At 38.1% G+C, this 72,089-nt stretch overlaps 1 long non-coding RNA gene across 1 annotated transcript; it reads left to right on the forward strand.

The window, feature by feature from the left end:
* Window positions 1–6,528: 6,528 nt before the first annotated feature.
* On the forward strand, window positions 6,529–10,008 carry LOC139129559 (uncharacterized). The gene is made up of 3 exons (XR_011551612.1): window positions 6,529–6,885; window positions 8,223–8,296; window positions 9,794–10,008. It is a non-coding gene; the product is annotated as an uncharacterized lncRNA (long non-coding RNA).
* Window positions 10,009–72,089: the final 62,081 nt, after the last annotated feature.

Genomic DNA, 72,089 nt, shown 5'->3' on the forward strand with positions numbered 1-72,089 from the left:
ATACAATACTGTTAGAAGACAGAGAATAAAAACTGCAATAGTAAAAACAAATACAGTAAAATACTGACCGACCAGCGGAAAAGAAAACGCTTGCAAATCACAGAGAATAAAACTCATAGACGTTTCGGGTACAACCTCTGTCAGTACTAAAAAACTCACAGGAGAACGTGGAGACACAAGAAATAAAACAACCAATCACACGACAGAACGATCGAACAATCACACGACAGAACGATCCCGCTCCGAGTGAAATTAGGGCTAAAAACCCCCAAAACCACGACTTTTTCCGGTATATAATGTTGGTCGATACAATGTCTGACATTAAAACCTGTTCCGAGAATCCCAACCTATTGATGCCGAACACAAAATTATGTCCATTTATGATTATATTTTGCATACCTGATAAGTCCGACATCAAAAACGTTTTCTGCTCTGAACCAATTTGAACAGAAAAAATACCAAAACTTTCTTTCTGATGCAGTGATTGTGTTTACACGTCCTTCAAACTCGGTAAAGTTCGTGTGGTATTATGCACCGTCTTCTGCAGTGAATAAAGATTACGTCCCAGTACCTCACCAAGGGTTTCAGTGTCGTTTATTTTTGAAAATAGTTTCGATGTCATACAATTTGACAGTCGATCGGTGACATTCCTGAACGAACGTTTTTTTCCTTGAAATTGTGCGAGAAAAAATACGCCAACCTCTTCTCGGACCCGATCAGCAAACGTTGCCCTGGTAACACACGTCGACCTTTTCTACATTATGCTCGAATGACCATGCCTTTGTTTGGAATATCCTGGCACCGACTGACCGGAGCTCAGAACAATTCAAAACCCAGACCATTCGCGGCATATGCATGAAGCACTGATGGTCAAAAAGCCATCTCGATGAAAAGTATGCAGTAATTTACAGTCCAAATTCAGTACATATGATCACTTGTTTAAAAAATTTAAAATTTATGTTGACGCAATTATGTTAACTCGAAAAATTTCATCATCGCTTGCAAATCCGAATCGACAACTAGTAGATGAACTCTGAGAAGTGCTACTGGCTAATCCATTGCTCTCGTTATTCCGTACCTCAACGCAACGGGCAGCATGAACAAACGATGCCATGTCAAAGAAGGCGATATTTTAGTGTTAGCTTTCCTTTGATGCGGAAGTGTGGAGATTTACATGCATGAATAAATGACACTTTTAGTGAGACAAATTTTTGGCCAATCTTCAGCCTGGAAATGACATCAATGAAAGTTAGGTCGTGGCTAGGACAGTTATAGCTACATATTAAAATATTCATATATTAATTAGGATTTATAATCAGCTGTTTGTTGAGAGCACGATACAGTTGCTGTGCTACTCGTCTATGATAAGTCGGTACCTACAAAACTTTGTATGATAACCCCTAATTAGGATTTATATCTTGAAAATACCCATAGTTATTGTTGTGGACTGAGGTTGAGCTCGCCGCTTTGTGGTGCTTGTCGTTATTTTCGCCATTTATTAAATTATCTTTGATTACCTTATCTTATTAGATTATCTTGTGAACAATAGACAATTAGTCCGATAGTATCAAGTCTACATTGCTTTGCAGTGTCTGTCTGGGGAACGCAGGCAAGCTTATTTCCATATTAATGTGGGACAAACCCACTATCAGTAACGACTGCTGGCGTCAATATATCGCTCAATGAAGCCATTCGCCGTGGCGACGTGCAGAAATGAAAGCTCCACAAATTTGTAAGTTTTCCTCGTATTTTTTATTTTCCTCGGACGCTTTCTTTGAACAACTGTCATTCCCGGTCGATATGCCCGTACTAGACTGATTCACATTTAATTTTCAAATGCCGTGGCGTCGAAGTGACAAAACTATGGTGGCTTAATGAGGCCAGTGGCGAATTTTTTTAATTTCATATCTGCATTTTTTTTATTTCATACCTGTAGTTTCTTAACATACCTGTAGTTTTTTTCATACCTGTAATTTTTTCATGTCTGTAATTTTATTTCATCCCTTTAATTTTTTCATACCTTCATTTTTTTTCATACATGTACTTTTTTCGTACCTGTATTTTTAATTTCACGCCTGTAATTTTTTCATACCTGTAGCTTTTATTTCGTGCCTGTATTTTTTATGCCTGTCTTTGTTTTAATTTCTGTGACCTTTGAACCCACTGATAGCCTCGTTCATCCTTGGTGAAAAGCTGACTTTTTGCCCAAAATTTAGCATTCATGAAGCCAGCACGTATCTCTGTCTACATGCACTACCCAAACACACTCGGAATCGACTCACTTTATGCCTGCAACGGAAAAGTTGCTGAAAAAAGGGGTGATGACGACAGCTCGTGATATAGGACTTGTGGCAGCCATCGACTGTGTAGCACAGTGCAAAAATCAAGTGCAGAGCTAGCGTTGTTTTTGTTTGTAAGGCTGGTTTTCGCCCGAGTGCTATTGGTTGAATGAGATTAACAATGGCGGCGGATACGAACACTTTCCTCGCATAGAGAAAGAAAAATGGGCTTTTATAAGTTTACATGTGCGGCTGAGCACATTGTGTAGCAAGGTGAGGTGGGTGTAGCAACCGTAAATTGGCACTTTCACTTTGTAACATTTTTAAAACACATTTTTTATGCCAACGGTCTATATTTGACGTGGTGTGTGCGCGGATCGCGAGATATCGATAACAACATGTCCTCAAAAAGTAAAAGTTTGAATTCGGTTGACCACCTAAATTCAGTTTCCGAACATCGAATATTCGGCACTGGGGCCATTGTAAACTAAACTATGGAGTATGAGTCTATGCTGACACTGCTGTACGCCATAGTACCACTTGGTCATGCCCCGTGGGAAAAAGCTGAGTTTACAGACTGGCGGAAAAACGAACAACAATTTATGCTGATTCCACCCAAATTCGCATAGGTGCAAGGTTAAGTGCAGTTGATACTTAGTGGCCGCTGCGTGTATGCGTAGTCGCATATCACGTGGCGAACCACACATAACAGTATGGCAGACGAAAACCAGATACGAACTGAATGTGCTCACGTATTTAAAAACATATTCATTAGTAGTCAGTAAACAGACTAGGAAATTTAGCATTTACTCATCTTGACCTACTAATGTCACCGCTGAATGGATGACTTTGAGTTAGACAAAATTAGTTATCGGCATTGAAATTGACTGCTGATGACTCGACATGTATTGACATTTATCAGACACTACAGGACGCATGAAATACTACAGTATGACACGAATTACTGCATACTTTTTGACTGTTTTGACGTTGTGTAAAAGATTTAACACGATTGGAACTAAATTGGGATAATTGGATTGGCAACAATTGTCAAGAATTTTAGAACTTTGTCTATTATTACACCATATTTGCTCACTATCTTTAAAATTTTATTCAAAATTTACGATGCTGTTGAATGTTATGAGTAAGAATCAGTGCATGATAGTATCTAATGCAATATTGTTCAAAACATTTGAACAATATTCATATTTGAATGAAAATATGAGAGTTTGTCTGTAGTTTCTTCATTACTGAAACACTAGTAATAATCTCAGTTTGTCACTTTTCCTCGACCAAAATGAAGATTTTCGATTGATTTACAGTTAAGTCAGTCAGGGTCATTTAAAATGTGCCCTGACTCAATTTAATGTTTATGAAGCCTTAAATTCACGAAAAAGTCAGGGCATTTCAAAAGTGCCCTGACTCAAAAGTCGTGAAATAGAGAAATTTTAAGCATTTTGTCTCATTTCTTTAGTAAATTTACACAAAAATGAATTTTTTTTCATGAAAATGAATCTGATGAAAGAGGTATGCAATAATCGTTGTGTTTCGTTGTTTTGTTCGATGAGAAAAATATTTCAAATGTTACACTATTGTACCTTTTACCTGTCTCATATTTCAGGGTACAAATCAACGAGCAAGGACATGTTATGCAACATAAGTTTGCAGACTTCAGGATAATCACTAACCAAGCAAACGACGGGGAGTGGAAGACAGACTTCTGATAAGACTTCACGTGTATACGGTCTAATGCCAGAGAAACTATCTCTGACGAGGATTTATTGTATTATGTTTTTAATATTCTATAAATAAACCAATTCATGCCAATATAATCGACAGCCGTTTGAGGCGTGTAATAAGAACGATCAGATATCTTTTATATCATTATATGTAGCAGGTTTCATCAACTTTCGCGCAGTACTCTCAGAGTTAAATCACTAATTACAAAACTTTATTTAATAATATGTAAATGAGCTAATTATTAACTTGACAAGCCCAATGCTTCTCAGTACAATTAAATATTTATCAGATCAATATCTGTAGCAAGTTTCATCAAATGCAATGCTGTAATTTTGGAGTAATATCACTAATTACAAAGTTCATTAAATATGCAAATGAACCCTTACTTAACTCCACACAACTAAATGCTTTACACAACAATTAGCTATCTGTCGGATCAGTATCTGCAGCAGATTTCATCACATTTGGTCCTGTTATTTCGGAGTTATATGACTAATTACAAAACTTCATAAAATATGCAAATGAGCTATTTGTTAACTTGACACTGCCAAAAGCTTGTCAGTACAATTAGATATTTATCAGATCAATATCTGTACCAGATTTCACAGACTTGGGTGCCGTAATTTCAGAGTTATATACCTAATTACAAAGTTCATTAAATATGCAAATGAACCCTTAATTAACTTGACACTACTAAGTGCTTTACACCACAGTTAGATATCAGTCAGATCAGTATCTGCAGCAGAATTCATCAAATTTGGTCCAGTTATATCCGAGTTATATGACTAATTATAAAACTTCGTAAAATATGCAAATGAGCTATTTATTAACTTGACACTGCCCAATGCTTCTAAGTATAATTAGATATATATCAGATCAATATTTGCTGCATGTATCATCAGCAGGATGCATCAGCAGAAATGTCAGAGTTATCTCACTAATAACAAAATTTCATTAAATATGCAGAGCAGATATTTGAAATGACAGTCATAGCATCATCATTATGTTCTGAGATTATCATCTGTGAAAAGTTTCATGAAAGTATTTCTTGATATATGTCTACTCTGTCATTACCGTCTACATAGGGAAATCATTGTATGGAAAAAATGATATTGCATAACTTCATTAATATGCAAGCCACACTAACCAAAATCTAATCAGTTCTTGCAAGTAGCATATCCCTTACCGAAATGACAAAGTGAAAACTAGCTTCTAGCATGCCAGATTCATAAACAGTTCATGATAGTTGGAAATCAATATGCCTAAAAGGTGTTTACAAATAGCTACTGAAGTGTTTAAGCCCAGGGACACTTCTGTTGGTGCTGTGTATACATATACCATACATGTTATTTTTTTGCATTCATGTTTGAAACGGGTAAGTCTGAGAGCGGATTTCAGGTCATGCACTGTTTACATGAGATAAATATGTTTAATATATGCATATTGCTGACTTAGTTTTTTTTTCTGAAGGGCAGTTTTATAAAATAAAGCACATCATATCTGTAGAAACCTGCATACCAAATATCATAGCTATCAGACTCGTAATTTTTGAGAAACCCTTTTTCGACGAAAAAATTGTAAAAAATTCCCCAAATTACAAAATTGTAGATTTCGTCATCGTTTGAAAGACTCATCACATTTTTATTATCCCCATTAACCCGCATACCAAATATCAAAGCTATAAGGCAAGTAGTTTTGGCGAAAACAATAGTTTGACCAAAGTTTGACCAAAATTAAATCACATAACATTGATAATTTTGAGTGGTAACAAAAAATGTCATCTTTGTTTGTAAACATTTATTGTTTAAATTTACGACACATATTATTCACGAGCACTGGACCAATAAGATCTTCATGTAGATTTGGTTTTTGTTTTCAACATCGAGTGACTTTTGAAAGCAGTTACTGTCAGAGTCGAAAATACCATGTGGTTAATTGTCAGCCCTACGACACAAACAAATTGAGTTTCAGTAGTGATATTCAGTCGTCGATAGAGCCACGGTCACTCTACGTTATAGCATGGAGGTAGAAAGAGGGGGCTTACTTCCGGGTTTACAAGAATGCCTCGCTGCAAAACTAAAGTTTGCTTAAATTATATTCCCTTAACGAAGAATTAGTTTCTAGTAGTCTTTAAAAGCATCTTGAGTAACTTTCACGAAATATTTCAAGGATGGACGCACGAAATACATTAGATTTGTACTTACTCTATGCTCATAGTACAGCTCTGCGCGATTGAATGAGTCTATCAATAGTATCAAGGGTACACAGCTGACTCCGTGTCAAAGGTAAGTCATGTGATGTCAGAGGTCATTAAATGAACACCTTAAAAACGCTTGTTTTTGTTCTAAACAAAGAATCGTAACCGTAATTGTCGTATAAATTGTGTGCACAGACATTTCAATTAGTTGCCAAAAAATCCCAGCGAATCGAATCTTCTGATTGCAAGTAAAATGGGGTCGACGCTTGGCTTCCGTTATGAACCAGAACGAGGCTTGATCAGTTTGAACGTCAATTTGACATCAACAGTCAATTTGAACTGTTCAAGGCTGCCACGTCGACAGCTTGCAGCTGCCGGTGTCAGCTCCGTTGCTGTGTAATCGCTGTCATTTTTACACAAGAAATCATGACTTTGGTGTGTTGTGAGAACGATTCAGACGTCAGAAAATGAGTTGAGTCTGTAAAATACCATTGTAGCGGATTCCTCTGCATGTCCTGGAAGACTGGCGATTCAATGGCGATTTGACTCTCGAGACGGCGTCACTGCATGAGTTTGTACCACCAGTGGTTGACACGAATTCAAATGTTGCCATGTAATGGCAGCAGAATGATGACAAAACCACCCTTGATGCCATCTACATTACTCAGGGTAAGTGTAGTTTTAGCCCTGCGGACAGGTTTGTGTGTTCCTGGCGTTATACAGCCACAGCCACAGCCCTGCAACGGTCTATGGAGATAACTGTGTTCTTGCAGCGAGATTCAAAATGGCGACCTCCATGGGCAAAGTGGTAAACAACCTGTCGAGTACGTTATGTTTCAGAAAACGAACGGCTTTGGACGTTAGGAGAAGTTCATCGCATCTTTTCTTGGGTCGGTTAGGAGGTAAAGGTAGGCAGGGAAAGGATTTTGCCCCGATAGAGCAGAATTTCGGCAAAAAAGACCGTGTTTTTGTTGCGGTCCGGATCAGCCCCAGTTATCTCCATAGACCATTGCAAGGCTAGGTGGAAGCCGTATAACGCCGAGAACACACAGACCTGTACGCAGGGCTACTGTTGCTCAATCATTTGTATTTCTGTGTTGTTATAAAATGCATTGGCAAAATTGAATTCAGTCAGACAGCCAAGCCAAGAATTGTGGTTAATTTTTCTATGGTTGTAACTTGGGGGCAATTTTTAGCGTTTTTGGTCAAAAAAATCATTTTGTTTTGAAAATTTATATTCACGATCCTTGGGTTGACCTCTGTCAGATTTATTAAAATTGTGGTGATATTTATTTATCTGTGTTTTTAGCAATTTCTCTTATTTTTTTCCTCTGCTGCCTGAATTCAATGCTTATCAAACAGGCTACTTTCTCAGTTGTCATCTGTCCATCTGTCGTCCGTCAACAATTGCCTTCTCCTCTGAAACCGTAAATCCGATTGCTTAGAAATTTGATAATTATTCACTTGGCATGACTTCACTGCTCATGCAGGCAAAGTCAATTCCAAAGCTGGCTATCACCACAGTAGAGGGGCTGTGCTATCACCATGTGTGTCGATCAAAGGCTGATGATAGGGGCAGAGTAGTTTTTGAAAGACAAGATATGACAGAATATTTCCTGAGAATTCATAAACTTAACAATAAATCAGGCTACAAAAATAACAAAATTGTAAATGGCCAATCATGCATTTACTTTTTCCCGTAAATTTTTATATTTGTTCTCAATTTATGAACATTATGAGCGGCAGCGAGAGCACAGATGATAGGTTTTTTTTTTGTAGACGAAATATTTCATTAGATCAAGCAGATTATTTCAGTATACTAATGTATAACTGGACAGATTTCATTTATCAACAGTAACAATAGTGATTACACGTGTGAAGGACATGTTTTCAAACAATGCACAGAACTTTTTAAGGATTCTGTGGGGAGCAGAATATAAACATCAAATGGCACTATTACTAATCATGTGTTTATAATAATGTACTTCACCTTTTTTCTTAAACAGAGCTTTGTTTCACAAAAGTAAACAACTATGAGCTGGATATCAAAGACTGACCCATAACCTTGAAGCATTAAATGGTAAGAAAATTCAACCTTAGGATTCCTAAATGAATAGTACTCTCAGTGAGTCTGTGCAACTCGAGCTTGGCTTAAAGAGGGAGTTTTCCAGGGTGATATTTACATATGTTCTCGCTTGAAGGTCAATTATTCCATTTATAACTTGCGCAGATTTTTACAAATAAGATAAACTCTGTGGCAGAAGTTGCATTATAGGGCTTCATCATGGGAAAAGCTGCCAAGATTGGTGCTTTCATCAGGTCATATGGCAGGGACCATCTTCCAATGGGTATGGCATTGTCAGTAACGCTGAGGCTTTGTGTATTTACATAACTATTGTGTATTTTTTTTATTTGAAATTGTGACTCACCCCAATATACGATTATTTTTAATTCTTTTGTTTATTATTTGTATATTGGGGTGAGTCACAACTTTTAACCCCCAAAATTGCATTTCTCTGGCTGCATCATTTGTATGACTGATCCTCATTACCAAAAAGTCAATTCCTAAGTTGGCGGCTTCTGTGCAAGTCCCTGCTGGGTCACTTTCATTTCATTTACCACATTTACTATGCAAATACTCACAGCCTTGCATGAATGTGAGAGAGTGGACAATGCCATACCAATCAGAAGATGCACCCTGCCATATCATTTGATGAAAGCGCCAAGCTTGGTCTATTTTTCTCATCATTCAAAATAAATTTAGTTGATGAAGCCCAAAAATGCAACTTCTGCCACTATTTTTATCCATTTTTGTAAAAATTATCAAGTTATAAATGGCAAAAATGGCAATTCTTGAATAAGTGACCAAAAACAAATATTAAAAATCTTCTTTGGTGAACTCGCCTTTAATACAAAACCTACCTTTTTCCTATGCTGCGTTCCAATTTGACTTGAGAACGTTCATGTACATATGCAATGAAGTGTACTCAATCAAATGAGTGGACGTTACATAGTAGACTGTGTATAATTTTAATTGAATTATACCAATAAACATTTACTTCGCTTGAACCTTTGCAAATCATACAATATTGACTCATGAAGTTTAAATGAGGTAATAACATACTTGGATAAAATGTTCAGGCATATATACATTAAGATCAAGTACAGATCAATTTTTATGGCAACGTTTCTGTCTTATTCCGTACATGAATAACTTTAAAGATTCATGACTTAATAAAGAGGGAAATCAACATTTTTTCCCGCGGGATAAATCATATGAAAAAATAAATTTTGTTTTATATGTCATTGATTCTACTGTCTATGGATATACTAGTTTGAAGGTATTTGCAATATGAAAAGATTTGTACTTGTACAACAAATCACATTGCATCATTCGCAAATTGAGGGTATATAATAGTTTCTTTATTTTCTGACTACATGCAAATTTCATTCTTCAATGTTTAATAGCTGTTGAAAGAGTCAAAATTGTCAGCTTTTAGCAATTCTAACATTTTACATATTTTTGTTATAAACTTAATAAGCTTATATCTTACTTGATGTTTTTTATTTTTTCCAGCTTATGCATAGGACAACCTCAAGATGACAGGTCAAGCAATAACTGAAACCATAACAGACAATCACAGCGTACACTTTTAAACAGAGCTCATGGTCATGGCAATATGAAGTTCTTGACTTTATGGACACTTGAACATTTTTTCAACTTAACAGTTTGATGTTGATTATGTTGATCAGCTTTTAAAGTCTGGTGGATTAAATTTAATTAATACCAAATTTTTCAGCTCTCGCATTATTTTTGTTTGTGCAGAAGAGTGTTCTGAAGTGGTAAGGTGATGGCAGTTTCTCAGCAGCACTGATAAAAAAGTTTCAAGTTGTTGGGGTGACTATAATTCAGAGTGCAGAAGGTAGGTTGATTTTATAAAGCACAGCATTAGGAAATCTACCCAGCAGAGAGGCAGCTAATTGCCAGGCCGAGTGGCAGCTTACCTGTTAATCTTTCCAGAAGAGATCCAGAAAATCTAATCCTGGGCTCTCCGGGAAAGATTTTCCAGGAGCTCTTGTGCCCTTAAGGGACCTTCATGGAAGAGGAGAGATTCTTGATTGCCAACATGTCAGAGATGTGTTGCGTTCATGTGACAAACATGTTGCATTGAACAGCACAGATTTTGGGTGTAGCTGCCTGGATTTCAAGCCATACATGCTTCTAACATGTATTGTTCATGTTTTCAATACATAACGGAAAGTTAAAATCAATATGGTCAGACACATGTTTTGAAACTGTAGGTAGCATGTATATGACACATGTTTCTTACAAGTAAGAAACACAATGTAAATGGGTGTCATTTCGGTAAGGGATGGTACCTGTGTGCCAAATCTGACTTGAATCTGTTCGGGCGTTTTTGAATAATCGTGTAAACAGACAGACAGACACACACACACTAACATACACACAAACACACGGACAGACAGACAGACATCGCTATGACATTAGCCCACGTGTAAACAGGAGAGCTAAAAATCAACCACAATGTAATAAAACAGCCAACCATTAATGTAACAACCCGGAACAACAAATGTAATAAACAAATTAACCATCAATGTAATGAACTCAACCATAAATGTATCTAACTTGTACATGTGATCATTTGTTTATCAATGCCGTAAATTAAATAAACTTTAATAAGACTAGTGTAATGTTATTGCATACTTTCCTGAAACTATGTTCCTTTCCGAAACACAGAGTGAGTACATTGAGAACATTTACAAAAAACGGCGAGATACCGATCAAACCGTGAAAGGAAGTGGAACAGCAGTTTTAGACACTAATGATGACATAACGGAAAAGTGTAACCAGATATAAACTGAAAATGCTCATGTGTTTCATTATATTGCAGTTATGTATAAATTTGAACCTTTGCCACATGTTTGCAACTTCATTGAAAGTGGTATGATCAACATAATGAATAATATTCAGCACAGATTAATTCTAAATCCAAGTATATATACCCAATCAGGAAAATTTATTTAAATATGCAAATTACGAATTGACTGAAATGATCTCGTTAAATATGCAAATTAGGAATTGGCTGAAGTAAAATGTTAAATGACTTTCAATAATGTCGTATCATATAGTATCTTTTAATGTAAAAGCAATTCGTCAACTTTGGTCTTGTCGTAGACAGTAGAGGGGGAAGATTGTCTAGTCAAGACTGATAAATATCCCTAATTAGGAAAGTTCGTTAAATATGCAAATTAGGAATTGGCTGAAGTAAAAAAGTTTAATGACTTCAATAATGTTGTTTTATAGTATCTTCAATATATGTTGCAAGATTCCTCAACCCTAATTAGTGAAGTTCATTTAGTATGTAAATAAGGAATTGGCTGAAGTGAAATTGCTTAATGATTTTCAATAATGTTATATCATAGTATCTTCGATGTACACAGCACGTTTCATCAACTTTGGTCAAGTCAATTCAGATATACATATCAAAGTATAAAGGTTTATTAAATATGCAAATAAGCATTGGCTAAAGTGAAAATGCTAAATGACTTTCAAATAATTATCAAACTTCATGAAATATGCAAATGAGCTATTTATTAATTGACACTACTCAATGCTTCTCAGTACAATTGGATATTTATCAGATCAACATCTTTAGCAAGTTCCATTAAATTTAATGCTGTGATTTTGGAGTAATATCACTAGTTAAAAAGTTAATCAAATATGCAAATAAACCTTTAATTTACACCACACAACTAAATGCTTTACATCACAATTAGATATCTGCCGGATGAGTATCTGCAGCAGATTTCATCACATTTGGTGTGGTTATTTTCGAGTTATGTGACAAATTACAAAACTTCGTAAAACATGCAAATGATCTATTTGTTAACTTGACATTGCAAAATGCTTCTTAGGACAATTAGATATTTATCAGATTAATATCTGTACCCGATTGCACTGACTTTGGTGCCGTAATTTTAGAGTTATATACCTAATTACAAAGTTCATTAAATATGCAAATGAACCCTTCATTAACTTTACACTACTAAATGCTTTATTAATATTAATCTTTATTCTTATACAATAGGCCTCCAGCCCAAATGTATACAAAAGTTATCAAAAATAGGTACATTTCGGAAGACACTGTTGTTATATATATATAAATAAGATGAGTACATCTATTCGATTGAAGTATTTACAGTCACATTGTTGGACATAGAATCTGGAAAAATCACAGATTGTACAGATTGTATGCTATCTCGCTTTTTCATTGCAAAAAATATAAACTTTGATAAATTATGATAACAGTGATATTCTGCATTTGAAACAGCAGAGTAAACTTATCAATAGATGGATGAGTGTAAATGTTACGTGGTAAATATTTGGCTCTGAGCTCTTTATATAATGGACAAATAAGGCAAAAATGATATTCATCTTCAATACTGTTTGTATCACAGAAACAACAAACTCTATCTGAACGACTTATTTTTAAATATTATTTTTAATATCTAAATGCTTTATACCACAGTTAGATATCACTCAGATCTGTATTTGCAGCAGATTTCATTACATCTGGTGCAGTTATATCGGAGTTATATGACTAATTACAAAACTTCATAAAATATGCAAATGAGCTATTTATTTACTTGACACTGCCTAATGCTTCTAAGTATAATTAGATATATATCAGATCAATATTTGCTGCATGTATCATCAAGTTTGGTGCAGGAATGTCAGAGTTATCTCACTAATAACAAAAGTTCATTACATAATTTATGCAAATGAGCAGATAATTGAAATGACACTCACAGTATCATGATAATGCTCTGAGATTGTCATCTGTGAAAGGTTCATGACATTTTGCGCAGTATTTCTTGATATATGTCTAAACTGTCATTACTGTCTCCATAGGGAAACCATTGTACGAAAAAAAAAACGATAGTGCATAACTTCATTAATATGCAAGCCACACTAACCAAAATCTAATCAGTTCTTGCTAGTAGCATATGGTACCTGTGTACCTAATCTGACTTGTATATCGGTTCTGGCGTTTTTGAGTTATCGTGTAAACAGACAGACAGACAGACAGACACACACACACACACAGACAGACAGAACAGACATCGCTATGACATTAGCCCATGTGTTCACACACGTGAGCTAAAAGTAGTCATCAGAGGCTGCTAGTATTTTACACATAAACTACTGATATCTATTGGTAATGGTGAAAAGTGTAATACAATTGATTGAGAATACTGAAAACGACAAAAACTAAGTGTTAAAAAACTTATCTGAGGTAAAGGCATAATGCTCTATATAAAGTGTTCGCAGTGAGAGGTAAATTTATTGCATCGTTCGAGCTTATTATGGACTCCCTAGAATATCGTCTATCAGCACATCAACACAAGTTCGGGAAATTTTTAGTCATAATCAGAAACGATCGTAAAACTTCGGGATGTGAAAATTACGCTCGGGTAATGACATGTTTTTATCGATAAATCTCGCGATCCGCGTGCAAATATCGTCAAATATCGATCGTTAGCATTAATGTGTTTAAAACGTGTTACCAAGTGGGAGTGCCACTTTAAATGCTCGTAAAAAGACAATCAGTTAAAAAGTGTTTTGTGTTTATTAGATTGCATTATCAAATAAATTTGTCACAAAGATACCCATTTATAGAGTAAATTAGGCCGACCAGCGGGAGATACAATACTTGTTAAAAGGCAGAGAATAAAGACTGCTATACTAAAACCAAATAAGTAAATACTGACCGACCAGCGGAAAATAAAACACTTGCAAATCACAGAGACTAAAACACATAGATGTTTCGGGTACAACCCTCTGTCAGTACTGAAAAACTCAAAGGAGAACGTGAGGACAAGAATTAAAAAACAATCACACAAGACAGAACGATCGAACGCGTTAAAATATGCATTCATACCGGCTGGTGCCAGAGTGCCAAGTTTAAAAATAGTGGCCTGTTCGAGTTTATTGCAGGTTGAGTCGGCGGTGGAAATAATAGAAGACATTGTCATGTCAGACCGACCACGGAGGGGTGGTGTACAGAAATGTTTAGCCACCGGGTATGCAAGCTTGTTGTCGGTCACGGTGCGAAGGTTTTCAGCAAAGCAATCGCCTAGGCGACGCTTTGTTTCGCCAATATATAACATGCTGCAGCCTTTGCATTTGATGCAGTAAATGATATTAGCCGACGTACATGTGAACACGCCGGAAACATTGACTCTACCACGCGGGCATTGAATGACATTGGTGGTAAGATTATGCGGGCAGGCATTACATACTCGACGGCCACATTATGACGTGCCAGTTGCGCAGTGACGATTAGGCAAAGTGGACCGTACGAGCCGGTCTTTGATATTCGAGTCACGTCGAAATGCCATAATAGGAGGTGCCGAAACAAATATGCTGTGTATAAGGGGAGTTAGTTAAGATAGAAAAATCCTTCAAGATGATTTTTTCAGATTCTATGGTTGAAAGGATGGTATGTTAACACAAGTGGAATGCGGTCACATTGAGAGCAGGTGGTTGACATTAATGCATCCTCCTGCGTTAGTGGTTCGACTCGCTGTTTAGCTTTGTCCACTACAGAGCGGGGATAACACGGAGCCGAAAACCAGTGCTAATAGTGTCTACCTGCTGCTCAAAGTCTTTTCGATCAGAGCAAATGCGGCGAGCGCGTAGAAACTGTGAAAATGGAATGGATTCATTGCACCGATGGGGATGGGATGAGCTGAATAGAACGTATGCATAAGAGTCTGTGGATGTATAATGTTTGGAGGTAGACAGCGAGTCCCAATTGATTGACACTGATGTGTCAAGAAATGCGACCGATGTATCTGCAACAAACACAATTTGAACTATTTTGTGATTATAAGATGAACAGTAAAGACACAGAATATGCTCTCTAACTGAGGGTTTACTCAAAGCATTTAGTAATTATCGATTTTTCTAATGAAAATATCAAAACTTTAATTATCGAATTAAATATTAAAAGTAGTATAAAAAATTGTAGTATTTAAAGCCATCTGCTTTTCAAAAATTATAAATTTATCCTTTTTGACAATTTTTAAGGATATTTCATCTCATTGATACAAATGCTTGAAAGTGTCAACATTAAAGGTCAAAACTTGATGCTTGCTGAATTGTAAAGAGGGTCTGTATGCATTTGAAGGTTTCGGGATCATATCTAATTGGTTTTTTACTATTTCAAAGTGCCTCTCTAGGCCAGTCCTTCAAGCAATGTTTTGGGTCATATCTAAGTGGTCCCTAAAAAAGATTAAGGGACACATCAGGGTGGTCCCCGAAAGTTTCAAGGACTCATGTGGGTGGTCCCTGAAAGTTTCAAGATCACATTAGGATAGTCCTTGAAAGATTCAGGGACACCTCAGGTTGGTCCCTGAAAGTTTCAAGGACTCATCCGGGTGGTCCCTGAAAGTTTCAAGGTCACATCAGAGTGGTCTCTAAAAGATCCAGGGACATATCAGGGTGGTCCCTGAATGTTTCAAGGACTCGTCTTGGCGGTCTTTGAAAGTTTCATGGTCACATTAGGATAGTCCTCGAAAGATTCAGGGACACCTCAATTGGTCCCTGAAAGATTCAAGGACTCATAGACTTAGTCATGTTCACGCTACGATCACAGTTGCTGACATCATTGTCGAGATCGGGAACAGCACTGTCACTCCACAAAGGACCTTGGTAACAGAAATCAAATTCATCGGCGATATCCAGTATTCCATTGCTTTCCATGTAGTCCTGTCATTAAATAATTGGGGTAATGGACGTCCTACATTAAGAATCGGTAACCTTTCCCGACGAAGGAATAAGTGTAGTGGACAAAGTTCATTCGAACGTCGCGTCGTTTACACACTCGACTTGAAACAATGCAGAGTCTCACAACAATGTGACCCGTGACCTTTATTATGTTAATTAGCAAGGACCATATTATTTGATGTACGATTCGGTGTCTCGCTTTATGACAAAGCATCATTGACTACATCTCCAAATTAATCATGAAGACTGTAACTTACAACCACAGTATTTTAAACGGTGGGAAAACTTTACAGCATAAAAGAGCAACATGTACCTTACCTGGGGCCTTATGCAATCGCGCGATGCGCCCTAGGTGTCCCTTAGGTTAAAATGGAATATGCCATCATGAAATGATTGTTTGCAAACTGTTTACTGTTAAGACCAGCATCGCGTCGGCTAGCGAGAGTATACTTAAGTTAGCGAGTACATTACCGTTAATCATCAAGACTGCTCGTCTAAATCAACTGAAGGTTCAGCCACTGCCCAGTTCATCACATTTATGCCAGGGAGAACATGCCTTGTAGATCTCGTAACGTGATCAATACGCAAAGACGTGTTTTGCTGCTGGCCAAACAGTCACACATCAGAGCCAAGAGGACGCCAGGTTAAGCCATTACATAATCTTAACTTCGAGGTGCTGTATATTGATGCTTATGTGAAGGTTGGACCAAATCGTTCCAGAGATTCCTCTGCATGTCAGTTTTACCAAGTAATACTTGTGAATGCACAAGCTGATGTGCGAGAGTCACATCAGGATAGTCCTTGAAATATTTAGGGTCTCATCCGGGTGGTCCCTGAAAGTTTCAAGGACTCATCCGGGTGGTCCCTGAAAGTTTCAAGGTCACACAAGGATAGTCCTTGAAAGATTTAGTGCCACATCTGGGTGGTCCCTAAAAGTTTCAAGGACTCATCTGGGTGGTCCATGAAAGTTTCAAGGTCAAGTCAGTGTGGTCTCTAAAACATTTAGGGTCTCCTAGAAGTGGTCCCTGAAAGCTGCAAAGACATCTCTGTACAGTCCCTAAAAATTCCAGGGAAAAACTGTTGGTTTCTGTTGTTAATATTTTAAGGTTTCAACAGACAGATGATATTGATCACATTTCTTTGCATCTACCAAAGATAGTTCATTTTTAATAAAAGGGCTGAAATAGTTCAGTGATTTTGTAAAATTTTCCAGCATTAATTAGCACATTCACAAGAAAAGGGTAGTTTAATCAAATTTACCAGGTCTCATTTCCTTGTATATAAAATAAATAAATATACAAGACATTTTCGTAACATCTACCAAATCATTTGAAAGAGGGATCACCAAAAACTTACACTACAGCAGAAGTGATTGGGTAGAGGTAGACGGCCATTTCCCATCGAAACTTTAAAATTTTATCATGCATCGTTTGGTGAGAATAGTAAATGCCTACAAATCAACTTGGAAAGGGAATTTGTATTTTTACTCAAACCTAAACAAAATTGACAAATCAGTTACATTTAATGGGTTCATCTTTCCTGATCGTGCGAAAACCAGACAAAAATGTAAAATTTGTTCCAGATGTATTTGATGATTGTGCAATTGTAACCAGGTGAACTTTTGCATTACGTGTTTTAAAAAATTCAAAGCAATTCATATAGGACACACTGTGTTTAACTGTGTGTTGTGTTTTACAGTAACATTCCCGTGTAAGACGGCTCTCCAAGGTTGAGCCAGTATCACACATTGTCTTTCATACGTGGTAATTCGCCCATATTGAAGTAGTGCATCTTTACGCGACTTGTTTATCATCCAAGCAACGTAATCTGATTTTTATTCTTAGTTGAACCATTTGTTAGATTTAAATGTATTTTTTTGAGTGATAACTGTTACATTTAAAAAGAAACTTTATTGTTTGCTACGCTTATTTACACTAGTGTATTAATACGCAAGTAAGTGAAAGAAGAAGCGTGGAGGTTTGAGAAAATTTGGCCGTCCTGAGCTTTAGCTGCCAAACAAATGGATCGCCGAGCCAAGAAACATTCCAGAGTACAGCATGATAGTAAAATTATATTAGAGTAGCATTCCAAGATTGTGTAGGATCGACCACAGAGAGACTGAATACAGATCACGGCTGTTTCGCTCGATTTTATCAAAGGAGGTAGGAAAAGTATGTACACTGTCTACGGCGCCCATAGTCGCTGTTTTTGCCATGTGATCAGTTGAGCGATTTACGAACACTCATATTGAGAGACAGTCTGCGGTTGTCAAGCACAGAGACATTGACAAGCAGTCCATGTAAGGCGATCCATGTTAAAAGCTAGAGTGTCAGGACGGAGGCTCCACAATTCGCCCTTTTTAAGCAAGTAACTCTGAGCGTATTTGACACTTGTGAGTTAAAACGCTCAGTACATTTCACGGAGAAGTCGCTAGCCGTGGAAGTGGCCATACAAAGTTTTTTGTGTTATACGGACTCGATACATTCCAAAACAATGAAGCAAAAGGTGTTGTAGGTTGTGAACCACAGTATGATAGAACTGTCGGATGCTCTGCTGCCGCATATGGATAACTACTTTATGTCAAAGAAGTTTCCAGGGAAGAACGTACACGCTGTCCTGCGTGTATCAGTGACGTTTGACTGGCTGATGAAATAACGGACACTAATCAGCTGGAACAGAACACTAAGTGCCTACACTTGCTGATCAGACAGTAAAACTTTATCAGCACTGGTCATCATACAAAGTACTGTGTAGTAACGGGTTAGCTTTTCTAAGTTAAGTTGTTTTGCACTCGAGTTCGAGCATTTGTATTGTCCTTAGACAAATTTCATGTTTGTCGTTTTATTTTAATACAAGAATTCAACAGAACATCTCAGTGTGTGTTGTGAGTGATTTCCATCTATGCTTACCCAAGTGACCTCTATTATCAAAATTAACTATGTCAGTCTGATCCAACCGGCCCAGTTCTCTGTAGATAAATTTTTGCTGAGCATTTGCCTTACTCAAATCATGTGTGGAACCGAATGCTTACAAAATGGCGCCCAACGTGGGGCCGTTGGATTTGATACCCCACAGGTGTATTGACGGTTTTTACTCAGATTTTGAGGACACTTGTGCTTGGAAATCATACACACACAAGTACTTACTTAAATGAAAAATAATTTTGAATTTTCTGTGTAAGAAAAGTGTAGTAATAGTACACAGTGGACATTTTAGTTGCATCTTATGAGCTTTGCTGGTATACTACATTTATTGTCTGATATCATATATAGAAGTCAGCATGGAGAGACCACAAGGGTATGCCACCTCAAACCCCAAGGGATGGGACAGTAATACTGATATCCCGCCTCTCGTTGACCCTGTCAAAGTTAAATTAGAGTCTAAATTGACCCCTAATACACTACCAAAGAAAAGTGTCAGTATGCGGGAAAGATTGGCCATGTCTTTAGGAGAAGCAAAAAGGTATGAACATAAGGGACCTTCCCAACCAGCTAAGAATGAAACAAAGGGATATGATTTGGGACCTTACGCACCTATGATTAGTACCCCTTCAGGGGCACAGGGAGTCTGATTTTAGCCATTTCACCCCACATGTTTTTCACCTCCCGCCTGTGTCGACTTTCACCGGTGAACCCAAAAGTAAAGACGGTGTAAGCTTTGAAGTGTGGAAGCGCGAAGTTGAGAGGATGGTGGAATCAAGTACATATGATAATAGGGTCCTTACACAGGCAGTAGAAAGATCTTTAAAAGGTGAAGCACGAGCTGCAGTACTCTTCCTTGACCATGCAAAGATCCCAGGGATATTTGAAAAGCTCGAAAGTATCTATGGTCAAGTTGAGACAGGGCAATCACTGCTTTGCAAGTTCTACAATAGTCGCCAAGAAGAAAATGAACCGGTAGCTGTATATGGGCCTCGTTTAAAACATTTAATACATGCCGTGCGCGTTAGAGGTGCAGTGAACAGAGACGCACTGGACGGGATGTTAAGAGAAACTTTCTTCCGAGGACTGAGAGATGAAAGAGTTGCTGACATAACCAGACATGAATTACATAGATGCAAAACTTACATGCAACCATTTCGAGTAGCCAGAAATGCGGAACAAGAAATAAAGGACAGAGAAGATCACCAGCGCAAAGGTTAAATGTCGCCAGCGGGTAGAGTTCACCAGTCCACTAGCCCTGACGATGATTCTGAGGCTGAGAGCACAGAAACTGAAGGCGCTCAGAGTTCAGTGAACATGGGATTAATGGGACAAGTGGCAAAGACACTGCGATTGATGCAAGAACAGCATGAGTCAGACCACAGGACAGTAGAGTCTCTACAAAAGATGGTCAGTGATCGGAATACAAAATTGTCTACAAGAGAGATTGAAGGTCATCGCAATGACAGGAGTGGAAGTGAAGTTAAAGAGGTTACACAGAGAATTGAGTGAAGAGCAAAGAAAGTTAGATGAGACCAGAAGAGACTTATCTGAGGCAAAAACCAAACTTTCAGATTCGCGACGATCTAGTAAGAGAGTCAGCAATATCAAGAATAAGAAACCATATAATTGTTTCAACTGTGGTGAACCAGGTCACAGAGCAAGAGACTGTACCGTCACAAAGAGCAATTCACCTACTGAAAACCAGCAGGATGGTGACAGTCAAATTACTTCAAAAAGTCACAATAAAAGCAAAAAAAAATGACGTGTCACAGTCCAGAAAACACACAAGCAAGGCAAGATTTCATCGCAACAAAAGTCAAAAGTGAAATAGACAGGCTAGACCTATTGATGGTGCGGTCTTAGGTTCTTTGAATGAGGAAATTGCCCGTGTGAATGGAGTGACTTGCAAGTGTTTAGTAGACACAGGTTCTCAAGTGACCACAGTCAGCCTTACCCACTGGGAGGAGATCTTAGGTTCGCTCCCATTTTCCTCTTTGGATGAACTGTTGGAGATAAGAGGTGCTACTGATGATATACTGCAATATTTAGGAGTCGTAGAAGTCAAAGTGTCTTTTCCAGTTCAAGTTTTTGGAGAGCGGGAGAAAAGCTGATTTTGGCGTTAGTGGTACCCGATAATACATATAATCGCAGAGTGCCGATAACCGCTTGCACTAATTGGCTGAACTCACATATAAGAAGACCCCATACCAATCCGAAAAACACAAAGTCGGCAGGAGTTGCACTATTACTGCTACGGGTCGCAGTGTTTTAAACACGCTACACGCAAGAGACAAATTCATTGGGAAGACAGGCAGTTTAGGAATGGTTCATACTTCATTGGAGACACCACTTGTTGTTGAACCCTATCAGTCAGCCTGGGTTACCGGAAGGATGAAACCAGGACCAATTGGGGACAAAGTTGATGTCACGGTGGAACTGGAGGGAAATGGAGTGAGTCTGGTGGATGGATGATCGACCCAATGATAGTTACTGTTGAGTGTGGGCGTAAAAGTCAAAGTGCCATTGATGATACACAACGACTCTCCAGATCCAGTATTGATTCGACCTGGACAGGTTGTTGGATATGCCAAAGCAGTCAGACAAATTGATGCAGACTCTATCTCAGCTACACAGTCTCAGCAGGCTGGGGATACGAAACCCGAGCGTAGGGTTATGGCCAACGGTGGCCTAGATTTCGATATGATTGACTCGATCTTGACCAAAGAACAGATGTATCATGTCAAAAAAATGTTTTACCGTAACAGTAAAGTCTTCTCCAGGCTGAAAATGACTTTGGTAGATGCACCACAGTAAAGCATGAAATTGGCTTGACCAGTGAAGAGCCGATACGTCAACCCTATCGTAGGATACCTCCAGCACACTTTGAGGAAATGAGACTTCTCCTGCAGGATATGTTAAGTAGCGGAATTAAATGCGAGTCACAGAGCCTGTACGCTTCTCCAGTCGTACTTGTCAAAAAATTTGAGGAGTCAGACTATGCGTGGACTATGGCAAACTAAACAATGTGACTGTTCGAGACTCCTACCCCATCCCACGGATAGAGGAAGGATTGGATATCTTGAAAGGCTCTCATTGGTTTACATCAATCGATCTGAAGAGCGGATATTGGCAAATTGCCGTGGCAGAAAAGGACATCGAAAAGACTGCTTTCGTAAGACCACTTGGCTTTTATGAGTGCGTCGCCATGCCTATGGGTTTAAAGTTTGCAGGAGCAACTTTTCAGAGGACCATTGAGTGTTGCCTTGGTGATTACAATATGAAGATATGTTTAGCCTATTTGGATGACATTATTGTGTTCTCCGACACATTTGAAGAACATTTAGATCGACTTGAGACAGTATTCAGGGGACTACCTGAATTTGGGTTGAAGATCAAATACACCGAATGTCAACATTTTTGGGAACAGAGTTAAATACCTTGGCCACATTGTGTCTGAGGAGGGAGTGGAAACAGATCCTGAAAAGACTGCCGCGCTCAAGAAATAGCCTGAGCCAAGAAATGTCAGAGAGTTGAGAACTTTTAGCAGGGTAATACAGATGGTTTGTGCCAGGATACCCAGCAATTTCAAGGCCACTGAATGAGCTCACTGTAGGCCAGCCCTTGAGACGAAAAAAGGAGTCAAAATTGATCCAAAGAAGAAACCCCCACAATACATCTGGACACATGAGTGTAGCCAAGCATTCAATGATATTATCAATAAACTGACTACAGCTCCAGTTCTGGCTTACCTGGACTACAACAGACCATTCGAGCTGCATACAGATGCAAGTTTGGTAGGTTTAGGTGCAGCACTGTACCAAGCAGACACTGTCCAGGGGAAACAAGTAGCCTATGCAAGCCATGGTTTGTCTGGTAGTGAGAATAACTATCCTGCCCGCAAATTGGAGTTCTTGGCACTCAAGTGGGCTATCACTGAAAAATTTCACGATTACCTGGCAGGTAATCATGTGAAAGTTATGACAGATAATACTCCACTTACATACATTTTAACGTCGGCGAAGCTGGATGCCACTGGCCATAGATAGTTGGCTGCCCTGTCAAACTATGATATTAGCTTGAACTACAAACCTGATAGTCATAATAAACACCAAACACACTGAGGGCGCTCTGCTCTGGTGAAGGAGTAGTTTTGATGCACTCTGATTTCGTACGGAAAATGTTCCACTAAATACTTACAGATCAGCAATATGGTACCCGTTCCTGTTCAGTTAACATTTATGGACAAGTTTGGTCTTTTTTTTGTATCAAGACTTCGTACGGTAAACTTTTATTTTCCAAGTATGTTTTCAGCCGTGTTTCGTCTTTGACTTTGGCCATTTCCGACATGGCCGACACCATGTGCGTCCCGTCCAACTTACGACGGTCATGTCGCTCAACTACGAGGTTATCATTTGATAATGACTATATCTACTATAACAGTGACTCGGAGTTTGATAGTTTACTGTTTACAACTCCGCGTGTCAAGAAATTGAAGACAGCTGAAGGGTGTAGTGCATCATCGAGCGAATTTGCTGCAAAATCTACTGTTGAGTCGATGGATTTGTTGCATACCATTGCCAATGAAAATGCTAACCCCGGTGTTTGCAGCGGAAGTAGCCAACCTTTTAGTTTGCAGTGGTCGAGTAGTAATGTTGCTGAACTAATAGCTGACTCGAAGTTAGGTAAAAGTAAGAAGAACAAACTGAAAGATAGCATCCTGAGAAAAAATCCGGAGAAGTTAATTGTTGACTACAGGTCTGAATTTAACCCGGATGGTTCTGTCAACAAGATACCGTGTGATGCCATTTTATTCACTACAGATGTAACCCTGTGGCAAGATCGTATTAAGCGCTACTTTAATGATTTGAACTCCTCAATAAGTGTTTCTAATGTTCCTGGTGGCACCCAATATCACATTAATAAGCAAGTAGATGGTGAACAGACTTCATTTATTGCAGTTTCCATTTATAAACAGGGGAACAATCATGGTCCAGGGTAGCGCAGCTCATCTCAGACTTTGGATAAAGTCGTTTGATACTTTGATGTCATATGATGGTACAGAAGATAGTGATACAGACCATGATTCAGATGTAGAGGGAGAAATGAAGGCCCAGAGCTATGAATCTGACCCAGAAGTGTCTACAGGGGATATTGGCTCTGTTCGGACATCTACTGTTAAGAGTACTGTTAACAGCTGTGATATGGAGTCACCGGTAGAGTCGGACTTCACTATCATTCCGGACACGGATGTTACATTGTCTTTCACCAGCAAGAATGTTACCAGCAGTACTTCCAAGCACAACGTTACACAAGCACCATCTGTTAAGGACCCAGTAATTGACTCAGATAGTGAGTGGTCATCCTGTTCGGGTGATATACGTGTTCCAAAAACACCTGCTTTTACTGCTTCCAAAATTGTAAAGTCCAGGAACAGACGTGACAAATCTTGTAATTATGTATCATGTAATAAACTCTATAGTCGTATTGAAAGTATTGAGGGTATGGTACAAGACTTACAGGGCAGTCTTGTATCAGCAATACAAGAGATTTCCCAGATCAGAGAAGATTACAGAGATGAAATTGTCCGCTTTTCAAATAAAGTCAAAGTGGAAAAGCAAAGATTTGATGATGAAGTAAAAGTTGTAAATGCAGAAAGAATGTCTACATTATCAGAAATTGATGCACTTCGTATAGAGGTAAATAATTTGAAAGCAGAAATGAAATGTATGAAAGCTGAATTTCTTTCAAGATGTAACAGAGTAAGTGGTAAAAGTAGTACCTCATTTACTAATGTTTGTCAGAAAGTTGATGTTGCTATTCAATCTGATATGAATGAAATACCAACTGTAAATGGCTTTGTTGATACTGGTGTGCAAACTAATATCCGGCCTGATCCTTTTCATACAGTGCCTAATATTGGTAATGTTGATTCTGCTATTCAAGCAGATATTTCTAAGAATAGCTCTACACCAAGTTATGATGTAAATGTAAGTACTTCAAACAGATTCAGTGTACTTTCTGAATTGGGAGAGTCAGACTCTCCAAGGGTCACTACCAGTGTTCAAACAGAATCAACAAAACCTAGTATGGCCTATCATCATCACAGTGAGAAAAGAAGCTATGCCCATAGTAGTAATGTTCCTTATGAGAATTCTCATTTCAAAGCTCAGAATCAGAGATCAGTTTTGCTTATTACTGATTCAACTGGTAAGTTTATTGATCAGAAACGTATCTTGCCAGGTTCATATGTACATAAAGTGACGGCTTCAAATTTTCAAGAAGCCAAAGCTGTCCTTGTACAGTACAGTAAACCTGAGATTGTCACTGATGTTATTATCAATCTGGGAACAAATGATATTGCCTCTATTCCACTTGATGATTGCAGGAATATGTTTGATGAGGTCATCAATGAGTGTAATATAAATTTCTGCTCAGCTAATGTTTTTGTAAACAGTATCCTACCAAGATATGATATTGAGATTGAGGATGCTTTATGTGAAATGAATAACCACATGTTAATTGCCTGTCGTAAAATGAGTAGAGCACAATTCATTGACTCATTTGAGCTTTTCAAGAGATGTAATAGAAACTTGTTTAACAGAGATGGGTTACATTTGAATCGCAGTGGTACTGCTGAGCTTGCGATGTCTATCAGAAGAGCTGTGTATGGGAAGAATACCAGAGTTACCATAGGTAACAAAAATAGATGGCATGTACGTAATGTTGATATGCAGTCTGAGAATAACACAATGCAGTTTAGTAGTGTTAAAACTAGCAGACCAATACCTGTTCATGTGAGCTACAGTCGCTCAAAACGTGTCCCATTTAGAGGCAGAAACACGACCCGTGTGAAAAATGGGAGTGATTTTGTTTATCACAGTGAGAAGCAATCAAATGCAAGAAATATAACACAACATCAGCTGCCTAGCTTGAATAATAACAGATTTAACGATCCTAATATTGAAGGGTCTAATGTCTCAAATTCCTGCTCCAGTGGTTTAAACTCATGGAATTCCTTACAAAGCAATGCCGCTACACATTCTACTGGCTATGCATGGCCACGTCATGGCTATCCAATAAATGGATCTGTTTACCCAGTAAATACTGGTCAAATATACTCTGGTATATGTGCAGATGGAAATTCTAGCATGCCTTTCATCTGCCAGTCTAGTGTTGATCAAAATAGTAAAGGGACTGTACTTCCCAATCAAAATTATCTACAACAATCTCAAAGTGGAGGCTATACTAACCCAGTAGGCACTCCAAACACTTTTCATGGTTCCACAAGTGTTTCTGTGCCAAGAGGCAATTTTAGAAATGTTTACTTAAATTCCAATGTAACATCTGGAACAGTTGCTCCAGGTGCTAATGTCATGTTTTCAAACCCACAACAGTGTGTTGGTTATAGTGGGTAACTAATTGAATAAGAACCTTTCTCTGTGTTTAATTCACTTCAAATCCATGAGTGAAAAAGGGATGAGGGTGGTACGTATTTTTTTTTCCCTTCCTTCCTTCCCATCTTTTCATCCTTGTCTATATTGTTTTTTCCCTCTTTCCTTTCCGTGATAAGTTCCAGTATTAGTATAATATTTGTATCATATTGCTGATTTCTCCCAGCCAAAGGTTACTCCTTTGTGCTTTATGGTATGTAATTCAAGTATGGTTGTATCAAAACCTATTATTAACTTAGCATGTTGGAATATTCAAGGTCTTTCTGATAGTAAGATGTCTGACCCATTTCCTTGGTAGGGTTATGAAATTTGACATTTTTGGAATTGTTGAATCATGGTCATCTTCTGACCAGTGTATTTCTATTGATGATTACTATTGTTATAATTCTTATAGATCTATGGGTGTTATTGGTCGAAAAACTAGTGGAGGCATTTGTGTATTTATTAAAAACTCCTTACGAGCTGGTGTTAAAATTTTACAAAAAACATGATTTTGCTGTTTGGCTAAGATTAGATAAGTCATTTTTTAATATCAGTCATGACGTTTTCATTTGCTTTGTCTACTTTCCTCCCGAAAATTCAAGTTACATGTTACGAATGACAAAAATTGTTACTGATTTTGATCCTTATGAAATGATTGAAAAGGAGTTGCAAACCTATCTTTCTTCTGGTAAAGTCATCATGTTGGGTGACTTCAATGCACGCACAGGTACGTTAGAGGATTTTATTTCTGATCAGCTACCCCAAAATCTGGAAAATGATTGTGATGAATCTGTCTTTGCTAGAAAGAACAGAGATAATTTTGTTAATCCTTATGACAGGAAGTTAATATCTCTCTGTACAACAAGTAGATTATTAGTTTTAAATGGCCGTGTCAGTGGTGATCTGTTGGGCATGACAACTTGCTATCATAATAATGGTTGTAGCACAGTAGATTATGGTATTGTTAGTCATGATGTTTTACAGCTGTGTGAATATTTTCACGTAGATTATCCAAGTCATTTATCTGATCACTGTATGATATCACTTGGTTTTAAGTTACCACATGTTCAATCCAATACACAGTATGACAACCTTCTCAGTGCTTTACCCAACTCTTATATTTGGTCAAATTCGAACCATTTATTAAGGGATTAAATAATCCAATGGTTAAAAACCACATTAATTTGTTATTAAGTAAGAAATATGATGTTGACATGTGTGGCATTAATTTGTTAGTTGGTGATTTTGTTAAGATCATCCACATGGCATGTAAAAATCTTAAAATGAGAGCAAAACAAAAGAAGAGAAAAATCAACAAACCATGGTATGATTACTCGTGTTATGAATTGAAAAGGGAGACTTGTAAGATGGGTAAACTTTTACACAAAAACCCCTATGACCCAGTCATTAGAGGCATATTTTTCCGTTATAAAAAAATGTACACTAAGACTGTAAGACACCGTAAGCGTTCATTTAGAGAAAATATGTTAACAATTATTGCAGATGCTGAAAAGAAAAATCCAAAAAAATTTTGGAAGTTAGTTAATACCCTGAAAACAAAATAAATCTGCTAGTGACAGAATTTCTCCTGATGCTTAGTACAACCACTTTAAATCACTTGCACAGAAAGGTTTACATTCTCAACATTTTGATACAAATTTTCAGGCAAAGGTAAAGAAACAGCTTGCTAATGGTTTTAAGTTTTCTTATAATGCAATTCTTGACTCTGATGTTGCTGCCAGTGAAGTGTCAGCTGCAATCAGATCTCTAAAATCAGGGAAAGCCTGTGGTGATGATGCAATTTTAAATGAAATGATTAAAAGTGGTTCTGCCATTTTGATGCCAGCTTTACTTAAGATTTTCAATACTGTGTTGAGTTCTGAACTTTTTCCTACTATTTGGGCCAAAGGACATATAGTGCCTATCCACAAGTCTGGGTCAGAATATGACCCTACAAATTACAGAGGTATTACTGTTAGTAGTTGTATTGGTAAACTTTTTACTGTGATTCTCAATAACAGAGCAAACAAGTTTATTAACGGGAATAATTTACTTAATTGTGAACAAATAGGTTTTCAAAAAGGTCATCGCACTTCAGATCACATTTTTGTATTGAAATCTCTTATCAATTACTACAAGCACAAGAGTAGATCTAGACATTTATTTACATGCTTTGTTGACCTCCAGAAAGCTTTTGACAGTGTCTGGCATATGGGATTGTTTTATAAGTTATCTAAACAAGGTTTTAGCAGTAAGTTTTTAAATATTATCAAGTCTCTGTATGACAACATTACATCTTGTATCAAGTTACCATCTGGTTTTACTAATTATTTTCATTCGCAATTGGTACCAGACAAGGCTGCAATCTCAGTCCTACATTGTTTAATCTCTTTTTGAATGATTTGCCATCTATACTTAACAGAGAATGTATTGATGCTCCATTACTAGTCAATAGAAACTACCAATACTTATGTTTGCTGATGATATTGTACTTTTATCAACCACAGTGCATGGTTTACAGCATTCACTTCAACTGCTTGAATCTTATTGTAGTAAATGGCAACTTTCAATAAGCCTCAAGAAAACAAAAGTTATGGTTTCAATGCTAATTTTAATCCCCACAAATTATAATCCCCACAAATTTAGTATCTTTATCCAAAAGAAAAAATTGGAGATTGTTCCCTCCTATACCTACTTGGGTATTACTTTACTTCATCTGCGAACTTTAAAAAAGCCAGGTCAGTTTTGAAAAACAAAGCATCGAGGGCGTTGTTCGCTTACATGAAAGCTTTCAACTCTCTCAATGGAACACCAGTTGGGGTTCAATTACATTTATTTGATTCATTAGTAAAACCTGTGTTGCTTTATGGATCTGAGGTGTGGGGTGCTTACTTATTCAGAAAAGTCAGTGTGGAAAGATTTACAGATTGTTTTGCAAAACCTGTCAGTGAATTTGAGTCAATTCATATGAAAGCATGTAAACACATTCTTGGCGTTAGTAAAACTGCCAGCATCCATGCTTGTCTTGGTGAACTTGGGCGATACCCGTTACTGATATCAGTTATTTTGAATGTTATTAAATTTTGGGTTCGCCTTAAGAATTTGTCCAAGGGCAGTTTGCTGTATACTGCATTTGAACTCGAAAAAAGCTTACACAAGAAAGGTTTCTCGTGTTTCTTACATTTTGTTGAGTCTGTTCTTCTACTGTGCAATTCTAGCATTTTGAATTGTGAGAAATGTAAACCTTCAACAGTTATCGAACTTGTGAAAAAGTCTTTAAAGTCTAAATTTAAGGAAGCCTGGAAAAATGCCTTGTCAAAAAATAACAAATTAAATGTATACTGTAGTATTAAAAACATGTTTAAATGTGAAAATTATCTATCACTTGTTAAGTCTCCATTTCACAGAATTGCTTTGACAAAGGCAAGAATTTCTGATCATACTTTTGCAATAGAAATTGGTCGTTTTAAAAACATTCCAAGACATCTTAGACTTTGTACCCTTTGTCATTCTGGTGTTGGTGATGAAATCCATTGTATTTTATTATGTCCAAGTAAACCAGCACACACTGTACGAACAATTTACTTAGAAATGATTTTTAACATTCAGAACCAGCTAAAATGCTTTGACAATGATTCTCTTTTTAAGTACTTTTTGTCATGTACTGACAGTTGCATTGTTCACGTTGTTGCAAAATACATGAATGAATTGTTACAGATTTTCAGTCAAAAGTTTAATTACTTTTGAGCTAATGTGAATGAAGTGAATCTGAAAACTCTTCAGTGTTATACATTTTCTTCCCTTCTCTTTCTTTCTGAGCCAATGTCATTATTGTGAACACGGCTAATAAATAAATAAAATAATAATAAAGATGCCGACGGACTGTCTAGAAGACCCCGGTGTATTGGCTCAGACAGAGAAGGGGACACAGAGGTGGATACTGTGATCAGGATGAGTGCTGAAGAAGTCAAAGCCGTGGGTTAGAACTATCTAGATCAGTATACTCAATGGGTATAAGCTATTGCTGCCTCAACTACAGCTGTGCCCATGACATTAGATGACGCACCAGAGAAGCCAGGTCATTCTCACTTCCCTACCTTAACAATGGATGATTGGATTCAATTACAAAGAGAGGATCATGTAGTAAGTCGATTGATATACTTCAAGAACAGAGGACAAATTCCATCTAAACAGAGAAAGTAAATGGAAGATGTTGAATTACGACTTGCATTGAAGGAGTGGGATCGACTTTCCTTCAGGAAAGGTGTGTTGTACAGAACCAGAAATGCAGTAGACGGTAAAAGGCACTATCAACTTGTTTTGCCCTCAGCCTACCACAAGATTGCATTGGCAGGAGCTCATGATGATACTGGACACCTCGGACAGGAACGTACACTGGATCTGTTGCATCAGAGATTTTACTGGCCCCAGATGTCCAAAGATGTGAAGAACAAAGTTCTGACGTGTGAAAGGTGTACTAGAAGGAAAAATCCAGCTGGAGCCAAGACGAGTGCCTCAATAGTGAATATACAATCAAGTCAGCCTCTGGAATTGGTCTGTAAGGACTTCTTGTCTTTAGAGGAATCCAAAAGAGGTATCAAATACATTCTTGTCATAACAGATCACGTTAGCAAGTATGCTGTTGCAATACCCACATGTAACCAAACTGCAAAGACCACTGCGAAACATATGTTTGAGCAGTTTATGGTACACTATGGATTCCGTGCAGACTACACTCAGACCAAGGTCGTAATTTTGAAGGAGGCATTATCAGGGAATTATGTAAGGTAACAGATGTGGAGAAATCTAGAACATCGCCTTACTATCTTCAAAGCAATGGGCTTTGTGAACGATTAACCGTACGTTCCTTGAGATGTTAGGAACATTTGACAACGAGAAGAAAAGTAATTGGAAAGACTACGTTGCTCCCCTGGTGCACGCCTACAATTGCACAAGACATGACAGTACAGGATTTTCACCATACTATTTAATGTTCGGCAGACATCCGCGTCTACCTATGGATGTTTACCTTGGTGTGCAACCAGAAGACTCTGCACTAGAATCTCCAGGGTCATATGTAAATGACTTAAGAAATCGTCTTGAGTTTGCTTATGATCAAGCCACAAAAGCCACCAGTAAACATGCAGAAGAAAACAAAGAGAGATACGACCAGCGTGTACATGATACAGTACTACACAAAGGAGACAGAGTGCTAGTGAAGAACGTTAATCTACGAGGCAAGATCAAAATTGTGATCATTGGGAGTCAGAGCCATACAGAGTAGTTAAGAAACTTGATTACAGCTTGCCCGTATATGTCGTTGAGGGTGAGTCAGGCAAAAAGAAGAGAATGCTGCATAGCAATTTACTACGCGCGAGCACAGCCTTCAAGCAGAAGAACCTCATGCAAGACCAAAACTTGCTAAATGTGAGGAAGAGCCGCCACAAGATAGAGCAACTTTTCAAAAGGAGAGTGAGTCAGATACGGAAGAAGAGTATGAAATTGGTCTGAACCCACATAGATTACCCTTCAGACCGAAGAGATATGAATCATGTGAGAATCCAACGGGATCACACCCTGATCGTAGTGTTGAAACTGTTGAAAGTATCGCCGGTGAAACTTGCATTTCTGTGCGGGAGAGGGGTAATATAGAAATATCCTCAGAAGTGCTCGATACTTCCAGTGCACAAGCTATGGATATAAATACTACAGAAGTCAATGATGAGTCCTTACCTCAAGAAGATGCGTCTGGAGAGGACAATTCAGAGCATACTGGTATTTCCATGGACAATGAAGAAGTTGAATCGTCTTTGTCAGGAAAAGAGTCTAGTGCCCAACCTCTTAGGCGTTCAAAGAGAATAATAAGGCCCCCTCGGAGGTATGGATGGAGCCAGATGACTCGTGCAAAGAGACGGAAATACAGGCCACCGATGATACCAAATACACTGTCTGTATCTGATAGGAGGTGGGATGAGCTCAAAGCAGTGCTCATCGAAGAAGTAAGGAAGAGACTTCCTTGACTGTGTATGTAGAGTACAGTGAGCGAGAGGAATACTCATCAGAAACTTTGCTAGAGCATCATATCATATCAACCAAAACTAGCCCTTTGTTGTATCGAAAACCTGGATTAATGGCTGTGTTTCCAGGAGTGGTCGGGCATATGGCCGGTTTGATCACCAGATGTCAGAAGCAAGTACAGTTGATAGAGTAGTTGCATCTTAGCTGTTGTACCTTGACTGAGCTTAAGTGACAAGCACTCTGTATTGTAGTGGAAGCATCTTTTATCGGGAAGATGAAGAACACGCTACGTTACTATCTTCTGTTTTTCAAGATTATCTTCCACATTGTTGTGGCATTGGGAATAGTCTGTCTTAATGTTTGATACTTATGATAACTATCTTCCACGGAGATGACCTCATGCCAGACTACGAGCTGTGGTGGACAAAACCTTGCCGGATGGGAGGAGCATTATCTTCAGTGATGGCTTGTTAAGCAGTGGGGTGATACTAAGTTAAACAAATTTTCGGCCTTGGGGGTACTGTTTAAAAGAAGTTTATCTAAGGATTTTGAAAGGAATTTGTCAACTTGATCCGTATGACCCCCATCACTGTATCGAGGGTGTATTGTAAGACAACATGTTTTGTTTCGGAGTGGCTTCACCCGCCTCTATATTCTGTTTCATTATATTTAGACAATTGTATTCCCCCCCCATTACCTGCATGTCATAGCAATATAGTTCAGTCAGTGCAACAGGTTTGATGCATTTTGTTTTGTGTTTGCCATAAGTTTCGGTAAATGATTATTTTATTCAGTTGGGACAACCTTTTCCTAACCGGGGGAGGGTGTAACCAGGTGAAATTTTGCATTACCTGTTTAGAGATTTCAAAGCTGTTCATATAGGACACACTGTCGTTTAACTGTGTGTTGTGTTTTATAGTAACGTTCGCGTGTAAGACGACTCTCCAAGGTTGAGCCAGTATCACATATTGCCTTTAATATGTGGTAATCCGCCCATATTGAAGTAGTGCATCTTTACGCGACTTGTTTATCATCCAAGCAACGTAATCTGATTTTTATTCTTAGTTGAACCATTTGTTAGATTTAAATGTATTTTTTTGAGTGATAACTGTTACATTTAAAGTGAAACTTTATGTTTGCCACGCTCATTTACACTAGTGTATTAATACGCAAGTAAGTGAGAGGGGAAAGCATTTAGGTTTGAGAAAATTTGGCAGTCCTGAGCTTTAGCTGCCAATCAAATGGATCGCCGAGCAAAGAAACATTCCAGATTACAGTATGATAGGAAAATTATATTAGAGTAGCATTCCAAGATTGTGTAAGATCGACCACAGAGCGACTGAATACAGACCATTGCTGTTTCGCTCGATTTTATCAAAGGAGGTGGAAAAGTGTGTACACTGTCTTCGGCGCCCATAGTCGCTGTGTTTGCCATGTGATCAGTTGAGCAATTCACGAACACTCATATTGAGAGACAGTCTGCGGTTGTCACGCACAGAGACATTGACAAGCAGTTCATGTAAGGCGATCCATGTTAAAAGCTAGAGTGTCAGGACGGAGGCTCCACAATTCAGCCTTTTTCTTAGCAAGTAACTCTGAGCGTATTTGACACTTGTGAGTGAAAACGCTCAGTACATTTCACGGGGAAGTGGCAGTCGCTAGCCGTGGAAGTGGCCATACAGAGTTTTTTTGTGTTATATGGACTCGATGCATTCCAAAACAATGAAGCAAAAGGTGTTGTAGGTTGTGAACCACAGTATGATAGAACTGTCGGATGCTCTGCTGCCGCATATGGATAACTACTTTATGTCAAAGAAGTTTCCAGGGAAGAACGTACAAGGCTGTCCTGCGTGTATCAGTAACGTTTGACTGGCTGATTGAATAACGGACACTAATCAGCTGGAACAGAACACTAAGTGCCTACACTTGCTGATCGGACAGTAAAACTTTATCAGCACTGATCATCATACGAAGTACTGTCTAGTAACGGGTTAGCTTCACTAGGTTAAGTTGTTTTGCATACGAGTTCGAGCATTTGTATTGTCCTTAGACAAACTTCATGATTGTCGTTTTATTTTAATACAAGAATTCAACAGAACATCTCAGTGTGTGTTGTGAGTGATTTCCATCTATGCTTACCCAAGTGACCTCTATTATCAAAATTAACTATGTCAGTCTGATCCAACCGGCCCCGTTCTCTGTAGATAAATTTTGCTGAGCATTTGCCTTACTCAAACCATGTGTGGAACCCAATGCGTACACAATTATCAATAATTTATGAAATTTGCCCCGCCTTCCCGCTAAAAAACACTGTTAGATTGATGATTATTAAATAGATTATAACAAAATACTCAAGATCTTATAATCGCAAAATAGTTCAAATTGTGTTAACTTAGAAGTAAATTCCAGTGCAGGGTGAAATGTGAAACAAATTTAATAAAATTTTCTAATTCTGTGAGTGAACAAGATGCTGCACCAAAACAGTCATCTATATATTGTTTAAAAGCTCGGGAATGTGACCGGTATATGGATGTATAATCTGTTGTTCGATGTAACCAAAAAATAAACAAGCGTAAGAAGGCCCAATGCATGTACCCATGGCAAAACCGCGAACTTGTGTGTACAATTCACTATTAAAGGTGAAGCAATTTTAACCTTTCAACGATAGACTCTACCTGCATATACTCGAACAGACAAAAGTTTTTAAACTTGGCACAGGCGCCAGCCGGAATGAATACATATTTTAATGCGTTCGATCGTTCTGTCGTCTGATTGGTTGTTTTTATTTCTTGTGTCTCCACGTTCTCCAGCGAGTTTTTAGTAGTGACGAAGGGTTGTACCCGAAACGTCTATGTGTTTTAGTCTCTGCGATTTGCAAGTGTTTTATTTCCCGCTGGTCGGTCAGTATTTTACTGTATTTGTTTTTACTATTGCAGTTTTTATTCTCTGCCTTTTAACAAGTATTGTATCTCCCGCTGGTCGGCCTAATTTTACTGTATTCATTTTCACTTGCTGCAGTTTTATCCCTCTTTTGAGGTCGATTTTAATTTTTACCAATTTATAGATTATTCTTTGACGAAAAAACTTACTATTACACCAAGTATTTTGTTTCACGAAGTTGTGTTTCGCTGAGCAAAGTAATACGATTTAGATTATTTGAAAAAATGCACCGGATAAACTTAACGAATTGATTTTTTAAAATTTAACAGGTTTGATCTGTTATTCTTAAAATGAAAAAAAAATACAAGACCTTTGCTGGAGGGTGCCTTTGTTTTTGCGGTGTTGCTGTCCGATACATTACCTATACATGAAAATTCCTTCTTTTCAAAACTGATGCGTACCCTCTTGACCTCAAAAACAGATTAATCTTTGGAAGAATTCACGCTACTGTGATTAGCGTGTGACGCTATCACTTCAACTATCGGGCTTTCCCCAAAGTACACCTTGATTCTTTAAACGTAAGCAAAAATCACAAATAAAATAACTTTCCTAAAAAATCATTGTTACGAATAAAAAAAAAATCTTAGTTACTCATTAATAGTGAAATATCATGAATTTACTCGTAAGTGGGTGAACTATGCAATTTTATTAGATTCAAACATGGAAAGGGGAAGATTACTAGCCATTAAATGCCAGCTCGAAATGGACCGGAATCTGGATTATTATCAAGTTTGGGTGGGCGATTTGGGCATGGCTCTGTATAATAGTATGTGGATAACGGTTGTAATCATTCTCATTATTTGCGTAATATGTTTGCTATCAAATAACGCTCGGTATAATTGTGTGCAGGGACTTCGGTACAGCCTCCGTTTCAATGTTTATTTCAGTTCTGCCATGGCAATGCTCAAAACAAATAAAAAGAGAAAGAAAAATATCACCTAATCAAACAGTAGCTTGCTGAGTTCATTTACTGAATTTTTAGATCATGTAAACGGTCATGATAAAATGATTCGGCTTCTGGTCGCCATTTGTACATGCGGAATTGGCGCCGTACATAGTGGAGATAATCATCAAAAAAGTATTAAACTAAAGCCTTTGCAAGATTGCTTTAAAGTAAAGCCTTTACAAGATTGGTTAATGACGCTTACTTGCTCACCTTGAAATGACAAATACAATGTTTTCGATGTCATTGTCAGTGCCTACTATGGTCTTACCTACAGTTTTGTAACATACACTGTACGCGCTTTTCGCCAAAATGCATCGTACTGCTGGTACTAACTAGTCCCCTTGTTCAGTCACGTCCGAAAAGGGTTCACTTTCGTGATGTTCGTGTATCATAGACGCTATTAAAAAAAGTCTATGTAATATAAAGATTTCATCCTCTCCACGACGATATAACTCTCAGGGTACACATGATTTCGTTATATAGTAATGGTTCTTGTATGCACAGCAAATACATGACCAGTTTACACTGAGCGTCACTGAATGTCTGACAATTGCTTGCATCACAAGTGGCGTTCTCAATGCAACGTTTTCGATGGCCAGCGCCGCCCTAATCCGAGTTCGACTCAGAAAAGTAAATGAGAACAGTTCCCAATGCCAATGGGCCACTGTTAATGTAGGACGGAGTCGAGGGATGGACCTGACTCCAAGCTCGGACTTAACTTCCGCGCTCGAGTTCGTGTGAACGCATCGAAAATTAAAAACGGTGAAAAACGCCTCCACGGGGCGACTTTTGGGCACATTTCTGATGTGACCTGCAACTTTTTTTTCAATATCCGCTGTGAGTTCAATCATGTAATAAGGGAAAGCGGCTCCACACATCACCTATACTATTTTTCCGTTCTATGTGTTCGTGTTCATTTTTTTGTGTTTGGCTTTTTGGTGTAGATATAAGCCATGGCAAGACGTAGCCATAATCTGGCTGTCGAATGACAGCATGATCCTTTGGCGCTACGTTTCAAAACCAGTGTGTGGTCTCTTCATCAGTCGCTTTTTGATACTTGCTCTCCTTGGATGTTTGTTCACTGTTTATGGCTTAATATTGTCATTATTTTGTTCGTTCAGTAAGGAGGCTAGAATACTTATATTTAGGTCAGTGTGTTGTTTTTTATTTTGTTCGGTCTTTTCTGTAAGATTGTGTACTTGTGCATTTTGTTGTTGTTCTTTGTTTTTTGTGATTTAAATGTATTTTTGTTGCGTAACCAGTTTCCGCATTGATGTTCGATATTTCTTGTTGTGAATATCCTCATTGTAGTAAGTTTTCATTGAATGTTTTGACTTTGTTGTTAAAGTCCTCTCCGTTGTTGCATGTCCTTATGTACCTTCGCCTTTGATAAGGGTCTTGAAGGTTGATTTTGGATGACATGATTCCCTGAGCGAGAACTGGAATTTATGTGTTTGTTTTGTGTGCGTTCTAGTGTCTAGTATGTTTTCGTTATTGTATCGTTGACCTTTGTAAATAATTAGGTCTATATATGTTATTTGAAGAAGAACTCTTATATGAAAATGTAAAAGTAGGATACGTTTGTTTATTATTGTTATGAATTCGTTGAGTTCGTGTTCGGTTCCAAAAAGGAAATTATCGTCTCTGAGTCTACACAACAGTGATATTTTTGTGTGTTCCCGTATGATTTTCAGTTCCAATTCGTGAAACGCGATGTCGGCAAAGCCGATGCAATCGATTTTTGTATTTACATTCAACACTTCTAGACCGTCAAAATGGTCATGAAGACGACGGCGAAGTCGGCTAGAACGCATATTTAGGAGTAGAAACTAAAGAATGTGTTCTCGACGTCCGCCATCTTATATGTTGATGTCCAATATGACCGAAGAGGGCGTTTAGGTCGGCGTCAGTTTCAAAACAAAGGCCTATCTTAGGCGTGTTGACGCTCACAGTATTCACGGGCTAATCCCCTGTATTTGCATTGCTTCAAGAAAGATCCCGCAACGCCCAAAAATATCGTAGTGAGAAAAAAAGTCACTGAAAGACTGTCTCCTTAAGGTGGAGATGCATGTTGCGAACACAGTTTTTTTCAAAGCAATATTTCTCATCAAAAATGACAAGGAAACCCCCTTCACTTTGTATTTTCAAAAAGCAGAGACCCAAAAGTTAGCATGGTATCAGTAGTTTAGTCAACAGATAAGTGGGTGTATATTTGGGGAAATACCTCAATTTTGGTATTAATGATAAAAATGAATTTAAGTAAAAACACTGGACGCTATTTTCTGAAATATAATATTTAACTTGAAATAAGAGTATATGTAGAAAAAAACAACTATTTTATTGGCATTATTTATCTTCATTCTAAAGTGGCAAGGGTTTAAACACTGACACATAAAAATGATTAAAATCATAATAGGCATAATTAAAATGCCTCTTATTCGAAATGTAATATTTTTGTTGCAAAAGAAAACAGTCGTTTTGTTATTTAGCATTTAAAGAGCATAATGTGAAAATTTCAAAAAAAAAACACCAGAGAGAGTTAAATTCTTAGGAAATTTCAAAACTGGGAGGAAAAAGGAGCCAGAAAATCGGGGTTTTGCATACATTAGCATAAATTAACACTTCTTTATCACGTAACTTTAGAATGCTTGACAAGCTAGAGGGTGAACCCAACCAATATTTTAATTTGGGGTTTACAAATTAATTAAAATTAAAGAAAATTTGCAAAAAAGTGAATTTGAGCGAAATATATTCTGTGTCGGGTGCAGCACCCCTTAAGGTCATTCCCTTTGTTCCGAAAGCGATTATTCCCGTAATCGTCGTAATTTAAAAACTAACTTTCTGAAACTTGGCCGATACCTGTATGGCCTAGGTGTTTAATATGAAAAGGTCTATGTACATCGTATACCAATTATTATGTTTGAGAATCGTTGTTGTTGAGTTTCACAGAGCAGTCAACCACGGTGTTGTGAGTTGTCTCTCAAGCGCCATATGATTTTCAATAAATTTGCGGCCTTTAATACCCCGCACTGATATTTCAGAATAAGCCTTATCAAAGCACGCGTTCCCCAGGGTTATCACGTGACCATGAACCTACTTCTGATTGGTGTTTAACAGGCTGTGGCACACGCACCAATAATATGGTGGAAAATTCCACATCTAGGCTCTTAGGCAAGTCGTCCTAGGAGCATTTACTTAACAAAACAGATAAGTGACAAAACCACGCAACAGCTGTTACCGCCAATTTGATATCAACAGGAATAAATCACCCAAGAATATTATGAGTCGATATTTTATTCCTTTGTTCTCCTGCGTTTCAAATAATAAGCAAATTTTTGCTCAATGCCAACGAATACTAACTGAAAACTATAGGACGCCATTCGACTCCCTTCACAGAAAATGACATATTTGCCTGACATTTTATAAAAAAAACATAACGACATAGCTCGTATTATATTTTGTAAAAGGTTATAATTTAAACAAGAATGCAACATTCCATAATGCACACGAACAAATACTCTTTCTGTTTCGCAATCTACTATGCGAACTGTTATATATCTATTGACTTTGTTCGTCCACACGTTTTTAGCATCTTGAGGGTGATTTACAGCAAAAGCACAATTCATGAAAAAACTTACCACAGAGCTGTCATATTCGGTCTCGCCGTGGATAAACTATTTCAAGAATAATCTCCGATCTGACCAGTTTAAAGCTGGAAACTAAGATCTCCAGATACACACTACGAAAAGAAGACGTCGACTGTGCCTTCTGCAATGAGAACAAAGACCTTAGTTGTGAATACCTGGCACTAATCCAACTCATCAGTCATGTGACATTTACATACTCTTGATATTGAAGCATCTATTGGCTGTCAGATTGATATGCTTACCGGGGCAAAGTATCTCTCACGTGGCCAAGGCGTGCGAAGGTTGATTCAAGATCACACGAGGAGACAGGAGATAACGTCACACTTTTATTAAGTATTGTAGACGTTGAATGAGGACTGAGGGACGCTTTGAGATAAAATTACTAAAGTGGAGGGACGTTACACTCTCCCACCTTTATAATAACCAGCGTCCTCACTGGTTAAAGTTAGTGACGGAGCATGGCGATAACTGACAATGGCAATGTACTTAAAATAAAAGAAAAACCTCAATAACTGTAAGGCAGTGTGGTTAACTTAAGCATAAATCACACATTTTACAATTAGCATGCAGTGTCATCATTCATGTACCTTGCAAATTTCAGAATTACATTAACGCATCTAAAATATGTACAGAAATGCTAATAAAATCACTTAATATACATCAAATTAGAAACTTAAAGTTCAGCTACTTTACTTAAAGGTAAGAAAAGGAGCATGCCAAACATGAGTGCGTGGGTTTGCTATCTTTGATGTTTACAAACACTTTATACGACTAGAGATACATCCGTATTCAGTACTAGTGACATACGATGAAGACCTACAGGCTTTCGATCATTTGTAGAAAATAGGGGTTAATTTATCAGTTTTGAAATTTTCTTAACCACTACCCCTATCCAGCGTCCACCTAAAAACGACGATTTCTAAGTCTGAGTGTGTGGGGGTTCAAATCCGTTTGGGTTATAGTAAAGAATATATTCTCAGATTTAGGATTCTGTAGAATAAAGAAACTGCGCATTAGCCTCTCGTTTTCAAAAAGTAAAAAATGCTAGTAACAGCTCTCATCTCTGAATCGTTATGAATACACTTTATGATTATTTCCATTAAGGTGAAAGAAGGAATCAGTTTTAAAGTAAATGCACACCATGATTAATTTCTTTTGGTCACTATTGCAACCTACACAACATCATATCAGCAATGCCTTTGTAACTATTCTACAGCCACTATTATCCAGAGCCTGCGAGGAGTCATAAGAAAAGAAACCGAAAGGAAAACCAAGGTTCTTACAATAGCTTACTTGGAAAGGAAAACAAATGGTCTGAACCTATATTCGACATACACATGCAAAACACACACTCTTTCTCTCTCTTTCTTGTTTTAACGTCTATATTTTTCTTATATACTATAGTAGGAAGCAGGTTTCATCTTCAGTGTGTGGTTCACCAAATGTCGAATTCACTTCTGAACGTGCTAAGTTAAGATGCGTCATTACCGAGAATAAGAAAAGAAACTGAAAGGAAAACCAATGGTTGTGAATATATATCCGTGGAAAGTAAAAAAATGGTCGGAACATATATTCGACAGACACACACACTCGTTCTCTCTATCACTATGTCTCCAACTTCACCCGCTCTCTCTGCCTGTCTCTGTCTCTCTGACACTCTCTCTGTCTCTCTTTCTCATTTTCCCTGTCTCTCTGTCTCACCAAACCTTATAACATATATGAGGTAATATGAAGGTTACAGCCCATAATAACAGACAGTCGGTTGTTATGTATGGTAACAATGCCAAACCGTGGCTATTGTTTTTAATTTCATACTATACACGAACAGGGCTTCAAAATATGACGTCCCGACGCTTTCGATTTTATGTCATCACAAAACAATAGCTAGCCTATTATGACCAGAGAGAGACCTACGGTAAAACGAGCATTAGGGGACGCACACAGTCACATGTTAAACCTACGATTTAAGTAAACATGGAATCGACAAGGTTTGGTGAAGGCAACTTTTGAAATCAATTACCTCTTTACGATAAGTTTTATATCACGATACAGAGACACATTTTTAAGCAAATGCCACTTGCAAATTTGAAGTATTTGTAGAAAATTGTGATATTACCACGCAGCGTCAATTTCATTATGTCACAAAGTTGTTAACTGTGACGTAACGTGTTATCAATTGCTGTAGATACGCCCAGTGGTGTGTAGATATGTTGCGAAATTACAAACGTCCAGAAGAGGCAGGGGGATTTCCGTTGCCTCTCTCTTTTTACACCTGAAAAATATGTGCATTTCAAACGTGAGTGCATGGATTTGAGATCTTCGATGTTTGCAAACATTTTATATGATCATGACTAGACATACATCCGTATTAAGTACTAGTGACATACGATGAAGTCCTACAGGTCTTCGAGCACTTGTAGAAAATACGGGTTAAATTTATCAGTTTTGCAACTTTTCTTCAACAGTACCCCTCTCCAGAATCCGTCTTTAATATCGAAGATTTCTTAGCTGTAAGCCATCAGTTTCAGCTTTAGGTTTCCCTAGAAAAACAAACTGCGTATTAGTCTTTCATTTTAACAAAGTAAAATTGCAACTTTGAATCATTGTTAATCCTCAGTATCCTCTTTTCCATTATAGTGATAGAAAAAATATATTCCAAAGTATATGCACGCCATGATTAATTTGATTAATTCTGTTTTGGTCACCATGGAAATCTACACACAATCATATCAGCAATATCTTTGTAACTATTCTACAGCCACTATTATCCAGAACCTGCAAGGCGTCATTTCAGAGAATAAAAAAAAAACAAAAACGAAAGTAAAACCAAGGTTGTGAATATATCTCACTTGAATGGAAAATATAGGGTCTGAACATATGTTAGACACACACATAATCACAAAAAAACCTCAGAACCTGTCTCTCTGTCCTCTCTTTCGCTCACGCCTTTATCTCTGTCTCTCTCCCCTCTGTCTGTCTGTCTGTCTGTCTGTCTGTCTGTGTGTCTGTCTGTGTGTCTGTCTGTCTGTCCGTCTCTCTCTTCTCTCTCTCTCTCTCTCTCTCTCTCTCTCTCTCTCTCTCTCTCTCTCTCTCTCTCTCTCTCTCTCTCTCTCCTTCTACCCTCCTGATTGCTTTATCAACGTTTATATATTCCTATCTTCCTATAGTAATGAAGCAGGTTTACATCTGGGGTATGTGTATATCCGAAATGTCGAATGCACTTCTCAACGTTTTCTCTATATCACTACGTAACACGTCGGGCATTCACTCATTACAATACAGGTACTCGCTTTGAATGGGGAAATTGGAAAGTTACAGCCCATTGTAACAGACAGTCGGTTGTTATGTATAGTAATAATGCCGGACCGTGGATACCATTTTTTTTTGATTTCATACGATACATAAACAGGGCTTCAGAATATGACGTCCTGGCGCTTTCGACTTTATGTCATCACAAAACAATAACTGACCTACTATGACCAGAGAGAGATTTACGGTAAAACGAGCATTAGGGGACGCACACATTCCTGTGTTAAACCTAAAGGCGTCATTACAGAGAATCAAAAAAGAAACGGAAAGTAAAACCAAGGTTGTGAATATATCTCACTTGAATGAAAATATAGGGTCTGAACGAATTTTCGACACACAAACATACACAAACAAACATACACACACTCTTTCTCTGTCTGTGTGTCTTCCCTGTCTGTCTTTTGTGTGTTTCTCTCTCGTATTTAATAAACTTTGTAATTAGGTATATAACTCTGAAATTACGGCACCGATTCGGTGAAACCTACTATAGATATTGATGTGATAAATATTTAATTGTGCTATGAAATATTGAGCAGTGTCAAGTTAATTAAGGGTCATTTGCATATTTATGACTTTTGTAATTGGTGATATTGCTCTAAAATTACAGCATTGAATTTAATGAAACTTGCTACAAATGTTAAATTGATGGATATTAATTGTCCCATGAAGCATTTAGCAATATCAAGTTAATTCAAGCTCCTTTGCATATTAAATAAAGTTTTGTAATTAGTGACTAAACTCTGAGATTACTGTGCAAAGTTGATAAAACCTGCTGCATATAGTGATATAACAGATATCTGATTGTTCTGTGAAGTGCACTACTATTAATAAACATGTTGTAAAACACGTGAGCACATACTTCACATCTGGTATTACAATTATGGTTGATGTTACATTTATGTCATGTCTTCTAAAATTAATGTCTCCTTCAAGTCCGACGCACCTAAGATGAGATGTATTTTGCTTAATCATTTTCAAAAGAAAGTAAACAACGCAATGACGAAAAACTAACGAAATGTGCAGGAGTAGATTCTGTTTTGATGTGATGCACTCAATATTCCTAAAATTTTGTAGGGACAGTAATTGTAGCATCTCTCACTATAACGTAAATGTTTTGTACACCTTTGCTTTCCTGCTGCAGTGGATAATTAGAGATTGAAAGTTTATGTAAGACATTGTATTCTTATCACATTCACTGATAACACAATCTGTTTGGACACGAATCATGAATCTGTCGAGTGGTCTCTGTTCTTGTGTAAATTTACGTTTCTATCCCATGTTTCAATTAAATAGTAAGTGACTTATCAGTATTTTCTTTGCATTTTAGTTTGAAACGAGGACTAGATACAAAAATAACACATAAACAGGCTTGAAGAAGCATGTTGTTTATACTCTGCGTAGCTGGGCGATAGGCAGCAGAGAAAAAGCCAAATAAATGTGTAGTGTCAGCGATGCGTACAGCGTTAAACGCTTTCATGGTAAAGTCAACACTGTCTGTCCTTTAAGGAGTACACGCTGTACTTTTCCATTCAACATTTTCTCTGATATTTTTAACATAAAAAATTCAGAAACCTAAAGTAATCTTGCTTTATTCTATGTATAAGAAAAGGGAGATGTTTGTGAAAACACAGAATAACATTAATGCCATTTTATAAGAATATTTAATTTTGAATACAGCACATACATTTAATATAGTCGACTACACTCTTGCTGCGACAACGTCAACAAAGACTTCCCAATTAATCGTATCATATCTGTTCTTCGATGTAACCAATTTTCATTGCCCATGCTAGCTAAGTAATTTGGGGCAATTAAAAAATTTTGCCATTTAGGAATTAGATTTGCTAACGTGGGTAATGCGGATTAAGGCTTAAATTATCACTTCAGAAGCAAACAATACTCTGTATTTAGTATTTAATAGGAAAGATTTTAATGTTAATGATACAAATACTATATCGTTAAAAGCCTTCCTAGATTATACGCTAGCGGGGATGTATTAGTAGAGATTGTATACGTATAATTGTTTAACTTTTAGATATGGGTGAGGGACTAAATTAATCATGCCGGCACCAAACACGGTATTTGTTGAATAATTGCGTTCGTGGATTCTGTGTTCAGTTAAACTCCGAATATCTTGAAACACCCTGTAATGACAAAAAGTTCCTGTTTACTAAAGTGAAATTCAATATATTTTGCGATATATAATCAAAAGCACATCCTTCATGAAAGAAGCAATAGAGCACTAGATTTTGGGACAGGACTCTTCCTTTCATAGCATGGTTGATTGCAATCGACTCGAGATAAAGATTAAAATGAAAGTTGTCAATTACGATACATTATTTTGGCATTTTTAAGGCCGTCTACCTGCCAATAATGAATACGATCGGAGCGACGCCCTACACTGAATGGTGTTTAACGTCCAACAATAATGAGTGTCCTATTTGACAATGCCGTGGCACATTTACTGCTTTCACATAGAGGGACATTGGTCAGGCCAGTGTTTAAAGTGCATAGACGCCAAGTATAGGAGGTATTGTTCTGAACACGTATGACCACGGCTGCAAGTCTGGTGTACCGATTTGCTGGCCATGATTTTCATCTTGGTGCATAAAATAAGTCATCTTTGGGTATGATTTTGTTTTATTTGCCAGCAAATCCTATCGTGATATCCGAATCTGCATTTCCCACATTCCGAAAGAGATGTTGATTTTGCTGTTCTCATTATTATATCACAAAGGCGTTTGTTTAACTTCGACAATATTAATGAATATAGATAGTTTTTACGATGAGAATGTGCGTTGAGCACTTTGAACAGTCAAATATTGCAGCAATTCACAGTCAGCTTTCGATTCAATTAATTTGAGTGCAGCGTGGTGTGGGGAATGTATTCTTTGTTGAAAATAACATCTTTCATCTTTGTCACTTTCCTCGGGCAAATAGGGGGTTAGCAGAGGCTTACTCATTTATTATAATCATTGATCCAAATCGTAGTTAACCTAACAGAATTCACTGTGCCAAATGTTCCGTATCTATCAAAATCCACTAAAATATAGTTTGGTGGATTCAACCACTATACAGCGGGATCCATAAGGTAATCCATAGCTATCAAGTTTAGAGAATATAGTTGAAGAATACACAATGGATACTATAAGTATCCAGTTAAACGCTCTCAGAAGTTGATTTTGGAATACATTATGTAATCCTCTATGGATAATGCTGGATTCCCTAACCATAATGCATTGCAGATCTGCTGGGTTGTAAAAGTGCAGTATAGTAAAAAGTGCAGTATAGAAAAAAACCTCTATATCCATTATGGATACTGTTGAATTCTATTACAATGATTAATGCACTGCATATAAAAAATATGTTAGCGGGTCCCCGAACTTGATAAAATGAGATAGGATATTGTCAAAGTTTGGAACTGCGACAATCAGAGCTTGAAAACGAGCATACACTTATTATATTATAACTACGAGCGTGCACTCTGACAACAATGCAACAAGTGCTACTGACTGGGTAACTCCTCATGACATCGGTCCCACTAAACACTCATAGGCGGGGAACTACGGGAGCTGCCCGTGCAGAAGTTGGCCCAACTGCAACTATTTCAGCCCAAATCTACACTATCCAAATGAAGTCAAGAACCATTGGAAAAAATTGTAACATGTTGCATAAGGTAAAACAAACAGTTGTTTTTTATCAAAACGTGGGAGAAAGTGCCAGATCAAGATAAAACTGAGTTGTCAAAGTGTAGGTCAGGCCCAGATCATTCAGCTATATCATGGCCGTGGTGTAATCGGCCTAATAGCTTCCTCAAACGTCCGGGAGAATTTCTGAAAATCGCCGTTTTTGAAACTTTCCTTTGACATCAAAACAGTGCGATCGATATCCGTCCGACCATCGCGACGTCAGCACTACAAGTGAAAAACAAATGATGGAAAGAGAACTTTTTTCATAATGCAGAAAAGCCACCGACATGAAAAATTATGCAACAAATGTAGATTGTGTGAAACGGGTACGCTTTTGCCCGCAGAGGATATCCTTCAAATGTTTCAAATCTAGCAACCAGATGGTTAATACATGTGTCACGTGACAAAAACAAACAAAAGGGTGAACTCAGCAGTTTCCGTGTAAAATGAAATTTATTACAAAAAATAAAACTAATTGCTAAGTCAGGGATAGAATACAAACTGTAAAAGTGTACGGACTACTTATCTCAGCTGGGACGGCAAAGCCCAAGTCTCAGGATTGTAACAGTCAGTCCGATGAATGAACAGTCCTTCGGCTTGCAGGCTTGAAGTTGGACAAAGTCCAAAGTATAAATCCAGCGTTGCAGTGAAGGTCTTGAAAAGTCTTGAGGTTAATACTGTTGGAGTTTCCAAAGACTTGAAGTAACACACAAGAGACACGATCCCAAAATGTACTTACATAAGAGCATATAAGAAGAATGTAGAACTTTTATTTACATGCTAATCACTGTTCTAAAATTATCTCTCTTACACAACTAATTAAATTTTAGAACATTCCAAACATGACTAATTGAATTCAAGGTAGTGAGGTCAATAAGGGCAGTGACCTTGAGAATGTTCTAGACTAAATAACTCAGGTCATGAAGAGTGTGGAAAATGACCTACATAACACATGAAATGAGCCAAACGGTGTTTTTTGTACAAAACGTTTCAATGAAAGGCTATCAGTTTCTTGGGGTATCGAGAGAACGGACAAGCTTGTCGAAGAGAACCTCGCATCGGACATCAGAGGTATCGAAGATAACATCGGGTAAGTGTGTCACAGGTGTCGATTGACTAGATTGCTTTCGATTCAACTGGTCGACTCAGAGAGAAAAAAAAATCACAAAAAAATGAGTCAGAGGAAAGCATGAACGAAATTAAGAAATCGGTGTATGTCTCATTGTACTTGTCCGCTTAAGCTTATTTTTAACCACAGGCTTTGTTTCTGTATATGGTTTTACTGTCGGACAAAAACACCGCAATGCTACCCTAACATTATAGAATTGCTTTCCTTCCCAGAGAGGTTTTTTTAATATGATACGCAGATCGATTGGGGAATAGTTTAAAGTTTAGGTATTCTTAAAAGTTGGCAGTCCTTTGTTTGGTATAATTATTGGCAACTGCACCCTTCGTTCATTTGCATCTAAATAAAGCCGGCTCGGATTTGGGATGCACATATGCATGTGAAATGAAATATCAGCATGTCGTTTTCACGGGTTGAAGTGATGTTGTAATTAATGGTACATTATGTTGGTGCGAATACTGTCAAAGAGGTGAAACGATAAAGTTGGTGACATTTTGGGCCTTCTCCAAAACAATCGGTTTTCACTGAAAAAAACGGCCTGTAATTTTAGGGGCGGTGAAGATCGCGCTGGCCCCCTGCTTCAAGCCATCGTTCACTGAGCACTGTTGATTGCTACGATTTAGCTCTGCACCGAAAGCTGACGCATCAGCAATACAGTATTTGCATCAAAACACGTGTTTTCGTAAATTTGCGGTCCCATGTCACGCGCCAGTAGCATATTTAAGGCTTTGTTGTCGGAAAAGGATCAACAAAACACAGCTAAACTTCTGTAAGGCAACACACAGTCCCGGACCGTGGGTGAAACTAGATTCTAACACCTCGCCTTGATGATAAACATTCAACACAATTGGAACTATTTTGTGATTATAAGATATTGAGCATTTTGTTATAACCTATTTAAAAATCATCAATCTGACAGTGTTTTTTTGTGAAGACGATGGCAAATTTCATAAATTATTGATAATTGCACGATCATCAAATATATCTCTAACATTTTTACATTTCTGTCTAGCTTTTCGCACTCTCAGGAAAGAGAACCCATTAAATGTAACTGATTTGTCAATTTTGTTTAGGTTGAGGTTTAAGTCAAAGGTTGATCTGTAGGCCTTTGCTATTCTCACCAAACGATGCATGATAAAATTTTAATTTTTTGATGGAAAATGGCTTTCTACCCCTACCCAAATCAGTTTTGCTGTAGTGTATGTTTTTTTGGTGATCTGTCTTTCAAATGATTTGGTAGATCATGTTAAGAAAATGTCTTGTACATTTATTTATTTCATATACAAGGAAATGAGACCCGGTGAATTTGATTAAAGAATATTTTTCTTGTGAGTGTGCTAATTAATGCTGGAAAATTTTTAAAAATCACTGAACTATTTCAGCCCTTCTATCAAAAATGAACTATTTTTGGTAGATGCAAAGAAACGTAATCAATATCATCTGTCTGTTGAAATCTTAAATATTAACGACAGGAACCAACAGTTTTTTTCTGGAATTTTTAGGGACTGTACAGAGATGTCTTTGCAGCTTTCAGGGACCACTCCGAGGAGACTCTGGATCTTTTAGAGACCACACTGACTTGACCTTGAAACTTTCAGGGACCACCCAGATGAGAATTTTTCAAGGACTATCCTGATGTAATTTTGAAACTTTCAGGGACCACCGAGATGAGCCCTTGAAACTTTCAAGGACCACCCAGATGTGACCCTGAATCTTTCAAGGACTATCCTGATGTGAACTTTAAACTTCCAGGGACCATCTGGATGAGTCCTTGAAACTTTCAGGGACCACCAAGATGATCAAGATTCAAGGACTATCCTGATGTGACCTTCGCTCATCAGCTTGTGCATTTACAAGCATTACTTGGTAAAGCTGACAGGCAAAGGAATCACTGAAAAGATTTTGTCCAACGTCCTGCACATACAGCATCAATATTCATGACAGTCGAAGTTAAGATTATGTAATGGCTTAACTTGGCGTCCTCACCGCTCCGATATGTGACTGGTCTGCCGGCGCCAAAACACGTCTTTACATATTTATCACGCGATGAGATCTACAAGGCATGTTCTCCCTGGCATTAATGTTATGAACTGGGCAGTGGCTGAACCTTCAATCGATTTAGACGTGCAGTCTTGACGATTGATGGTAATGTACTCACTCGCTGAAGTATGCTGTCGCTAGCCAACGCGCCGCTGGTCTGAACAGTAAACAATTCTCAAACAATCATTTCATGATGGCATTTCCATTTTAACCTACAGGGACTCCTAGGCGCATCGCGCGATTGTGTAAGGTCCTGGGTAAGGTACATGTTGTTCTTTTATGCTGTCAAGTTTTCCTACCATTTAAAAACTGTGATCTGGATATTGCAGATGAATTTGACGTCTGTTACGGCAGTCCTTTATGGAGTGACACTGACAGTGCTGTTCCCAATCTTGACAATGATGTCAGCAACTGTGATCGTAGCGTGTAACATAACTAAGACTATGAGTCCTTGAAACTTTCAGGGACCAACCTGAGGTGGCCCTAAATCTTTCAAGGACTATCCTAATGTGACCTTGAAACTTTCAATGACCGCCATTGCAAGACGAGTCCTTGAAACATTCAGGGACCACCCTGATGTGTCACTGTATATTTAAGAAACCACTCTTATGTGACTTTGAAACTTTCAGGGACCACCCGGATGAGTCCTTGAAACTTTCGGGGAGCACCCTGACGTGTCCCTTAATCTTTTTAGGGGACCACTTAGATATGACCCCTAAACATTTTTAAGGACTGGTCCAGAGAGGCACTTTGAAATAGTAAAGAACCAATAAGATATGATCCCGAAACCTTCAAATGCATCCAGGTCCTCTAAGCAATACAGCAATCATCAAGTTTTGACCTTTAATCATGACATTTTCAAGAATGTGTATTAATGAGATGAATTATCCTTAAAAAATTGTCAAAAGGATAAATGTATAATTTTGAAAAGCAGATGGCTTTCAATAGTACATTTTATACTACTCTAACATTTAATTCGATAATTACAGTTTTGATATTTTCGCTAGAAAAATTGATAATTACTAAATGCTTTGAGTAAACCCTCTCTTATAGCATATTCTGTTACTTTTACTGTTCATCTAATAATCACAAAATAGTTCCAATTGTGTAACAAATAAATGAACAATATCCGATTGCTGAGACAAGTGATGTCACATGACCGCAAAATCTTCTCAGTAGTCAGAAGCAGTTGTCACAAGTCTTTGCTTGTAAGTATCTGCTCAAAAGTTTTAAAACCTCGGTTGTCTGCCTCGATATCCAAAATTACGCAATTGTGTGATTTGTTAATTCAGGGGGACACAGCGACATTGCACTTTTATATGATATCCGATATTTACTGTTACTAGACTATACAATATCAAAGTTGGCTTGACTTGGCTAGATATATAAGGTGGTGAAATCTCCGATATATATCGGATATTTAACCACGATTTGAGAGAATCTAGTATCGCCTAGTATCGAAGCTAGAGTCGATCGCCGATAAATATTGGGTAAATATCTGCGATTTCACAGATCTGGCGAGCCGAAGCACAGGGCAAGTTATTCTAGTATTGTCTAGTATCGATATTAGAGTCCCCAAATCGCCGAAAAATACCAGTAAATTTCGGAGATTTCACTGACCCGGCGTGCTGAAACACAAGGCAAGTAATTCTAGTGTTACGATTGTAATTTTTAAAGTAAAAGTATTACAGAGAATATGTACAATTTTGTTGAACTCATAACGAACGTTCACTGGGATAAACAATTTCACACGGTACAGCATGGAGGGTCTTTTCTTTGTGTACTGAAGTATCATTACCGATAGTTCTTAACTCAAGTATCGTTGCCAATGTGTTAATTAACATACAATGCCACTACCGGTCAGATGAATACGAACAAAAGATGTTTACTGACATTGACATTGATACTGGTACTCGAATGGACAATTAAGCTAAAACAATGAAGTATGACACCGATATGGCTACATCACGGTGGTCATCATTTAATTGACTTCGGCGTGAAACAATAGCTTATACATACATAATCAAATTCTGGCTCCACAAGTCTTGACTATGGAACGGTAGTAACTATTATTTTTAGAAGTCGGCATTTGTCAAAAGAACATTATAAATATTAAAAAGCGTTAGTTGGGATGCCAACTCAGCAGAATAATTCTGAATATTTTAGAAACTTCCTTCCAATCAAGTACTTGGATTTTTATCTTTTACCCAATCAAGTATCTTTAATACTTTTTAGCCAATGTACAGTTACTTCCTGTAATGTATTTTACATGTTCAGGTTACGCCCTGAAAAATTGTCTATTTAATGAGAAGTTTTTGAGATGTAAGAGCATGATAACTTTCTGGTCGGTCAAGCTGACAGCGTTTGCAATAAACATCATCCACTTCAACTTACGACGTCTCTGTGTAGTAGCATCTTGTGTTACCTCTCGGCGGGTTAATTCCCTAGCTGAAGTTATCAACCGTTAAAACAGCCGGCAACACGTGGTGGAGAACGACCGGGCACTACACAAGCGCTGTAAGAACTTACATGACAACAAGAAGTGGGCAGAGATATAATCCAATGGCTGAAGAACAAGTGTATGACCATCCTGAAGTGCCAGTCGTCGAGGACGACATGCCAGAACTACAATTAGAGGAGGTTCCCGACGATCAACTGGCAGGATCATCTCAGCAAAACGCAGACCACGAGTGGCAGAGGAAAGTGGATCTCCAGTTGGAGTCTACTTTGAGCGTTTTAGAAAAATTGAAGCAACTCAACGAAGAGGTAAAGGACAAAACTGGCACCAATGGTATCGGGCCGGGAAAATTTTCCGGCTGCGAGAATGAAAACGCTCATCGGTGGTGGCGGAGGTACAAAGATTTCGCAGACTTCAAAAAATTGAACCCTGAACGTCAGGTAAGAGGCGTTGGCTTATATCTGACGGGGGAGGCAGAGAGGTGGTTTCAGAATCAACCAACAGAAGGGGACATCCGCCAGGACATAAAAGTGTTTGAGAAGAAGTTTATTGAACGGTTTGGCAAGACGGGACCTTTGTGGCTCCACGATCAAATGTTGCACAACCATCGACAACAAGTGGGCCAGACCATGGGGCAGTATGCGATCTCATTGAAAGAACTTGGGAGAAGGCTAACAAAATGAAAAGAACTTGTTTCATTTTTTATTAATGGACTTTTGCTGCCAATTAAGTCTTTCATTGTAAGCAGGTCCCCACAGGATTATACGTCTGCGTACCACCATGCGAAGACAGCAGAAGTTGTTTCCAAAATTACTCCGGATAACAACGAGGCTATGGAGGCAAGTAACCAAGCTTTGAGGGACAATATAGCGACTTTGACGGAACAGATGGTCGCCATGAATAAGGAACTGAGAACTTTAAAAGAAACAGGAAAACAAAACAAGGACGCTTTTCGAAGGACCCCACCAGTCTACGGAGGAAGAACAGTTCAGGATGCAAAGGTACAGTGCACTCGATGTTTTAGAATTGGCCATAGCGCCGCTAATTGTCGAACAATACGAACTCAAAGAGTTGATGAACGAACTTGTTATTCATGTGGCTGCATAGGTCATATTGCACGAAACTGTAGGAATTCACATGTCAATCAAAGGCCTAATTTAAACGCCTAAGGCCGAGTCGTAATTTTGTAAGGGAGCCACGTTACGGCAAGGGCAAAAAGAATGGTGACAAAATATTATTTAAGGCTCAACAATATGGGAATAATTACGGAAAACAAGACACTGTAGAAATTTTGGGTTCTTCAAATGACGAATTAATTGATAATAATAGTATTTCAGTGTCTATCCATGATCGAAAAGTGCAGGGGTTGATTGACACAGGGGCTCATTTGACCGTCGGGTCGGAGGAATTATTTAATTTGATTCCTGAATTACATAGAGTAAAATTTCAGAAATCGGAGGTGTCTAAAATTTTAACAGCGGGGAATGAAAAATTAGACGTAATTGGGGTATTGGAGGTACCAGCACTTATTGCTGATAAATATGTCAAGTTGCGTATTTATATTGTTAAGGGTTTACAAAGAAATTTGATATTGGGTATGGATTTCTTGAAACGATATCAAGTAGTAATTGATTTCAGTTCTCGGAGGATAAAATTGCGAGGTGAGGTAACTTTAAGAGTAGCTAAAGATATAACAGTGCCACCAAAATGTGAATTTATCACTCCAGTTAGAGTGCCGTATAATTATCCACAGGGTATTGTTGGTTTGTCAAATCAAAGGAAATCACGGGTAACGCCTGGTATCTTAGTAGCAAGGGGTTTAGTACATTCTAATCGTAAAATAATACCGATGAGAATAGCTAATACTTTAGATTCTGAAGTTAAAATTAGGCGAAATACAACTATAGGTGCATTTTCTCCTCTATCGAATGATTGTCATATTTTAAATTTATCTGAATTGTCGGGTACTCAAATTCCAAATTACAGTCCTAAAGTTGAACAAGAAAACTATTTGATTGAGCAACTAAAGGTTAATGAGCTTGATTTGAATAACAAAGAAAAGAGTCAATTACAGCAGGTATTGTTACGACATATTGATGCCTTTGTGGATTCTTCAGGTCAATTAGGCCATTGTGATTTAATTAAACACCAAATTAAGTTAAAAGATGGGGCGATTCCATTTCGTAGAGCACCGTATAGGGTAACCCCCGAGAAGAGGGAGGAAATAAAGAGACAGGTTGATGATTTACAGAGACAAGGTGTAATCGAACCTTGGGTGTCACCCTTCGCTAGTCCTGTGGTTCTTGTCAAAAAGCCAGATCAAAGTTGGATATTCTGTACAGACTTTAGATTTTTGAATAATATAACAGAGCCCGATTCATTTCCATTGCCACGAACCGATAAGTCCCTAGAAATGCTTGGTAGGAATAAACCGCAGTATTTTTCAACACTGGACTTACAATCAGGATTCTTCCAATTAGAGTTAGATGAAGAAAGTCGACCTAAGACTGCATTTGTTACACATCAGGGGTTGTTTCAATATCGTCGGCTGGCACAGGGTTTGAGGAATTCACCAAGTTGCTTTCAGCGAACTATGCAATTTGTTTTACGTAATATCTTGTGGGAATTTGCTTTATGTTATATTGATGATATAATTAATTATAGTAATACTTTCAAAGATCACTTAGCTCACTTGAATATTATTCTAGAACGATTGAAACAGGCGGGACTAAAATTGAAGCCCAGTAAATGTCAATTTGTTCGTAGAAGTGTGAAATTCTTGGGACATATAATTTCTAAAGATGGAATTGCTACTGATGAAACTAAAGTCACTGCTGTAAAAGAATACCCAAGACCAGTAACAGTAACCCAGTTGAAATCATTCCTAGGATTGGCTAACTATTATCGCAAATTTGTTAAGGATTTCTCGAAAATAGCAAGGCCATTACACAAATTGCTAGGAAAGAATTGTCGATTTCTTTGGACAGATAGATGTGAAGAAGCCTTTAATAGAATTAAACAATTGTTATGCGAGGCCCCTATTTTGGGTTTTCCTGAATTGTCCAAGGATTTTATTATATACACTGACAGTTCTACTTACGCTTTAGGCTTTGTTTTGGCACAAATTCAGGATGGTAAGGAACGAGTGATTATGTATGGGGGACGAAGTTTGAATTGTCAAGAACGAAATTACACTGTCACAGAATTAGAAGCTCTTGCCGTAATACATGCTATACGAAGTTGCGATTATCATGTTAGATCTAATCACATAACAATAATTACTGATCATTCAAACTTGACATTCATGTTTAAACAGAAAATACCAAAGGGACGCATTGGGAGATGGATAATGACTTTACAACAATATGATTATGAAATTGTATATCGACAAGGGAGGAAACATATGAATGCCGACGCTTTGTCTAGACGCCCCTATTTATCATGTCAGGGACACAAGTCTGATGTTACTGACTTAGACAATACCCCTGAAATGAGTAAAACGTTAAACAATAGGGAGACCTTAATTGACAAATCAGTCAATACAGATCTTATGTTAATTGAGCCCAATTCACTCTCTGAAGGTAATGTCAATCAGCCGCGCACGGATAGTCAATATTTCCAAAGTGAGACACAGGAAAATAATTCTGTTGAAACTAACAATGAAAGTTTTATTAGTAATACTGAAAATGAAAGTAACGATAATAGTAATGTTGAGATAGATGAGACCGTTACAACTAATATTGGTGAGAAACAAAGACAAGACACTTATTTAATTAAATTGTTTAATTACCTAGAGCATGGAAATATGCCAGATGACCCTAAATTAGCTCGTAAAATTACCAGTATAGCTCCAAACTTTGATATAGTCGATGGGATTTTATTTCATTTTTGGAAACCAACTGGGAAAGCTACATTTAAAGGAGATTGCGTAAGACAAGTAGTAATTCCAAAATCTTTTGAGGAATTATGTAATTAAAAGGGCACATGACTGTGTTTTAGGAGGTCATTTAGGGTATTCTAAAACTTTAGGAGTTTTACGAGCAAGGTATTATTGGGAAAGAATGGCTAGGGATGTAAATACATATGTTAAAACTTGCGCTCATTGTCACACCCGTAAACGTCCAAACATCGCCATGAAAGCGAAATTGTTGCCGATTGCAGTATCGGGACCATGGGAAAGAGTAGGTTGTGACATAGTTGGACCACTCCCTCGTACTTATGATGGGCACAAATTATACTGGTTTTTACTGATTACTTTTCTGAGTTTCCCCCTGTGTATGGGAGTCCCAGGGTCTTAATGAGCGATATGGGATCTAATTTTTCTTATCTCAAGTTGTTCAAGAAACTTGTCGATATTTTAATGTTGAAAGGAGAACAAGCAGTTCGTACAGAGCCCAGACGTTGGGCCTTACCGAGAAGTTTAACGGGATATTAGTTAACATGCTATCAATGTTTGTTGATGAAAAACAAAAAGATTGGGATAGATTTATAAGTTCAGTATTATTTGCATATAGAGTGAGTCCCCAGGAATCAACTGGGTACAGTCCATACTTTTTACTCTTTGGCAGAGAAGCAGTGCTCCCTTTAGATGTTGAAATTCAGCCTGTAGAAGGTAGAACACGTAATATTGATACTCATTTGAAAGTAATGGCGGCAAAACGTAATATAGCATTTAAGATAGCTAAGAAAAATATTACTCAGTATCAGAAAGCAATGAAGAAAATATATGATCGGGGAACCACTGCTAAACAGAATTTCGAGGTTGGCGATCCAGTTTATCTATATAAACCATCAATTAAACCTGGAGTTAATCGGAAATTTGTACATAAATGGACCGGCCCATACATAGTCACAGAGAGAATAGGTCCAGTTAATTATAAGCTCCGATTTTACAATAGTGATAGGAACTACAAAAGGATTGTTCATTTTAACCGGCTTAAGAGAGCTCATTTACGGCCATCTGAATTCGATTCTAACACCTCTGAATCGAATAGTGAAAATGAATTAATCAATGATGAACATTCATCTGCCAATGAAAATGAAACGACGAATACCAGCCCTGATGTAGACCAAAATGTAGATGTCCACAATTCCGAAAGTTTCGATGATAATCGACCTGAGAGCTCATACCATAGAATAACAGAGAATAATTCCAACTCAAAATCTTTTACTCCTAGGACGACTTTAAGTAATCAGACTGATGAAACAAGTGAAGGTGAATCAGACGCAAATGAATATTACGAAGTAGAAAAAATTCTGAAAGGGCGTTATAGAAATGGGAAGTTACAATTCTTGGTAAAGTGGAAGAACTTTGCTAGCAAACATAACACTTGGGAGGATGAAGATAATTTAAATGAAGTAGCTAAAGAGTATTTAAGGAAAAATCCAGTGCGGATAATTGGAAGACGTTCTCCTAAAAACCTTACGTAATTTAATGATCAACCTATAATTTGTTGCATCGAGTTAAACAGCAATTCAACATTCAATGTTTATAGCATTTAATGCATGTGTGAATGTGAAGAGTGTGAGGAAGCGCAATGGAAGTGTGTGTGAATGTTGACTTGAATGGAAAATTGTCGATCAATTCGATTCAAATTGAGCTTAATTCTTAATCACTTAATTAAGTGATTTACTTAATTGAGGTACGATAAGTTCCTTCCCTTCTTTAGTAAACTATCGGAGATTATGATCTTCCCCCTCTCCTATGAGAACTTCGGTAGATTATGATATTCCGCCCTCCCCAGTTCGGGCCCTTAATTTTCGAAGCCCGAGTAAATCTATCTTAAAGAAACAAAAAGAATCCACAAAGGTACTCAAATGTAGTGAATTGGGGCAAATCACTATTTCCGTGTCTGGAACAAGGGATGATGAAGGTAATAAAGTTAGATTTATAGCTGAAAATAAAAGAGTTAGATTTAAAGGATACTGCAGTTAAGCCTAAGACTTTATCAAAGTCAGCAAATCCAAAGACTATACGTCAGTTTGTCAAAGATATTATATATAAAAGATATTGAAATAGAGAAAGGGGAAATAGTAAAATATATTGAAATAGAGAAAGGAGAAATAGTAAAATTTATTGAAATAAAGAAAGGAGAAATAATAATAGATATTGAAATAGAGAAAGGAGAAATAGTAAACGATAGCGCTATCGATGATGATAATATGTTGATGAAGGCCACTGTAGGCCGTAATAAGGAGGAAGATTTACAAGGTGGTAACATAGATACCTTTCATGAAGAGTACGAGTTTTATGCATTACGGTACTACCCATAAGAAGAGGGGAGAGTTTTATTTGTGTGTTTGTATTTTTGGAGGGTTTTAAAGGTATAGCTCACACTTTTATCATTCCGCAATTTTTACAGACTTTGCATTTTAGTTTTGAAAAGTTATAAAGTTACAGTTTGTTTTGAATTTACTGTATTTTTGTAATGGTGTAGTTACGGCTTTTGCGTATTTTTACATTTTACGTCCAATTCATTGTATTTTACACTAGAATGAATTTTTAGCTAAGCATTTTAGTATTTCATTTTATTGTATTTTACATTCACTTTAAGCTTTTAAATATTTCATTATTTTCTTTCATTTTCGCAAAGAGATTTATATATGGAAAAAAAAGGACAAAGCAAAAAAAACTTGAAGTGGTTATTGAAAATCGGGACGATTTCTTTAAAGAAGGGGAGTGTTACGATTGTAATTTTTAAAGTAAAAGTATTACAGAGAATATGTACAATTTTGTTGAACTCATAACGAACGTTCACTGGGATAAACAATTTCACACGGTACAACGTGGAGGGTCTTTTCTTTTGTTTACTGAAGTATTATTACTGGTAGTTCTTTTATTAACTCAAGTATCGTTGCCAATGTGTTAATTAACATACAATGCCACTACCGGTCAGATGAATACGAACAAAGACGTTTACTGACATTGACATTGATACTGGTACTCGAATGGACAATTAAGCTTAAACAATGACGTATGACACCGATATGGCTACATCACGGTGGTCATCATTTAATTGACTTCGGCGTGAAACAATAGCTTATACATACATAATCAAATTCTGGCTCCACAAGTCTTGACCATGGAACGGTAGTAACTATTATTTTTAGAAGTCGGCATTTGTCAAAAGAACATTATAAATATTAAAAAGCGTTAGTTGGGATGCCAACTCAGCAGAATAATTCTGAATATTTTAGAAACTTCCTTCCAATCAAGTACTTGGATTTTTATCTTTTACCCAATCAAGTATCTTTAATACTTTTTAGCCAATGTACAGTTACTTCCTGTAATGTATTTTACATGTTCAGGTTACGCCCTGAAAAATTGTCTATTTAATGAGAAGTTTTTGAGATGTAAGAGCATGATAACTTTCTGGTCGGTCAAGCTGACAGCGTTTGCAATAAACATCGTCCACTTAAACTTACGACGTCTCTGTGTAGTAGCATCTTGTGTTACCTCTCAGCATAGACCTTAAAAACGGAAGGACAGGCAACTGCCAGAAAAGACAAAGAAATTTGCGTGTTTACCCGTACGATCTAAGTTATAATCCTCTGCGCAGTTATGTAAACGCAAAACACGTCACGTGATGACACAGTGACGTCTTGGCAGCACTGGAGCTACACAGAAGACGCTATACCTGTGCTGTCGAGTCAAGTCGCGTTCTGTTCCGGGGTCTAGTTCACGTTGTTTTCAAGCATTGTATTACCCATTGATTTTTACAGACAATTTTGCTACCATTTTCGACAGATGAGTCACTATTAGGTATATTTATTGTTGTTGTTTTTGTAATTCCCGTCAATTCATGATCGAGTCGGCAAAGTTAATTTTGCAATCTAATCATTGTACACCCCTGATAACTCTTCCGTTTATTTCTGATTCATGTTAATGCTGTAAACTTTCTTTACTTCATTATGTACTTCTTGCAATTCGGCACTATAGTATTTTTAAAAACTCGTGCGTCTTCAGCCCGATCGGCCATTGTTGTTTACGAAGCGACTTCATGTTTCAACTGAAAATTTCATACCCTGTCATATTTCTCTGCTGTAATGATAATGCATGTCAATGATAGTAAACGTTTCAACGTTAGGTATTTCGTCAACTGACTAGTATTTTACGGGGCAAATCATGTTTACATTGTAAAACTTGTACCAAATTCACCAAATTTGTACCAAATTCACGTGCAGGCATCTCCAGCTCGATCGGCCATCATGATTGCTGTTGATGGACGATCTTTTGTGCGTTTCAACTAAGTAATTTTTTTACCCTCTTAATAATGCATGACAGTGCTAATGTACTTTTCTACGTGTCTTATTTCGTGGATTGAACTATAATTTTTAGGAGGAAGTCATGCGTACATTTGTAAAACTAGGACTATCACGCGTCTCCGACTCAGTCGGCCATTGTTGTTTACAACACGACATTTTGTGCGTTTCCTCTGAGTAATTTTTCTTGCCGTCTCATGTTTCTCTGTTGTAATAATAATGCATGACAGTGCTAATGTACGTTTCTACGTGTCTTATTTCGTGGATTGAACTAGTATTTTTAGGAGGAAGTCATGCGTACATTTGTAAAACTAGGACTATTCACGCGTCACCGACTCAATCGGCCATTGTTGTTACAACACGACATTTTGTGCGTTTCCTCTGAGTAATTTTTCTTGCCGTCTCATGTTTCTCTGTTGTAATAATAATGCATGACAGTGCTAATGTACGTTTCTACGTGTCTTATTTCGTGGATTGAACTAGTATTTTTAGGAGGAAGTCATGCGTACATTTGTAAAACTAGGACTAAATTCACGCGTCACCGACTCAATCGGCCATTGTTGTTTACAACACGACATTTTGTGCGTTTCCTCTGAGTAATTTTTCTTGCCGTCTCATGTTTCTCTGTTGTAATAATAATGCATGACAGTGCTAATGTACGTTTCTACGTGTCTTATTTCGTGGATTGAACTAGTTTTTTGGGGGGAGGAAGTCATACGTACATTTGTAAAACTAGGACTAAATTCACGCGTCTCCGACTCAATCGGCCATTGTTGTTTACAACACGACACTTTGAAATTAGACGCGAAAGCTTGAGCATGCGCTGATCGCAATGTTGTAGTGATTAACATAATCTCGCGTCTGACAAGTCTCTCAAATCACGGGAATTTCCGTGAGCTTGCGATACGAGAGATAAACAGTTACGTTTGTTTATGTTAATGAGTGTTCAAGTTTTTCACGGATTATAACCAGGATTACATGAAAGAAAATAGCTAGTTGCCTGTCCTTCCGTTTTTAAGGTCTATGCCTCTGGGAGTTAATTTCCCAGCTGAAGTCTTCAACCGTTAAAATAGCCGGCAACACTAGTATCGCCTAGTATAATATTAGAGTCCCCAAAGCGCCGTTAAATATCGGCGATTTCATAGACCCGGCTTCCCATAGGACAAGCGTAGTTCATTCTAGTATCGTCTGGTATCGATATTAGTCATGGAATCGTCGATATGTCAAACTTCGATACTAGATTGAAATACCCGATATCTCTAAATTCTGCGAAGTCGCGCAATTTTGTTAGGTGACGGTGGGTCCATGGGCGCAATGCAACGTTATTGTTGTACGTACTTTAGTGACAGTTGAAAGAACGCTAAATTATCAGGTTCCGCTAGCCAACGGAGCTGTTCATCGAAAAGGGCAGGGGAATTTTTTATTTTTGAGAACTGTGGATTTTTGAGGGCAGTAAAACAATATTTTAACTGATGTGTGACAGATTTTGTTTGTGGGCATGGTGAAATAACATAATTGGCGTTGGGAACGGGTTATTAACGACTGGCGAGAGGAAATTGCTCGTAAACTTGAACAGGACAAGAACTTTTACGATATACGGCGGAAAACGCAGTGATGCGTTTTGCGGTAGCCAAAGAGTACACCAACAACCGCACACTATCAAAAATACAGGCCAAACGCAATAAATTAAGGAGAGCTGATTTACAGAGTCTTTCATTGAATTGAATTGAATTGTTTATTTAACAAGATAAAGGTACAATTACAAGAAAAATATTACAGTCACTGTGAAAGTAATACGAATAAAATTAATTATAAGGATTCAAAGTTTTTTTTGCGGGACAGGGGATAATCAATTTGCTTGTCATCCGACACAAAAGCTTACTTTACGGAGGAGAAGCAGTACAAATATGTCAGGGACGTTAAATTGAATTTATTAAAGGGAAACCTAAGTCCAGCGACTTTGACAGTTTATCCCTTCCAAAATCACCCTTGAGTAAAATGCAGCTCAAATTTGCAACATAATTGCACGCGCTGATGACTACGGCACGACGAAAAGAGAACTTGAAGTAGACGACATTTATGGAAATGAGCCCGGAATTCCATGGGCGCGAAAGGGCTCATGGGAGAAGCGTGCGTGACGTCATCGGCGATACAGACAATTGTAGCTTGCAGCTGGAGGAGTACTGTGAACAGCCTCAGCGCGTTCGTAAGACGATAGGGAGAATTCGGACAGCGATGTTTCTGACATCGAGTATTACTTTTCCCTGACTGAAATCAAACCATACTAATTTGAACCTGTCCAAGATATATAATAATTAGAAAGCATCTCAAAACATCGTTCATATCTTGGTTGCTTGCGTTTTGTGTATGATTCAGCGGAGGGAGTCACTGTGCTTGTACAGACCCCGAACTGGATTGGAGAGACTGAGTGACCCTGCGATCCTTCAACGCTACGTTTCTAAAACAAGTTTTCTGTATCAGTCGCTTAAAATTAATTTTTGGTTCGTGAATGATACGGAATGATTAACTGATTGTATGTGTTACTGTGTAAGTCGAGCTTGGCCAGATCTTTAAGGTTGCGAAATCTCCGATATGTATCAGAAAATATTTATTCGCGATTTGACAAATCTATTATAGTGTCGTCTGTTTTTCGAAGCTGGTGTCGAACTTAGGAAGTCGGACTTACTCAGATCTACAAAGTGATGAAATCGCCGATATAATGAATATTTGCCCGCTATTTAAAAAAATAGTATCGTCTTAAAGCTTGTTGTAAGGAATGTGTTTCATACAAGACTAGCCCAAACTCCCGATGATTTCCGATATGTCCTCTGTTCAAGTCCCGATCGCCAAGTAAAAATGTTTACATGTAAAGAATGTAATTTGTGCAAGGGCCTCCCGAGTCCCGATGATATGCGATCGGCCCTCTCGACGAAGTCCCGTGTGGACTTCGAAAATGCTTTACATGTAAAAAATGTATTTCGTGCATTAATAAATCTAATAATGTAAAACATACAGTATTCTTGACTTCCGGCCATGGATGCTATTTTTGAACTAAGAGTCGGACAGAGGTATTCGGGTGGTCAGATCTGTTAGGTGGTGAAATCTCTGATATACATCGGATATTTACCCACGATTTGACAAAGTATCGTCTAGTGCAGGTATGTAAGGGTGCCGGAAATCGACAAGTGCGGGGCCAAAGTGAGGGCTAGCACAATCAAAGTGCGAGCGAATGTGAGGGCTTGAAGTGAGGGCTCTCACAATCGAAGTGCGAGCAAATGTGAGGGCTTGAAGTGAGGGCTCTCATAATCAAAGTGAGAGCGTATTTGAGGGTTGAGACTTGCGAAAATCAGTACTAAATTCACCTTGATCGAATGAAGACTTGTGATCAAAGTCACTGCTAAAAGCGCGATACGATCTCCACTTAGGTGTAAACGGTGCAGCCCTGTGTATGAGCATGCATGGAGCTACAGCATTGATCGAAGCTTCACGATATGAGCGAACGGCTATTAAAGTACATGACGTCCCTGACGGAAAAAATTGTCAAACACCGTAAAAATATGAATGAGGCATTTTGTAATCTTTACATCGTTGAATTTCTTGAAGAATATAACGTCTGGCTGATTTTACAAATCGCCGACTGACTGATCAGGCAGGGATCGCACATTCAAAGTGCTTGTCAAAGTGAAATCAAACGCTGTATGTGCGACAGGCAGAAATATTAAAACATCAGTCATCGCCATGATTAGGTTATACACTGTCAGGACTGAAAAACACTTTCTTGTAAAGCTGTTAAACTTGAGACAAGCCCATCGGGGGATTATCGTTATTGAAATTAATGCTATGACAATGACACACGACTGATCACGTCGTTCAAAATCTCAAGTGTCTCTCGACACTCATGAAGGCGCGACTTTGCACAATTTTTAAATAACGTGTATTTACAATCTAGTATCTAAGTTTGACATATCGACAATTTTGGGACTATAGAATCGATACCAGAATCGAATGAACTGCGGCTGTCCCATGGGAAGCCACGTCTGTGTAACCGCCGATGTTCATCGGCGTTTTTTGGGACTGTAAAATCGATACTTCACGATACCAGAATAAATTGCTTGGTGCCATGGCACGCCCGGTCTGTTAAATCGACGATATTTATCCGATATTTATCGGCGATTTGGGGATTCTAATATCGATATTAGACGATACTTGAATGACTTGCCCTGTGCCTCGGCACGCCGGATCTGTGAAATCTCCGATATTTACCGTATATTTTTCGGCGATTTGGGGACTCTAATATTTCGGGAAGGGAAATCCGACAGAAATAATGCAAAACAGATAGTATATTTTCTGTTTATTATCCAGGGTTCTGTACACATACTAATGACGATTTCACAGCGTCAGTTTATCTATTAGTTTATTTGTTAGTTAAATGAAGCTATAACATGCAAATCTGACCTTTCCGTTGTTTTTTATTTTATGTCGACTTTGACATTTAACTTTGGTCGTAGACCCTCGAGAAAAAACTGTGATCTTCATCGTTACCAGAACATTCACCATGACTGGTATCAAAAAACCCTCAAAATTCTCTGTGTCATTACTCGGAGCGTGCCATGCAAGAGCAAAGTGTACATATTCAGAACGTCAGTTTGATCGTTAATGAGATTCAGTGTTAAGTACGAAGTATTGTTGTCGGGAACCGCTTGGCAAATAAACTTAATATATTCCAAGATAGATCGCACAAAAAAACCCAGCAGTTGCCTGTCCCGTTTTTCTCGAGGGTCTATGCTTTGGTGTATATATAGAAGTAGAACCACGGAATAAAATGTGTGTTGTAGCAGAATTACAGAACACATCGTGTCTGCTTGTCTGTCCATCAGTCACACCAAGACGAATTTCCCTTCGCCACAAATATCGATACTAAACGATACTAGAATGACTTGCCCTGTGCCTTACAGTTCTGGCCAAACCCGACTTCCAAGGACTGACTCTAGCTTCGATACTAGAGGATACTAGATTTTGTCAAATCGCAAGTAAATATCCGATATATATCGGAGATTTCACCACCTTACAGTTCTGGTCAAACCCGACTTCCAAGGACTGACTCTAGCTTCGATACTAGACAATACTAGATTCTGTCAAATCGCAAGTAAATATCCGATACATATAAGATTTCACTACCTTACAGTTCTGGTCAAACCCGACTTCTGAGAAATGACTCTAGCTCCGATACTACACGATAATAGATTCTGTCAAATCGCAAGTAAATATCCGATATATATCGGAGATTTCACCACCTTACAGGTTTTGCGTCAGGGTAGCGTCAGGGTTCAGGTGTCCGAATTTAACGTGTTCATCGGGTCGATGGCATATTCAAGCCAAATACAGTGATGTAATATTTTTAGACTTCGTACTATCGCCATTGCTGCATTGGTTAGGTTAAAAAAATACGCGGAGTCTTGAGGTCGGCAGTATTGCTCTGTCTTATTTATTGTTGACAGTACAACCGGCTTAATTTTGAAAATCTGAAAATTTTCAACGGTGAGTTTTAGTTACACGTTCAGTATTTACGCGTGCGCCCCTTCGGAAGCAAAAACTTCAGACTTTTATACAAGCTGATAACTTGCTCCTGACCATGACAATAATTAATTAAGTGTCTAGTTATGACGTTTGGCCAATTTCAAGATTAAACTGCAATGATCATTTCCATCTAACACAAATTAGAATGACGGTACGCTGAGAGACCACACCCGATATTGACACATGAGAGAGAGAGAGAGAGAGAGAGAGAGAGAGAGAGAGAGAGAGAGAGAGAGAGAGAGAGAGAGTTACGTATTTTACTGGGAAATAGCCACTGCGTTCAGTTGAAATATGTTTCAACACCACCTTTCTTACGATCGACTAAGTCTAGGTTGTTGTAAACGTAAATGCACAAAATGTCTTTGGCATCCTACATGCCTGTCACAGAGTTTATGTTTATCTCAAGGCTGATACACGATGCATGCATAGGACGGTGATGCATATTCGTTTTAGGCGTACAGCAAGTGATTCAGTCGCGATGTGTTGCTCGCCGATAGATTGCTTGTTCTAATCATCAAGTCGTTGGCTTCAAAGTTTCAGAGCCAGAGACGGCACAATCATTTCCGCTACTGACAAACAACATATGAATGTGATGCAAGGTCGCAGAGCTTTCTGATTATATAGTATGAAACAAAGGAGACAGTCAAATTTCTATCTAATGACTGGTCAATCGCTGACTACACAGAGATAGCTATGATTTCTGTGACAATATAATTGACCATGAGATTGATTCAGTGAACAATATTCAAGGGCTCGTTGACCAAAATGGCATTCTTTTTTGAGGTAAAATATCCATCATTGTTAACAAAATGTAAAAGTTACAAGCATTCATGACCCCTGATATTCTGATGCAATTGATCTTTTGAAATGATTATCAAACTTTGTGTACAGAGAAAATAAAAAGCATACTGTCAGTACAAACGTAAAATAGAATTTGTCATTTGCTGTTGTCTGATTTCTCAGTTTTAGTAGCTATTTAATTTTTTTTATCCTCAAAAAATCAATCATAGAGAACCAGACAAGTCTCCAAAAAAACATTTTCCCATGATCTTACTTTATCTGGTGAACAAGCCACTATTAAATTTCTTCAAAAAAAGTTTCCTCTTTCTTCGAAAATTCTCCGACAAAAACTCTGCATACGACGCCATGTCAGATAAACAGTGTCAGAGTTCACGTGCCCAGGTCGTGAACTGGTTTGACTGAAGTCACATTTATCAGTCGCCCTATAGTCGTACAATGGTACCAGAAGAAGTATCGCTCGCTTGAGTTGCATGTATTAATAATAAAAAGGATATCTGTGATATTTGAAATGCAATGACTAAAAAACACGAAAAGGTTAACGAAAAAGACGGAAGTGATGTAATGGGTCATGATCTGTACCCAGGTCATTGTGTACTCGTTCAACTGTTCACAGGGTTCACAGAGCTATGCCGCGCCGCGCCGCGACTGTGTTCTTGAGATAGTAAGTTTTTATTCAACGTTGAAAACGACTTTGACTCTCATTTTTCGTATGTCTGAGCCCGAATTTGATCGGTTCAAGGCGCCCCTCACTTCAAGCCCTCACATTCGCTCGCACTTCGATTGTGAGAGCCCTCACTTCAAGCCCTCACATTTGCTCGCACTTCGATTGTGAGAGCCCTCACTTCAAGCCCTCACATTCGCTCGCACTTTGATTGTGCTGGCCCTCACTTTGGCCCCGCACTTGTCGATTTCCGGCACCCTTACATACCTCTCTAGTATCAGAGTTACAGTCCTAAGTCGCCGATATTTATCGGATAAATATCCGTGATTTCGTAGACCCGGCATGCCAACACCACACAGTGCAAGTATATCTAGGATCGTCTGGTATCGATATTAGCCTAGGAGTTCCGGCGCAATTGATATTTATCGGGTAGATATACTGCTGAAATCACTAATGTGTTCAAAACGTGAAAACAGAGACCCTGCCGCCAGCACGTCTGACCGCAACTTTTTCCGGCTGTCAGCAAGACATGTCAACCGAAAACATGAACCCGCCACATTCAAACATCGACGCGCGAAACAGAAAAGTTTGACTGCCCAGACCAAAAACATTAAACCACGCCCACCTTCCAAACGCCGACCACCGCACACTTACACTGTGTTTGAAGCGTGTTTGTGCACAGCTTTTCTCTTGATTTGCTTACTGGTTTACTAAACTTGGTTCAAGTTCATGATTTGTGATCGTGTGAGTTGGGTGAACGCTTGGAATGCATTGCAATGTTTTGTGTTCTGTTTTCAAGTGAAACGTGTGAGTAGGATATGAACGCATTGAGTGGGGTGAACGCGATACAGGGAAGTTTCACCTGGCACTCACTGTAGCTGCACAGACTAAATAAAAACGCGTTTGATCGCTACGTAAACCTGACCTGGGCTGCCAAATTTTACACGATGAACTTTTACATATCATTTTATTTTTCGAAAATTTACCGACTTGAACCATTCTCTGGTTAATTTACCTTCGTCATGTGACATCCTAATGGCTCAAACGGAGATATAGGAATGGAAAGGCAATCTTGCTCAAGTTACAGGATTTGATTGTCATGGAAATCTTAACGCATGGTGGGGATAAAGTTACTGGCGATTTTTTCGTCATGCAGAGAGGTGGCGAAAAGTTCCGTTTCAGCGATCGTGGGTTACGAAATTTATGGCAACGCTTTGTATCAAGTGAAGTGTTAGATATCTCTCAAAGAAAAACAAAGAAAAAGAAAATGACGAATATGGCAATAGTGAAGAAGATGTCTCAACCAGTGCCGTCGCACGATGTGTGAGAAGCCGATGGTCAGTTTGGGAATAGACTTTTAAAAAACTGACGCCATAGCCTATGAGAAATTCACCGATGGGAATATTGCTAACTGTGATGAATATGTGAATTTTTTCTGAACAACACTCAAACAAAATCCAGTTCTTTGATTTCCAGTTCTTGCATATTTCACAAAGTCCCATAGTCCATGATTACGAGCCATGCTTCTAGTTGAATCTCCCGCCGCGTGTCGATGTTCTGTTCGGGTAAATCCTGTTCATCGTCTCTCACAATTTTACAATTTTCCAAAGATGAACGACAGAATGTCCGCCAGCCGCGCCAGTCGACAGGACCACAATGTCTGAAAAACGTATGTGAAAGTGGTTGATCGTGAAATTTGAGGTCAAAATTGGAGGCGTGGTTTAACAGATTTGCTCTGGCGGGTAGAACTTTTCTATTTCGCGCCACGATCTTTTGAGTTTGGCGGGTCGATGTTTTCACTTGACAAGTTGAGTGACAGCTGGGAATATCTTGCGGTAAGACGCGCTGGCGGCTGGGCCTTTGTTTTGACGTTTTGAACACATCAGTGATTTCAGCAGTATAATATCGGCGATTTCTCACACCCGGCGTGCCGAGACACAGTAAGCAAAAAGTCATTCCAATGTCTTGTAATATCAGTATTACAAGGTATAGTCCCGAAATTGCCTATATTTATTGGTTATATATCGGAGATGTGGCAGACCCGGGATGTCAAGATTAGAGACGCTTTGTGTAGTTTCGTCTTCGGATTTTAGAGTCCCGAAATCGCCAATATAAATATTTATCTGGTTAAAACCGGCGATAGTAGGCTGACTCAGCATGTCAAGATACGAACCGCATTGTGTAGTATCGTCTTGTATCGGTACCAGAATCCCGAAATCCCTTATAAAACAATCATCCTGAAAGAATTAGAACATAACGTTGTATCTTTTACAGATTTTTAAACTCGCCCGACTTTCTTTAGCCACTGACTGTCTTTGAAAAAGCTGTTCTGTTGGAAGACGGTAAAAGCTGACTCCGTTTGTTCTTCCCTGAGTGATTTTTGCACTCAACTGATCAACAGTTAACTATTTTTTATGCTATTGAGCATTACTGCAATAAAGAGTCGTAACGTGCAGAACTGCACTCCTGGAGTCATAGACTCCAATGCTTTGGTAGGCTGTCACACACGTTCGTGTATCGCCGATGACGTCACGCACGCTCCTCCCATGAGCCCTTTCGCGCCCATGGGATTCCGAGCTCATTTCCATAAATGTCGTCTACTTCAATGTCTCTTTTCGTCGCTCCGTAGTCGTAGGCGCGTGCAATTATGTTGCAAATTTGAGCTGCATTTTATTCAAGGGTGATTTTGGAAGGGATAACGGTCAATGTCGCTGGACTTAGGTTTCCCTTTAAGGGAGAGAAAGCAAAATTTTTCCTAGGGACGGCAGCTTGGGAAGAGCTATTACCCTTTTGAACTTAAAATTGGCAAGTTAACATTTCTAGTCCTATTTAATATATTCTGTCATGGAAAGAAAACTGTTCTTAAAGTGAACTGCTTGTTGGGTGCCCAGAATAATGTGTTGTATATAACTTTCTTACCTATGAAAGAAACAAAGTTCAGAAATACCAACCTGATAATAAAACTGATCAGCATTGCGTCGGATCGATATTCACTCCGGTTATTTTGTTTTTGGTATTGGTTGAACAGAGATGTTTATAAAAAGACGATGTAGCAATTTCCATGCCAGTTTAGTGTGTGTATATTCTTACAGTTGGGTCAAACCTTAGTCCCTCCATCCAGGGACTGTGATCAAAACAAATTTTAAATCCCGTTTACGTTTAGCATTTTTGATCATATATAACAATGACATCACCGAATAATCATCTCAATCCAAGAAAATGCGACTTTATCCAGACTTTTTAGGCATAGCTGCTTGTCCCTTCAACTGCTCTGGTCTACGCTGTTTCATGTTACAGGACTATCCCATCCCGCTTTCCTGAGGACTCAAACTTCAATACAGGACGATTTTGACGATTGATACCTATTCTATAGTTCAACTCCCCCCTTAATCGTAATATAAATCTTTCCCCGCCATTTAAAAAAAAATCCCGTGAGTAAAAGTTGAAAACAAACATTAAGCCAAGAACATAAAAATGGATGTGCTGACGCAGTTTTTTATTTATTTTCTCTATATTTTTGTTTATTTTTCAACCACGTACTCAGCTTGGTAATCGAAACTGTGCTGTGAAATTTAACACGCATGCGCGTATGTTCTAGTTTCGAGTTAAAGGTTAGGGGTCATGCACGTATCATTTAACGTGTCAGAATTCATAATTGCACTAGTCCATCTGTTTTCACACAAATCCACAACAAATGTAATTTTTGCGCGTTGGTATCCAGTGTTGCAGCCAGAGGCGATTTTCAGTCATTTGACCCTATTTTGAAGGTTTGATCTTCATTTCTGAAAGCAAAGGTCATAAATGACTCGCTCTGGTATTCTTTGAGCTCTCACATGATTTAAATTAACTGTAAGTTATTTGAGTTGACACTCTGTGTAACTCCCTTCTTTCATTTTTTGTTTGTACTAAATTAAAGATTAATATTTGAGTGATGTCTCCTCCATTCTGCTGTGACCCTCAAAATCTTAAGTGAGGGGGCATTATGTCCAAAAATTTGAAGCTATATTGTCAATAAAGAGTTATTCTGCAAACCTTTCTTTGCAGCTTTGTCTTATGTCAGCGCTGGTTTGTGACGATGTACTAATTGGTTCAAATAAAATTTAACAAAGCAAAACTTACTTTAGTTGACGGTAATGTAAATTGACAGTTCCATTCTGATGTGCTCAAAGGTCTTTGGACAAGGATGCCAATGTTAAAATGATACATGAATTTCCTTATGTTCCTAAGT

This window comes from Ptychodera flava, chromosome 3 (assembly GCF_041260155.1).
Source record: "Ptychodera flava strain L36383 chromosome 3, AS_Pfla_20210202, whole genome shotgun sequence".
In the NCBI taxonomy this organism is placed as follows: Eukaryota; Metazoa; Hemichordata; class Enteropneusta; family Ptychoderidae; genus Ptychodera; species Ptychodera flava.